Genomic DNA, 65910 nt, shown 5'->3' on the forward strand with positions numbered 1-65910 from the left:
TTGTTTAGCATCGAAATGACTTTGAAGCTGTTATATTTAGGTACAAATATTGCATAGTGTGCCTTTAATATATTGATTCTTTACTTTGAATTCAAAAGTTTTTTTTGTTGTTTTTTTTTTATAAATTATGATTTTACTAAGCCAGCGGAAAGTGCAGCTCAGACCATAGTGAAACATGTGAAGGTCTTGGCTGCATTGTACTGCACTGTGCTAGTTTTCCCTTGTTTTACATCCAGGTGTCCAGTAGGTGTTTAGCATATAGAGACTCATAGAACTTTCCTTTAGATCCACAAGCCTCTCTCCATGAGATGTTTTAATTGACAAGTGAGCTGCTGCTGTGCTATCTGTTGTTGCAATGGTGACTCAGTTATGTTTTGGCATAGTCTTATTTCACCCCGGTAAAGCATTTTATTTGTCAATTTGCCAAATCCAATGAGACATCGGGGAAGCGCCTGCACAGAGGTGTGATAGCAAAACAGGAGCTGTAATTCAAAGCCAATCAGCTGATGCTATTGTATATAGCCTCCATGCTATACTAAACAGTAAGCCACCACCCTGAAATACATGTACTATAGGTGACTGCTACTCAAAGACAAGCCTAAAGAATCGCAAGAAAATCTACTGCAGTGGTCTTTGTTCAAAGACTTAAAAGGAAATGAACCATGATAATGTTTTCCTGAAAAGTGACCTTTTGAGGTAGATGTTGGGAGTGTGACTACAGCACAGGGTATAAAGCATGTCACTGTTGTTTACTGTAAATGACCACAACTTAAACTTAGTCAAGTTCAAACTTGTATTAGTTGTTGTTTTTTGGCTACTTTGGGCAACCAGCTGTAAATGCAACACTAACATATCACCTAGTAAAGTTGATATGGTTCATGTGTTAGCAAGCACTTGTCTATTTCGTCCAGCAGACATTAACATTAGCATTCATTTGGATTCATGTTTCTGGCCACTTGGTCCATTATTCACTTTACATTTAGCAATGTGTTTGCTCTACTCCAGGGAAATACCTGGCTCTTATCCTGCTAAAAGCTCCACTATGTTCATAAGCTATAGTGGCTGACTTTGTCTGCTATTTGGTGTTGATCGTGTCTGCTGCATCTGGAAACGCAGATGAGAGCAGTGGGAGTGAACCAAAACCGCAACCCAACTTGCAGGCCATAAAAAATAAATCAATACCAAAAAGCTCAGGAGAGTTGAGTGAAACTGCAGAGTGGGCAACAGTTTACAATGGGTCCACCACTATCAGCGACATCTTTCATATCACACACAGTCATTTAATCCATTGTTAATATAACAATATTCAGCCCTGTAGTTTAGAAAACATTGATTCTAGGATTGTTGTTCCCTGAATTACATTACATGACAGCTACAGCGGCAAAATCACAATCTTGAAAATAGGCTTAAATATCAATACACTTGCATTAGTATTTGGTTTGAAAAATAATTACTATAAATGAAAAACACGTACAGTATAAATTGTACGACAATAAAACATGCAACCTTTTACACTGTTTCTTTTTCTGTGTCTGTCAAAAAACAGTTTTCTCCACTTATTGCCTTGGTAATTGTGTATTCTATGTGATTTCCCAAATGTGTATGTAGGAGGAGCGCCCTTGTGTTTGCTGTTGGTTGTTGTGACATAAAAGTTAATAACCTCTTCTACAATTTCTACAACCATTTGTATTCTTCACTGAGCCAAACTGTGCATTGTTTATCCCCATACTGGAGTTTTTCTCAGAAAAACTCTAAATAGGTGGGCACATGTCCTTTAGAGATGCAGTAAGGACAAACTGTGTTCATGACAGTCAGTGTGGCATTAATCATTTGAGTATGTGATTGAACTATTGATAAATAGTACAATAGTTTTATTAGATTTACTTTAGATTATCTGTATGCGTTGGTTCTTCAGCCCAAACAGTTGATACAGAATCGAATGCTGTTGGAAACATCACAACCACAGAGCATGCCTGAACAAATCTATAACTGCTATTGCAATAACATTGCAGTTGTTACCTCAATGTTACCCAATTAATTAAGATTTTATATTCTTAGTGTAAAACCTTAGATTGTCAGTGGCAAATATACCTGTAACCAATATACCTTATAACCATTTTAAACCTAAACATATTCTGAATAACTTGTTCCCATCCACTTCAATAGTTTTGAAAAATGCTGGTGTAAAGCCTAATAAGACATAGTAACAAGTACTAAGTAGGTTTGTTACTTGAAGGTAAAGGCTGGCATAAGGGTAAATCGATAATAAAACCATATTAATCATGGGTTTACATGTTCATTATATTAAAGTTCTATTATAAATAAATTATATTAAAGGGCCCTCATAAACATGAACTGTTGGCTTGAGTGCATACCGACGAGTTAGCTCAGTTCCTTATAAATAGTTTTGCAGAGGTGGCCTTCAAGATGGCGACACCCATAAAAAGTAGCAGAACTGTGTGGTTGTGACTAATATGAAAACGTCTTCAAAGGTAAAATGATCAGGAATAAGATGCACTCCACTGTACAGGCTCTTTTGTGGTGAGTTGAGATGATCTGTGTACGATTACATAATCTGATCAATGATCTTAAGTTTATGCTGCTACTCTTTGAAGCTTTTTAGTTACATTACATGTAGATCATCAGGACAAATTAGCCTTCATTTGGTCCTTCTCTCTGATCTGTGTGTCTCGTCCCTTCCTTTCTCTATCAGCCCTCTGAGACCTGCTCTTTTCATCACCATAGCTGTTTGATCTCTGAGCCCTTGAGCTCTGGTCTTTATTACACAGAGAGAGACTGACGAAAGGGAGAGAAGACTCATTGTTTTCAAATTGTATTGTGCTGCCCATTTTCTACTGATATTTGTGTAATTATCGCTCCTTTTAATCTACTTGCCATGTTGCTTTTATCATACCAGCTCTTTCAATTTAGCAGAGAAAGGCCAAAGACCCACTGAAATGTTATGTCTTTTGTCTTCCTGTCCCTACAGACAAGCCCTATAGTCTGCATATTAAACCCAAAGAGGTCCAACCACACTGTCTTGTCTGGTGCTTATCAATATACCAGTGGCAGACCCGGTGCCTGTCAGTGATATCCTTTCATGTTTAATCTGCACCCATTGCAAAAATCAAAGACAGCCAGGGGCACACATGGCCTATAGGCCCACTGGTTCTAAATGAATGCCATGTGGCCAGAGTGAGCCTGGCTGAGAGACTGTTTCTTCTAAATCATGAGCTCATTGTTTTATTGACACTTTTCAAGAACAAAGAAATTGGCTTGGTTTATTGCTTGGTTAGGATTAACTTTTGAATTAGAGAATCACTAGGATTTAAAAAATATGTAAGGGTTTTGTAGGTCTAAAGGTCCCAAAAAAAACTTTCTCAAACTGTTAATGCAAATTAAACCTTAAACAGTTAAACATAAAAGGCACAAAAGCTGAACTTTTGTAATAATAACACACACTTGGTTGCAGCAGAACAAGGTATAAACACCATATTGACACATTATCACCTTGTAAAGTTGATATGGATCTGTTATGAATATGGATTTGATATGAAAGCTCTATTTTGCTCTACAGTAAGCCTACTCCTGAGAGAAATATCTGGCTCTTTATGTTCACCAACAGATGAAATGAAACAGGTAAATATTTTTTTTACAATGCATCAGACACTATAGTATGAAATAATGTCTGCCAGGGAGGGATAAACATGCCTGAGAGCTTGTTGAGCCTTCGTCAACACTTTACCTTTAACTAGTGCAGTGCCTGTTCAGAACGGACCGATTGCTTGGCCTCCGTTATTGCTGCTTTCTTGAGAACCGCTCATCCAAACAACTTCACACTCAACACTGGGCTTCCTTGGGTATTGAGAAATACAGCTGCCATGACCTAGTTGCGTCCCCAATGCTAGAGATCTTGCGTCATTTGACAGCTAGCTATTTTGGACCAGGCTATTTCCGGGAACAAAAGCGTTCATTCCAAAAGTGAAATTGCTGATGCTTGAAATAGTTTGAGTTTGCAATGTAACTTCTCCAGCCTCTCTTTTTTCATCTGTGATGTCTGTTTTTGAAAGCCACAGATAGAGAGCTGTGCCCAGCATGTCGTTCAACATTTAATAGGGGTCCTCTCTCAATACACTACACGGCGTGTACAAAACGCACTAATAATAAATATCTCCCGTTGATCTCAAGAGTTCGCACTCGACACTGCACGTCTGCTGAGTGCAGATGGGGGAAAAAAAATCAAAAGACAGACATACAGACAGACAGAAGAGAGACTCAATCCATTTGAGTTAGATTCTTGTTTACATTGTCTTTTATTGTATGTGAACAGCTGTCAGTAGGTTACAAGCCTGAGTGGATCCAGATGTATTTAAATAACCCAACATGAAGTTAACCAGCTTATCAGTCAGACTGTCAGGAGCCTGTCATCATCTGAAATACATCTAGCTTTAGGCTGCCTACAACAAATACCCTGATCCTGTGTAATGATTTTCCCCTCTAAGACCAATTATAATTTCTCTGTGTAATGTACTGCACGCAGACGAGCCTGTCGACAGGCACGATAGCAGTGAGAATGGTGCTGAATTTGCAGCTGTGGCAAACACAAAACATGAAGCTAAGGTGAAAGGACACAGGGGTAAGATCTGGGTTTGGGAAGGGTCAGAGGGTGTCTCTCCATCAGTGTTGTAATGTAGTAGCCTACAAATACTTTATTAGTGTAGTTAAGTAGTCTTTCACGTATCTGTACTTTACTTCGTTATTTATATTTCTGGAAACTTTTACTTTTACTTCACTACATTTCCTCCTAAGCATCTTTGTTAATCGTTATTTGCAAAACATGTTTTCGTACGTTGGAGTGAAAGATTCTTGCTCGCAATTTGTTTTTTCTTTCCGGTTTCTGTTTCTGTCTTTGTTGATGTCAGGCTCTGAATTTGATGTTTAGAAAAGGTGTGGAAACCGTGAATGCTATGCTTTACTATAAGGAAGCCACAATAACGTTCATAATCAAGGTTTTTCTTAACTTTGACTTTTAATTCTAATAATTAAGTACATTTAATATCAGAAATATACTTTTGATACTTCATCAGATACTTTAAGACTTTTATTCAATTAATAGGCTATTCTAAAATGTGACTTTAACTTCTACCAAAGTCTTTTTCTGGTAAGATACTAGTACTTTTACTCAAGTATTGCTTTCAAGTACTTTATACAAGACTGCTCTCCATCTCGCCATTCTTTTCTCTATCTGTCTTTCTTTCTTGTTTTGTGATTCTCTCAGTGCTTGTTGTTCTGTAGCCTCCTTGTGGTCAGATGAGGCATGACATTTACCATATCGATTTAGCCTATATGAGACCAGATTTAACCTTGTAGTCTTAAGCATTATGAAGTTCACAAAGTAAATTACCAGAGCCATGTCTGAAAACAAATCATTTTCCAGAGAAAGCTAACAGTTTAGGTATCTACTCTAATGAGTAGCTTAGAGTGAAGTGGGTTAGAGAAAGGTAGAGTGTTAATGTCCCTGAGGAAAAAATGGCCCACAGACAGCAGTCAATGAATATTAAATAAAGAAACAAACATGTGCAGCACCCTAGAAGTGCTAGGATCATTTCAATGTCGTCTTAATTTAAGCATGTTTTAGAAGTGGCAAAACGAATGGCAGCAGAGATATATATTCCATTACTCTGGATTTTGTGAATTTCAGGCTATTGATCAAATTTCATATTATGCAATGCAAAAACTTTATTTCTAAGCAGGCCCTCAGTGAAATAATCTTATATTTAGATTTTTAATATACTCTGACTTGTTTTGGGTATGGATTAGATTATATAGTGCTGCCTATGCAAAGCTGTGTGACTTAATGAAATGAAATGTCACTTGCCTTGATTTAATTATCATCTGGATCTAATGAGGGTTATGTTTAAAGGGATACAAGGGGCCTTCATTATGCTTTGACATTTATTTCATGCTCTGGAGTTCAAGAGAAAAACATATTTCAAGTGTTATTCTTTTAGCTTGTATGGCATTCATTTTTAACGTTATGTTTGGGAAAAATATCTCATTTCAAAGTTTTGACTGTGTTTGCATGACTTTCTTTTACAACCTGTCACATTCCATTGATTAAAATAGTACGTCCAATGGTTTACTTGCCATTTAAAAAACTATAATCTCAAAATAATCATTAGACCTAAAACCCTCCTCTGATGATGAACTTCAAAAGAGCTCCAATTGTATTGATCAAATGTGTCATCAAAGGTGATAAACAAAACTAAAATATATAACTATATCATGCACTGTTATCCCGAATTAGTTGACTTTACTAGGAATTTGCGTGGAAACCCGTTGCCTTAAACCGTTTAAGTTCTTACACAAGGTGAAACTTAACAGATCAAGTTGTATTAACACAGAGCGGTAAGTTGATGCAGTAGACAAATCCAGTTTACTTTAGTAGTCATTACTAAACATCATAACTAAACATAAATCATTTTTTTCTGGAGACATATTGCCTAAAATAAGATGTTAAGTTAAACATGTGAAGAAACATTATAAATATAAAACATTAAGCTACCTATTTCTATCAAAGAAATCATATGTTTATATAAATATTGTTTTTCCTTTGTGACAGTGTGATTTTAATAACATTGTGTTTAATACATGTTTCCATTTAACAGAAAGAAAATCAATTATCATACATTATTTAATAATTCCAATGTGTTATTCTGTGTGGGATGTTTTGCCCACTAGACAACACTCTTGGCTATTAAGATGTATTAATAGCCAAGTGTTGTCCCCCGCCCCCCCTCCCATCCAGAAACTTAACATCCTTAGTTATCTCTGCTTAAATATGATCCGTGCACTGCATACTTAAGCTGATTATTACAAACAACTAATGTCATTTAGTAATGAATATGTTTTTTAACAAAACATGAAACAGTGAGTAGTGACCACTAAAAAGTGTAACTACAACTAAACTGGGTTTACAGTGTGCTAGCATGCTTAATATGCTAACATCTGTTAATTAGTACTAAACACAAAGTACAACAAACACTGATGGGAACGTCTTTTTGCAGGTATTCGGTTAACCAAACCAATCAAATTGGATAAATTGAAATGTTGATGATTGCGCTAGATAAAAAGTTAAAAGATCACTAAAGTTATTGGGATTCATTCTCTAGGGGCCATTAATGGCTGTACTAGATTTTGTTTACATCCATACTGTAGATATCTCAATGATTAAGTGAAAACTTTGACCTGCTGGTGTCGCTAGAAAATGAGTCAGAGGGTCACCATAGTTGATTAAACCATTGTACAAAATGTCATGTCAATGTATCCAATAGGCATTAAGATATTTCAGTCTGGACCAAAGAGGTGAACCCACCCATGGCCATTGAGCCACAGCACCAGTAGTTAATCAGCATGGAAAAACCTGATTGGGCAAGACTCAGGATACAGATACAGGTAGATCCAGTTTCAGAAATCCAGAAATTCTTATTTTTTGTTCCATGCAGACCCCACCTACATGACATGCAGATAAAGATGGTTTACCATCCCTAGTTGGGGGGCGTCCATTAGGCACAGCCCTTATTCAGCAAATGAGGGGATAGATGGAAATATAGCTTGTAGACTTACAGGGCAAATTAATAAACTGCGCTGCCTTGATGCCTGTTGCCTCGATGCCTGTTGCCTAGCTACCGTCTACATCCATCCTGTATGACTTAATTCTTTTTACTTATTTTTTTCTCTTTCCCTACCAAGTTCTTTGTTCCACTCTATACTTTATTTAAACGTTTTACATAACAACCTTTCTAACATGATGGCACTGTGCATCAGGGACAACCTAGTTTTTCTAATGATGATGAACTTTACATATTCAGACAGTTATTTCTCACAGTGAAAAACAGTGCAAGTACACAACACAAGTCTGGGAATTCAAATGTAAAGATTCAACTGCCACTTCAGAGCTGAGACACCAACAAGTGCTACCTTCAAATATGTCCTGAATAAATCAGTGTTACAGTACCCCCATACAGCCACCACTTTCAGTGTCATTTCTTTTATGCTTTTCCTTTTTTATTATATCTGGTCGATTGTCCCTTTTTTCTGTCAGCTTATTTTTCTTTCAGACTGTGAGCACTGCAAGAAGCACAGGAGAAAAGTGACAAGAACAGAGTCGCAAAGCGCAGTATGCCAGTAGCAGCACTGTTGACTATGTAAAGACAGAAGCCGTAACTTGTCGGGCGCCACAATTGTATATGGATTGTAAAATAAAAGTCTCTTTAAACATGCAGCTTGCTGTGCAATAAATGTATTAAGCAAGTCCAATAATGTCTGTGTTTTCCAGAAGGAACAAAGGGACAGTGTATGCTGACTGCTGATGCTCAGTGGCTGATATGTGGCTGTTGGGTTCAAGAGAAATGGAGGAAACTGAGTTCCCAGCTGGAATTTCACAGTAGGTTTATGTTATGTTTTTTTTTTTATACTGCAGCCATTCCTAACTCTTTACTATAATACAATTAGAAATATTAGATGTTGCATGTGTTTGATTTTACCCTTGTATGTTGGTGTTTGCTCGGACATTTGAAAAGCTGTGATGGTAAATTGGATGGTTTATTAATTTGTATATCCTTGTATGGAACCTTGTGAGTGGTGAAGAGATACAACTTGATGCACACATTGTGGATTAAAGGTTAGTTGCCAATTTAAAATGCCTGCCATTAGTCTTGTTTGAAAAAAAAACTAAGGGTTAGGGTTAAAGATGACATTGTGTGACTAAAAGCCCTTTACATCTTATTTATTTTTGAAATGAGAACTTGTTGAAAGGAGCTATTGAGAGCATAATACAATTAGTTTGCTCTGCAATATCTTTTCTATGGGGCAGATGGATGTTACTTTACCTTGTATTGGTGTATTTGCTCTTATATGAGAAAAATACAGAAAAGAAATCAAAAACATTTCCTGATAAACAGGATCTCAGAAGATTACAGCAAACACAAAGTGGTCCGTTTATACTAAAGTGAGAGCTGTAAATTAACGTAGGGATAATGTCTTTCAATCAGCAAATATTTGATGTGACATTTACTTAATGAAGAGGGATAGTAATCTGTGAGAGACAAGGAGAGCAGATTCAGAACCCGCTCTTGTTTCCTCCTCTGGATGGTTAACCTTTGCTGTTCGAACGAGGTTTGTTGAATATGTTGATGAAATTAGCCCTCCCGGGTGCATTCGGGCAGTGTTTGTGCTGTGGTTGGTGAATCAGGCGCAGCTCCGGGCAGATGGTGGTCGGAGTGGTGCATATATTCATCAGGAGTGCTGACCTCTGCCACGATTGTAGTCAAGCATCCAATACACCTCATTCAGAGTTCATCCCTGCATAATGGATAGGTGCAGAAATTCAAAAACAACAGACACACCATTTTCAGCTCTCAGTTTCACGCCTACTTCCCCTCTCTTGTGGTTTGTTTGGTAAAAACAGGAATATTCTAGCAAAATTCAGTTTCAGTGTTTGTGAAGGTTTGTAGAACAAACCTGTGTGCTGATCGTTTTGTATTGAAGGTTGCCTATTTGAAGAATTTGCTAAAGTGGTGCACAATTCAGTGCGTATTGTTACACACACACTCAGCTATGGAAATTATTTCTTAAGTAAAAACCTCAGAAAATATTCAGCAGAACGAAGCTGCAGTCTGCAGTTTGTTGGCTGAGAGAGATCTTTGACGTCTAGAAAACACTTTTTGCTTCACACAGCTGCTTAACATTTTAATATTGACTATAGGTGTGTTAATAGCTTTGGTGCAATCCACTCAATAATGCCATGTCCACACTTTTTACTTCTCTGCAAACCCAAGGAATGTGAAGGTTGATTTAAAAAATAAGTGTATAATTTCTTATAATCATTTATGAGCATTGTCAGGTTAAAATGATATATGTATGGTAACACTTTGTAATAGACTAAATTAAATATCAAATAATCAATTGTATTATTGTACACAATTCCGTTGTTCAGCTTTCTCCACAGGGATCAGTCTTAACAGAAATTATGCACACACACACACACACACACACACACACACACACACACACACACACACACACATGTTGGCAAATTGCATTACACATCAGATTAAACCCTTAAGATGTGCCATCTCGTTTTCATACATACACACAAACACACACAGTCCACCTGGTACACTGTATGTACGGATGTGATACCTGTGAGAATGTGTCACCGCAGTCTGTTCCCACTGCATCGGTGGATGGATCACTGGTCTTTGGAGTGTGTGTGTGTGTGTGTGTGTGTGTGTGTGTGTGTGTGTGTGTGTGTGTGTGTGTGTGTGTGTGTGTGTGTGTGTGGTGGGGAAGGGAATATATCTGTGCTTGGCTACTTCTGTTTTTGTGCTTGTTACAGCATGTTTTTTGATCTGTATAAGATATTAATAATAGTCCATTTGTCAACATTGTATGTACGTGTGTGTGTGTGTGTGTGTGTGTGTGTGTGTGTGTGTGTGTGTGTTTGTAATTCATCAAGTGTTGTGTGAAACCGAGGGGGGGTGAGGAGGGGGATCTAGGACAGGTGCTTTAAGAGAACCCCTTTGACTCATGGTCTCTTCACTAATTAAGTTTTGGCTATTTATGTGCATAATGTAGGCTGTGTGTGTGTGTGTGTGTGTGTGTGTGTGTGTGTGTGTGTGTGTGTGTGTGTGTGTGTGTGTGTGTGTGTGTGTGTGTGTGTGTGTACTTATCTATCCATGGGAAAGGTTTGCCTTTTCCACTCCCTCACCCTTTGATTACCTAGTTTTTACTTGTCTGAAAGCACATTCAGTCTAAATGAGTCTGATCCAAGCGCTTTGAAAGAAATTTCATGTGCGGGTTTTTTTAAATGTCACAATTCAATATATCATGATATTTGTTCCCAGATACTGTAGTTCCAATATAAGCAAGGGTTTGTGTGTTTCTTCCTGAATTTTAGCGGACTCACCTCTGAAACAGTTTGGAACATCATGGGACAACAACCATCTCCAACACAACTAGAGACAATATTTCTAGTAATAACAATAAAACATGGTGTGCTTGTCTGCAGCAAAATAAAGTATTAGTGAAACCAATTCAGGATGCGATAATACCCATTATTCAACCTGTGTATCAAAAAACACTAATTAGTCAAATATTAAAACCAAAGGTGATATTTTAAAGTTAGATCTAGTCTACTTTCCTGTATTTATGTTGTCGCTACATTTGCTGTTGTGTAAACAAAGGCTGATCCGCACATTCAACAATTATGAGAAAATATTAGTCTGATCTTTTAATGTAAAGTCTAAATTGCTGAAGAATCATCTTATTGTCTGCTGCTAAATTTTGGGAGAGTTACACCAGCATACAGATTGATATTACAGATTGATAACAGCGGTGGTTCAGGCTCTCTCTGCAAAAATAGGCCTGCATTTGCTAGCTGGGAAGATGGTCCTTACCCTGAGTGGGAGTTGTTGGCTGAAATAAAAGAAGAGAAAGAAGTATTTTAAGGATAGCACTGGTGCTGGTGGTGAGATTTTTTTCTCCATTGTCACACACCATTACATTCAGTTGTGTTCTTAATGTTAGGGCTTCAGTGTCTGTTCATTTCAAACCTCGTCGGGTGAAATGAGATTTGTGAAGTCCATTTTCATTTGCTTTGCAATTTGTCACAAATACTTTCTTCATCAGTGCTCAGGCTCGTTGTGATGTCTAACGATGAAATAACTGATTTTAGGACTCACATATATCAAGGTTGCAGATTGAAGGGAGATGAGAAGAATTGGCATCAGCATTTGGATTTATATTTGGATTTTGATGCCTACAACACATGCCAGCCACAATTAACATACATGTCTTTTATGATTATTTCAATATGGGAATGTGTCCCCCCTTTTTTTAAACATAATTACCATGTTAACAATTGAGTAAATGAATCAACTCAGCAACCAAACTGAAAAATGTTTTGTTTAAAATCTGTTTTGAGGAGAGACATTGTCAAAAGGACTGAGCGCATCCAGTCCAAATTTACACTGCCTGCTTAAGCAAGTTGAATCGTGCCGGCCACCCACAAGCTATTTTCCACCTGCTGCCCACCTACATCAACAATAGTGAAGCAGAGCCCAGGACAAACACAAACAGACAAAACAGAGTGCACATGGTGGCCACACTCTTCAGATTAACCTTTATCCTCCCAGATGAGACCTGTTGTCTTTACCTGGAGCGCTCTATATACAACACAATATGGACACCATATGGAAACAATACTAACCTTTTCTTCCGCTCACTCTGAGATAATGCTCCAGGTTTACACCTAAAGGCCCCTGCGAGGCAATTAAATGTCTGTGGTAAAACAAGTTTAGTTTTTTTCAAGTTGTGTTTAGCGTACTTGAGGGTACACACACGCAAAACAAAGCAATTGATTTGAGACCATCCAGGCAATGCTCCATGCCACACCATAATCGCTCCTGTATTGTCACATACAACTAAACTAAGTCGTTGTTATTTTAATGAGCACTCTAAAGGTTAACTTTACTTTCCCATTGCATCTACAACACAACCCTGCAATCAGGGAGAGGGACAGAGAGATAGCGAGAGGGGGAGAAAGGGAGAGGAGAGGATCTGGTTTCTCAGCCGCTCTGTACCCTAATCCTGGATTTGGAAACGGGATGAGGAGAACGACAAACACAAGTAATAACAGCACTGACATGGGATTGGTAGGTGGGGGGGTGAGTAGCTCGATAGGAAATAGGGGGCCTCGAGAGAGGGGTGGTTAGTTGTAGGTGGGTGGGATATAAATACCTGCAGTAGACAGGGGCGGCAAAATGCTGAGGGCATGACAGACACTGGCTTACCTGCATCTGTAATAGAGAAAAAGCGACAGGGACATGCATTGCAGAGGCCTTAGTGAGAGAAAGCTCGATAGTTGAGAAACACCTTTGAGCAGATACATCAGTGATAGTAACTTGAACCGGAAACTCATCACTATTCATCTTTGAGTTCTGGCTGAAGTGCTGACATCTATGTCTCTTAGAGAGAAAAAGGTAACTGTTGACAGTTTTCTACCTGCAAATTCCCAAGTGACTGAAGGGAGAACTGTGCTTGGCTGAATTAGGGAGAAAAGAACAAGCAAGGAAGACGACAGAAGAAGTGACCGAAGACAAGACACGGCTAGAAAAAGACACGGCAGAACAAGAGGAGGCCAAGAATACGAGACAAAGACAAAAGGCAAGACGAGATAAGACAAGACATAACAAGACACAAGAAAGGAAGGGAAGGGAAGAGATTTCAAGAGGACGACAAAAAGACATAGGACAAGGAAAGCACTGATGGGAGGCAAGACCAATTAAAGCAAGAGAGGGCAAAGCAAAGAACGGAAACCAGTTAAGGGATCACGTCAAACTTAAGTGTACCACTGGGACCATTCGAGAGAGGCCAGAGAAGAATGGCATGCCAGGCATTCAGCACCGACTCCTTCAACCCACTTTTAGGCGATTCACCCTTGCCAATCCTCATGCACCACGCCTCACCCGGTGACTGCCTGCCAGCCAGCTCCCATGCTCACAGCATGGTGTCTGCAGGTAAAGTGGGTCTTCTGTCCTGTAATGTTAAATATATATTTTTTTCTTTGTATAATTCTCCTCTTGTGTGCTTTACCTTTGCTTAATTTGTCAAAAATAAGGCTTTAAAGCAAAGTACCGTAAAAAGAAAATGGGAGTTCATAAGGGTTAAATGATATGGACCATGACCTACATAGTTTTGTCGTGATGTTAAATCCCAGCTGCAGGAAGTCAGACCTCTAACAACTACTTCAATCTTCCACTTCAGCCTCGTGAGGAAGAGAGGGTGTTGGCATTGTGTCGTTTCGTGCTATGACAAAGTGGTAGTGCTCGTGTTCATAGTGACTACACTATTGACTATATAGGAAGTCCCATGGGTGCTGCAGGTGAGTGATGTCTCGTGTAGGGCTATAAGTTTCTCCTATAGACCCCCCACACACACACACACACACACACACACACACACACACACACACACACACACACAGTTGTGTTTTTAGGGAATGGGGAGGATGAATCGGATTGAAAAATACATTTATTCAAAGCCAACTCAAATTATGTAAATGTTCTAATCAGCTGGTTTGGCCCAGCTGTCTCTCCTCAGTGGATAATTGCTTTGAGGATACGTTATCAGTATGGCAAACTCCCCAAGGTCTTTTTTACGATCGAGCATTGCGGAGAAAACTTACTGGGGGTTTAAGTGCCTGCTGATTGTTACAGCATAGAATAGATTTGATTAGATAAAGCAGAACATAAGTCATACAATACATTAATATAGCAACAGGTTAAACATATCCTGCAAATAGATTTCTCTGCTGAAACAGTACTGTGTACTTGTGGAATTTTGCTGGCCTATGTTTGTTTTCTGTCTTCCCAATGAGTCTATGAACGAAATGTGAAGTGGTCACCCAAATAATGGAATAACAGGAACAATTTGTATAAATTAAAGAAGTAGAATTGGCAATTAGTAGTGGTGTCAACAGTGGTAGGGCTGGGCAATATGGCAAAAAATGTGATCACGATATATTTTCCCATTTTGATCGTCATTTATCCTTTAGCCTGAAGAAACCAGAGGTTTCATTACACTTTAGAATAGTTTATTAGCATATAAAATAAATAATAAAAAACATGCCATTACAGTATTCAGCACAATGTTTTTGTTGATGACACATTACACATTCACATTATGAGATGTCCCACTGGTCACCAGAGCAGTAGCGCCCTCTACTGGCAAAAGAAAACTAAGAGTAGCCGTCTTTACAGTCATCTCACAATTAAAGGTGCTCTAAGCGATGTCACGTGTTTTGTAGGCTACAACATTTTTTGTCACATACAGCAAACATCTCCTCACTATCTGCTAGCTGCCTGTCCCCTGAACACACTGTAAACAAAACGCGGTCTCTGTAGACAGCCCAGGCTCCACAAATGGCAACAAAAACAGACTGCGCCAACCCGCACCACCGTACAACAAACCAGTGTTCCAGCCAATAACTGACAAGAAGGATTTGGGGGTGGGGGTTGGGGGGTTAGTGCACAGAATGGAGGGGGAGGGGACGGGATGAGGAGGAGGGAGGGGCAAGCTAGCCTCTGTTTTGTTTGACAATAATTCGAACGTTAATGTAATTTGACAAGGGGGGGGGCCTTATATAAGCTGAAGCTTCTGGCCCTACCCTTTGGTTACGACCAATAAATTCATTCATTCATTCAAAAAAACGTCAACAAGAAGTGACATCACCCAACATCGCTTAGAGCACCTTTAAGTTTGCCTTTTTTGTGTATGCAAAATAAACAAGTGAAAACTGAATTGTCAGTTTTGGCTTCATTTCTTTTGATTTTATAAATAACCTAAAACTACTTAAAAGCAACATATTAAATGTAAATACAACTCCTGCCAAAAAAGCATCTCAAATGTTTGTTGAAGTAGCACAAAACCAAACTAAGTAAACAAGTGCATGTGTAATCAAGTGTCTTTCAATATGCAATAAGAAATAGCGCTGGTTATATTTTTGTTCTTTTTTGAATACCCTCGGTGTGGTCATTGGTACCTGTTTAGGTGTCCTGCTTGGCACCAACCACCGACATATTTTCGCAGACCGGCTTAATCTCATTGTCATTTTTGTGAAATCCGAACCATTTCCACACAACTGACGTTGTGTAACCCTTTTTATTAACAATGTCTTCAGGGAGAAAAAACTATTTAACGGGGGAACACACTTTGACTTTGAACACCAGCAACTCAGACAAATGCCCACATTTGGAAGTGGGCGTGCCCGACATCCAAGCAGAAATGGTAGAACAGACTCTGTCAGTTGTTTTATCAGGTAAATATGTCCAAAGCTTATCATCGTTATCAACGGGAATTTTATCGCAATCCAGTTTCAAGATCATTTTATCGCCCAGCCCTAAACAGTGGCACAGTCTTTTTATTTTAAGACCTCATAAGCCTTTGTTAGATCATCAAACATAACACAGAAAACACAGCAACAGTCTCTACATAAATGTGTTGGTGGTACTGTACCAACTTAAGAGTGCATCCCAGCACATTAGTGCTTAAAGTGAATATTAAGCTGCATAAAAAAGATGAATACATGAATAATTATGAAATTAGCAGAGGGCATGGCCAGAGCAATATTCAACTATATTTAAATACACTTAGCAGAGAAGAGCATCCACAAAAGCAAAGGTTTTAAAGATGAATCTGTGGTTTTAGAAGCATTTTGTTTGGCTTGCTATTACACTTCATATGTTCATTTCAAACCACTTTTTTAAGAAGGTTTTGTAAGATATCTGTCACGTTTGACTGGATTTACAGAGCAGTTTAAAGCTGTACCAGCATCCAAATCGACGGTAGCTGTTATTTCTCTCCAGTGTAAATGTGTTCAACTCAGACTGTACTCACATCTCTCTCTCTGTTCCACCTGCACTAGCAGACAGAACAGAGTAACGTGGTGATATTGGCCTGAAATATTAGCAGTCATTATCATCTTTCTCTCTCTTTCTGCGTGATGTGATGGAACTTTCTTCATGAGCAAACTAAGCTAGCCAAAATGATTTACATTGTATTTTTGAACAGATAAGTAAAAGATTATCTTTAATGGGCTTTCATTGGAAGGTTTTTGTATGTATAACCTACATGTCCATGGTGTTAATGTTCAGAGACACTTCCACCTTTAAGAACCCACTTCCACACTCAAATCCAATGTAAATATATTATTGCATCTTATGCCAACACATAGCAGCTGTTTCAATTTCAAAATGTAATATAATCGCTTTCAAAAACCCCATATTAGTCAAATTAGTCTTAGCTAGTCTGAACTGTATTTAAAGCTGACCTGTACTCAGATCAGATCCGAGTAAACGCACTAATCTTTTGTTCTCCGGTCAGATTGTAACCACATTTGTCTCCATCAGTATCATCTGGACTGTCCCTGGGTCAGCCCACCAAGCGCTCCCATATGCATCTGTCCACATCCTCCTTCGGCAACGCCCCATCCGGCCTACATTACCCAGTCACCCCCTGTCACTACAGCAACCAGCAGGCCACCTACGGCATGATGGCAGGTGAGTGGTGGTGATGGTATTTGTGACAACTATTGCAATAGTCAGTCAAAAGACAATTAATCATTGAAAATTCTGATAGTCAAATAAGTCTTTATTAGTTTATTTATCAAGCAAATGGTGCTATAATGGTGCGGTAATGATGAGGGTGGATGGGTGATGTCTTTATTGATAAGAACTATGCTGACAACGATTATGATTTCGATGAGAATGATGATTATTGTGCAGACAAAAATAAAGGATTCTCTCGCTCTCTCTCTCTCTCTCTCTGTAGCTCAAGAGATGCTATCTGCCAGTATTTCTCAGACTCGTATCCTGCAGACATGTGGTGTCCCTCACCCCAACATGGTAGGCAGTGCAAACCCATTGCAAGGTAACAATCACACGCACGCATGCACACACACACACTCTCATTCCCACTCCTGCCCTGCAGTTAAATACAGTACATTGAGCACTTTGTCAATCCTAGAGATTGGCATGGGGTACTTTCCATAAAATCATCTCTCAATGCAAATCAAACCAGCTATTAGGCTAACTGAAATAAAACTATGCCAATCTCTAGGTATGGTGAATGGTATGTGATGATGTGGGGCTATTTTAATTCCAAAGGCCAAGGGAACTTTATCAGGATGCATAGTATCCTGTATCCATGAAATAACTGGCCTTTAAAAATAAAGATCTGCCTGCCTCTATGGGAATTTAACATAGGGGTGTACTCACTTATGCCCCCTGTATTTTAAGGAATAACATTTATTTATTTACGATACATTATTCATTCACAAACAAAATTGGTGTCCTTAAAGGTTGGATTTTTCCTCATTTTTTTAATTAAGGCATTAAGATCAATTTCCAAAAGAAGATTTTTTTATTCCTCTTTTTAGTCAACTTTAGCATGGGTGTCCTAATTTTTTCACATGACTGTATATTGATATTATAGGCTTTCTAATATTTCATATTAAAGGTAACATGCCAGACCAATTATTGATACTGCCAACCTAACTAGGTTGTACTGAATGGTTAAGTCCCTGAAAACATAGGTTCTCAATTCGCTTCTTACTATGAGCGATGTGGTCCTAAATTTCACTTTTAACATTTTCTGGCAAAGTTAAAACAGTTTGGGATATTTGGAAGTGAGATTTCTGTGTTTCTGTTTTTGTCTTGGCTGTTCTGGGTATGTCACATACCTCTAAGCACCAATCAGGAATGGAAATGTGATGTGATGCTCATGTTGCCAGGCTGCTGTCAATCAAATCTGATCAAATCACAACAAACAGGGACAAAGGATGCATGCACTAACTTTGATTGTTGCTTATTTATTTTAAAGAATTGCAGGGGCTTTAACTCAGACCTTCACATTTTGCACCAAATCATAATTTCTCAGGACAAATATAATATAACAGCAATGCACCAGTTTGGATTTTGCCTTTCAAAAGACATAAATATGCAAGTAAAATTATGATAACAGCATTGTCCCTTCTTCTCTGAAATCACTTTAAAGTAGTAATTATTACTGTACACATACTAGAAAGACATAAATATCCTTCCAACATCTGGAGTAGATAAAATCAGATGAATGTCTTGGTTAAAGAAAATCTATAGTACAATTGTGTTTGATATAACCAAGTGGGTGATAATATTGACCAAAAAGAATATGAGGTAAAATGTAATCCTGCTGGCACAGAACAATTAACATTTCCAGAGGAAATTAGATTGCTGCTTGTCTTTTAACAGACAAGATTTATAGGATTTTAACCACTGGAGTATAGACCCGGTGACATCGATCCACTCCTGTAAAGGGTCCAATAAAATTATATGGTCCACAGTGGTCAACAACAGCACTCAGCAGAAGGATATTTGACAGGAAAGGGCAGAAACAGAGTTAATAGCATTACACAAAACTCTGTAATTATGGGAACTGGATGAGACAAGGTCACAGAAGAAACTGACCCTTTAATTTGTCATTTTTAAAGCTGCACTAATCTATTTCTTCATAACGGCTCAAATGACTAAGTGTAATGTGAAAGGTGTCACTTTATGAACCCACAGGGAGCTATCAACTCTGGAGTTCCCCTCAGCTAGATGGAGCTTTTTAGCGTCCTTTATCTCATCCACCTTGTTTTCAGCAGGCAACTGTTAAACCCACTGTACGCTTCCTGTCCAGCACAAAATAGCACACACATTTCCTAGCTAAAGAGCCAGTCAGATATTTTCATCAGTTGTTGGTGAAGACCAAAACAGAGCTAAAACTAAAGTTTAATATGGACTTACATTCATCACCAAAACACGAACCCAAACAAATGCTCCCTATCTGCTGGACGTGTAACTGGGCAACTGTTTGCTAAGACTTCTTTATAGGCTGATAGAAAAAGGTCAATGCTGTGTTTTCAGCTTGTTCGGTGGGCAAAAACATGTATTAATGACAACACTATGGAGTTAGTGTGCTTGCCAGTTGGTTTGCTTCCTAACTTTGCTCAGCATGAAGCTGCTGGTGCTGCCACACTCTTAGGATGGTGCACATGTATAGCTGCTGGAGGGTTCAGGGCAAAGGCTTATGAGGTGCTGTTACAAGCCCACTGAGCCCACATGTGTTTTTATGGGGCTTGCTGTCCAGTCTGACATCTGACAATTAAGCTCTATGGAAAAGGCTTTAAGAACTATATAGGCAACTGTCTCTAGATATTACCTCCGAGAGATTATAAAAGTGTGAGTCCAACCTCTCCCTGAAAGAGAAAATCACTGATGGATACAGTTTTAGTGAAAAATCTGCCACGTTGCTCTCCAGCTGGTGTATAGAGCCGAACAATTTAGCAGGTCAATGACACTCCACTTTTGGAAACATAAACATTTTGTAAATGGGGTTTGGGGGCTGTTAGTGCATTTAATATTTCCTGCCAGTGTATTCCTCTAGAGAGACTCCAAAATGACTCAAACACTGCTGTTGGTTTAGCAGTCCGAGTTTCAGATGAAGCTTTTATGGCAACGTTGTTATCTCAACAAAATACAAAATATTACAAACTGTATGGCACTATACAAACTCAATAATAGGTCAGCTACAATACAACAACACAAACTACAGCCTTCATAAAGTTCAAAACTGAACATTATAGTTCAGCCAGGTGTACATGATAAACTGACAGCATATGGTCACCATATGAGCGTCCCATGTCATGCCATCCCGTCTCATGCCATCCCGCCTGGTGCCGTCCCCGAGCTTCTACTTTTCAAAATAAAAGCTTGCGTCTTGAATAAAATACTTTAAAATACTTAAAAAAATATCTCTCTTACTTTTCAAAGTAAAAGCTTCCCCGAGCTTCTACTTTTCAAAGTAAAAGCTTGCGTCGACTATCATGCTAATGAATGAAATACTTTAAAATATATTAGGTGTTTTTTAACTAAACAGTAAGATAAATGCAGACTATCATGCTAATGAATACAATACTTGATATATTTGTTTTTTTTTAACTAAACAGTAACGGCAATCATACAAATGAATAAAATACTTAAAAATATAGGTCTGTCTATAAAATAAATGCAGATTATAGGCAAACAAAAAAATTCATTCTATGGCTGCAACCTGGAGCCTCCCGTCTCATGCCCTCTCGCCTTGCTGATAAGCAATTGTATTTGCAGCAATGTCCCAGTGAAGTGTGAAAACAATAAAGACTATACAAATAAAAAGTAGTATTGGAAAGAGTGTAACATGTTTATTTTTGTATTCTTGTGTGTGCAGATCCTTGTTATCCATCCTCAGGAAATCCGGTCAGTGTCTGTTTTGGTCATACGATTTTCATTTCATTAACAGATATTAAAAAAAAAATAAAAAAAAGAATGGCTATTTGATTTTCGTTTTAAAATACAAAATTTAAAATTGAAATACAAGGCATTTTTTCCTTTTCCTTGTCAAAAGGGAATGTGAACATTTTAAACATGCTTCGATTTTCATTTCCTATTTGATATAACAAAAAATTAAATCACTAGAAAACAGAAATTAAAAAATGCATTTTTCTTTCATATTCTGCAAAGAAAAGAAAATATGAATAAAACACGAGCGCGGCAGATTAGCTAGAGTGGGTAACGCCAGCTCTGCAGACGGACCAGAGTCAGTCAGCACCGGGGAGCGAACATAGAGCGAACCGGGGACCCAGGTCATAGGGCTGGTGGCTAGCTGCTAGCTAGCTGCAGCGAACATTATAACATTAGACCCAGCACCGGAGATCTGATCCCCATGATCTGATCCCGAACCGCCGGTGACTTTCTACCAGATCAGCAAGCTTAACGACAACAACAGAAAGTTTGCTGGGATCAGACTTTGGCGCTGTACGGTAACGTTAATGTAACAGTAACGTTACAACCGTGAACTGAAAGTCTATTTCCTCAGCTGGCTTGACTCTCTTCGGGCGAAGCTGTCTGCTGCGGGTAGAGACAGAGAGTCAGAGGAAGGCAGGGAGAGAGGGGAATAAAGAAATGTATCGAATTGAATGACCAAAACATACACTGACCAAAACATACACTGACCAAAACATACACTGACCCTCCTTGATTGCAAACGTGGTCACGAACTTAACCGTGACTCCATCTGGAAAATAATTCGCGATTTCGTATTTTGGCCCGCTGAACTTCCCGTTGGACACGCCTCGGCATGAGACGGGATGGCATGAGACGGGATGGCACGCTCCAGGCTGCAGCCATACGACAGGGTTAGCGCTGCACTACAATCCCCCTGACACAAGAGGGGAGTGTTGCCTCATTGTGGGTACAGTTTCAGCAACTTGGGATAGTTCAGATTGGATTGAAGCCAAACATTTCAAGTTTTTCTTGATTGCTTTGACCTGCTTAAAGAAACTGGGATCCACTCAGTTTTCATCATCACTGTCTCAGCAGAGCAGAAGACACCTCTTGCAAATGTGTTAACCCTTTCTCATTGGATTGACACATTTTCCCCCACCCTTTTGCAGAACAGTTAACACGGATGTCATTCAAGCAGTCCAAACGCCATTACTTTAGCTATGGTAACCAAACAGAAACCATCTGTTCCGAACTATTAGAAACTACCTACATCAGTATGAAATCACTGAAGCACCTGTTTGACACGCCTTCACACAAATCTTCAATTAGCAATCAGTCTGCAGGCCTTAAAGGTGCAGCGTCTGTGTTGCTCTTTGCCAACATGGATGGAAGAGGTCTAAGACAGAAGAGACTGAGTATCAATAGTGGCTATTTCTTATACTCTACAGTAATAGATGTTTATACTTTACTGTAATAGATTTTATTTTTATTTTCTTAATTTCTTATACTAAATAGATTTATTTTGGTTTACATGTATTTTGTGTAATATTTACAGTATTTCAGTTTTCAGCCACAGTTTCAAAATAAGGATCAATGGAATCAATAAAATTTGCATCAAAGCATTTCTGATTCTGGATCCAATTCTTTGCAAGAAAGCAAATATGACAACAAATGTCCCTGGCATGAAAGCTACGTACAGTAATAGGCTACAATGACAAGCAATGGTGCACTGATTCACACTGAGTGCTGTATTTAGTATTTTGGTGTCCACTGTGTAATGGTTGATTGGAAGAGCTCATACACTTGTTTGCAAGTTGTGTTGTTTGAAGGCAACATTTTCTTTTGTTGCATATTTTACATGTTTTGGCACGGTTAGAGCCTTTTGCAAACAATATGTGTCATTTTGACCATGAGTGCCACTGTTTCGGCCTGTGTGTTAACTGTTTTGAAAAATGTGGAGTTTGAGTTGACTGCTGTGTCAAAGCAATCAAGAAAAACTGTAATCACAATTGCCTATGATTGTATTGCCTATTGTCTGTTCCTACAGTAGTAAAATTAATCAATGCAGTTGATGCACTGAGAAGCATCATATTCCAAATTACAATTAGTCATCCACCCATCTGTTACTCTGGCAGTAATCTGCCATTAATACTAACAACAGGAAGAAACCAGAAATTGGCAGCCACAAGCTCCACTGCAGCTAACCAATAAATATTAACAACCACTTGTAGAAATAATGCAGCCTAATCTTGAATGTTAATATTAGGGTTATAGTGCCGTGTTAAATGTATGACAAACCTGTTTGAAAAGGTTGTGCAATGTGTTTTTTTATTCGTTTTTCTACTGAATAGAGACCTTTTAAAACAAAGAAGTGAACTCAGAGTTGTGTGGCACTGAACACTAAAGCCAGAGATAATACCTGCAAAAAAATGTGAATGGGTAAATATTAATGTTAAATTACAGGTAAAAGAGTAGAATACCTGGAATATATTATGTTAAGGGACAGGGAAAATAATTCAAATATTTTGATTACTGAATGAAGTCTTTATCAGTGAATGGAGCTGCCTCAGGTGTGTGCTATGTTGTCTACATTAGGTTTTTGTAAGTGGTTTTCTCATTTAAAAAAATATGGGGAAAAAGATCTCAATAGGCATACCCCTTAGTTTCAGGACAGGGTTGAAATTGTCACATTTATTGAAAAAAATATATTTTGCCTATTATTGTAAAATTCTGACAATACAAAAAATATTAGCTTTTTTGTGCTGTGGAAATAAATGCTGTCAGGATACAGGTGGGAATAGGAGCCATGCTGCTTTCGGCATCCCTCTGACAGTCTGAGGGTCTACCTCTCCCTCTCTCTCTAGGGTCTCTTACTTCTTGCTTGTACAAGTTTCCAGACCATGGTCTAAGTAGTGGTTCGTGTGCACTAAGTCATGGTTTCTCCTCACTGCCCCCGGCCCTACTCTCCACTGATGAGGCCCCTGGGGGCCCGAGTATTGGAGAGATGAAAACTGACGGCCAGAGGAAGAGCATGCGGGACCCAGAAGATGTCCCTGCCATGGACTCCCCGCAGATACGAGAGCTGGAGATGTTTGCCAATGACTTCAAAATACGGAGGATCAAACTTGGTGAGTATTATCACTAACATGATGTTGATGAAAATGACCCCACTATCCACTAACTGCACCAATTAGAGACATTACCACAAATGTTTCTGTTGTGTGTTTGTGCTCGCCTTGCTGCTTCTCTGCTCGTGGTTATTCTATGAAGTATTTCTGTTTCATTGTGACCTCTAGGCTACACACAGACTAATGTAGGCGAGGCTCTTGCTGCAGTGCACGGCTCAGAGTTCAGCCAGACCACAATCTGCCGCTTTGAAAATCTACAGTTGAGCTTTAAGAACGCCTGCAAACTCAAGGCCATCCTGGCTAAATGGCTTGATGAAGCTGAGCTGGCTGGTGGTGAGTCACCGTTCGTATAATCTTTACTGTGATGTCTACTCTATGAGCTAAAATGTGTATCAAAGTTGTAAGTGCGCTTTTGAGTCAGTGTGATAGGATGTGCTGGTAAGAAAATGATATGCATTGTATTATAGACATGACACCTTGCATGATTATGAAGATCTAACACTGGCTTGTACATTGTCTAGGACAGTGGTTCCCAACCTTTAGCCTTTAAAAAAATAACCAATAACCAATATCTACATGATGCATACACCTGTGAGCTGTGAGCAGAGTGATTTTCTCTTCTCTGTAACAACAGTAACAGCATATTTGTTTTCCTTCCTGCAGCATTGTACAATGATAAAACAGGAATGAATGAGCGGAAGAGGAAAAGGAGAACAACTATCAGGTATTAACTATGAGGAGCAAAGATGCAATACATACAATGATGTTTTAGTGTCGTATAATTCATCTTCTCCTCTCCTTTCCCTTATTCCCCACTGCAGCTTGGGAGCTAAGGAGGCTCTGGAGCACAGCTTTGTGGAAAAGAGTAAGCCATCCTCCCAGGAAATAGCCCGGATAGCTAAAGGCCTCCATTTGGAGAAGGAGGTGGTCAGAGTCTGGTTCTGCAACAGACGCCAAAGAGAGAAACGGGTCAAAACCAGCCTCAACCTCAGCTCCTGTTTGAGTAAACTCAGCCCACACTGCATCGTACAGATGAGTAAAACACAAAGACCAATGACATAGTTGAAGATTCATCTAGTGTCGCTCACCTCGAGTCTGATGGAGCCTCCTTCGTGACCACAGCCAGTGAAAATGGGTTATTTCAAAATCAGGGAACACCCAATAATAAAAACTGCCCTCACACTGCATTAAGCAGCTGCTGACGCACTTGAAACTATTTCATTGCTATAACAATGACATGATAATTTATATCCTGTGAAGGTCAGCCTGACAAAAAAACAACTGAGAACACTCCAACTCTAAGAAAACATGCGTCATTGTCAGTTTGTAACTTGACTCCAAAGTGACAAATGTTTTGATCTAAGGGCACATCCCTTATTGCAATGTGCTGCCATTTTCTTAATGCCATTTTCCCAGAAATATGTCTTTACAGTATTTTAATCTCCACGTCCCAGAAAAATCCACTATACAAAAAAGTATGTGAATGCCAAATAGCAGCTCAGTAAGCCAGTTTTTTTGTTGTTGTTGTTGAAGTTGATACTGTGAAGATAAAAGGCTTTCATTAACCACGTATGATCTGCTGGTTTGACGCTGCAGCGACCATGATCTGACATTTAGATCTTCACTGTGCCTTGTTTGCTATATGCATGCTGAAAGTATATTAGTTACACAAACCAAATATAATCTATCAGCACCAGAGTGCAGGTGAGCACTCGTTTAGATCAGCCCTGTGCCTTTCTAAAAACAGATGTTGGCTCCACTTTCATTCCTTTTTTTTAAGAGAGAAGGGAAACTTGTCGATGAAATGTTTTACATTTGTCTGCATTTAACTGCAGGACTTTTTGTGTTGTAGTTGTTTGTGTATTTGTGATTAGAGCTGATGCTCTCTCATTAATTAACTGTCTTATGAAAAATGTTTGTTTTATTTAAATGAATATAGCCATGCTCAAAAAAAGTAATATATTTAAAGTTTCACAACATCCTATTTATTTATATATTATTATTATTATTATTATTATTATGTTGATCTACTTTGCTCAGTGCAACCTTTGATTCATGGTTTGAATTCAGGGATATGTGAAACTTCCTGACATTTTTGTCAGGAAATGGATCTGAGGTCTGCTGTTTCCCTGTTGTAAGAACGATTTAATCTTTCATATTTGTTGATGTTATGCTTTTGCTGTCGCTGCCTTGACAAAGTGTCATACAAAGAAGAACATCAGCCAGTCACGACTCTGACCTGGTTGGGATGATTGATGTGAAACGTCTTATTAAAGTGAAGAAACAAGTAAACACAACTTCCCTGTCAGACCTTTATGTTCAGACATCAGATACCATTAATTGGTGCGTGGAAGCGATGGAAAGTAGACTGCCACGTTTTTAATAGTGCAGAAAATGATATGCTATAAGAATGTATTGTAGATATGAAATGCCTTCATTCCATTTGATTGAAAATATCCAGTAAATATGCCAAATACATAGCTGGTTATTACAAAAAACTATACTTGTACTGAGCTATTGTCTTTCCATTCCCAGGCAATGAAAGGTAAATCAGTTTAATTAATTTCTGACAAAGGAGAACTGTGTTTTCCCACCGTGCCACACGTACCATCTCTCATTCTTACAAATCTTACAAGTCATCTTATGACCCTATGAATACATACATTAGGAGAGAGAGTCAGGTTATATGTACAGCATGAACTGTACAATTCACAGGTGTGTCACTTGGGATTCATAAATAAAGCTGGGAGACATCTTAATTCAGGAACAAGCAGTTTCCACCATGATTCATGTACAGCTGTCTCCCTGGAGTGCTGTCAGGGGAAATAAACGCAGCAGGGTCATTGGCTGCCAACACATTTCTGAGGTGCTACGGTGGAAAGTTACAGGGACGATATGACGAATGGGATGAAACTACAAAGAAACTTCTTAGTGCTGGTCTCACAGATGCTATAAGGCTACTGCTCTTAAAGATACAGCTCTTAAATTTACAATGGACTCTTGGTACTTTACTTTTTATGTATTAAGAGAACCTTGTAGCAATATAACTTTTATTTTTCAATCTGCATCAGTTAATTACTCACTTACATACTTAGTACAAATCACACACACACTTTACATCACAGCTAATGCTTTTGCAGTGGCCATGCTGGTGTTTCCTATTTATTTGATTGCATCTATTTACATACTCTGTATGATATGAAAATGTATTAGGATGCTTTGCAGATTGATGCTCGTTGTGATGGAACTGGATCAAGTTGCAAGAACTTGGCAGAACTGTTACAATAAATTGGAGCCAATAACATGGCTGGCATGGTGATGAAAATACATCTGTATAACAAAAAAGAAAAAAAGAAATGGAATTTGAAAATGGTCTGTAGCGATATAGCCTAAATCATTTGTAGTTAATCCTGTAAAGAGAAAAACATAACAGAGGTTCATCAACATGTACCTGAAGAAATTTTATTCATTACAAAAGCCATAAACCCTTTACAGAGTCACTTTACAATGACCAAACAAATAAAGAGTATATATACGCCTTTTAAAAAGTGTGGAAATGTGTTTGTTTCCACTAACTATAGACTGTTAAAAAGGTAGAGGAAAGAATGATTTACAAAAAGCCAATGAATTGTGTATCGCACGTCAGACGCATGCAAGAATGAAAACATTTTCAATTTCTTTTGGCAATGGGAATCAATGTGGGAACAAAAGGTCAGAGGGAGAAAAACAAAGACTTAATATATCCCTGTCACTCATTTATGACTGTATAGAAGAGCCAGCTTCAGCTCTGAAGAGAAACATCTCTTTGATCACAGTGTAATTTTAGCAAACACTTCCATCATTTTGTTGCTGTAGTGTGTGTGTGTGTGTGTGTGTGTGTGTGTGTGTATTTTTGTGAGCGAGGCAGCTTAAAACAACATATGACAGTAACTGCACAGCAGCTGAAAGAGAGGAGGGACTGCAGGACCAGTGCCATCCTACAATCACTGTAAACCCCATGTCCAATTTAAGATACACAATCAGATCAACCGAGAATCGTAAAAAGAACTGATTACTCAGTAGCATCAAACAATCGATTCAAATCTCTTCAATACGCCAGTCTTACGTTAGTCCTAGTTTGTGTTTGATTACGTTTTCTCACACAAACTGTACAGCATCACATCTTCCGAGGTGCAAATTAAATGATCAATCCATCTCACCATCTCATGCATTATGATGAAGTAAAGGCCTCACCCTAGTCACTTATACATTTCACATGCATATGTTTGTCTGAGTTACATCACCTCCAGTAACTATGGTAGCGTACCTAAGGATTTTAAAAACATGATAATTCATTAGCTAGTTGACCACTGTTGCCATTTGTGTGTAGACTGATCAGTTGTTGAGGCTTTTTCTCCCTTTCACTTGCATGGTAAAGTGTCCCATTTCGGACACAACAGCATATTTGACCCACATCACAATGAAGAACATCCACATGGAGTAGAGGATAGTTTGCCTCAGAGGAAGTGAATCGCGTAAATGGTGTGAGTAGGAAGTATCGATTTCCATCTGGTTACCCACAACCCCTAAACTCTTTTTAATTACCATGTTTTTCCTCATTAAAACTTGCTGGAGAAAGATCTTCAGCCACGTAAAAGCTGATCTACCAAAACATCAGACGGGTAAAAGCCAGTCCCATGGTCTCATATACTGTAGCCCTTATGAAGACAGAGATGGGTGGGGAACAACAGCGTACGTGGTTAAGAGCTCTTAAGGTCAAACATCTATTATTGGTCCACCTTCAGGCTGTGGCCACTCCAGTTTCATAATAAATATTATTTTCGCATAAATAGATCAGACGTTCTGCCCCTAATGATCTGTAAGGCAACCTGCCGAAAAAAAGTGTATGTGCGCGTTAATATACATGTCTGCCTGCATGCCTTTGAATGTCTTAATGTGTGTGTGTGTGTGTGTGTGTGTGTGTGTGTGTGTGTGTGTGCGCGCACCAGTTGTTACACCTGTAGCATTTCAACACTAACAAAAACCAATGTGTCTAAAAGAGTCCGTATCAATTCGTATTAATGTTGCACATGGTTTATAATGTGAACATTAATACAGAGAAGACAATTAGTCCACTCCCAGAGCTCGGAGCTGTCTCTCGATCTCGTCGTCGGAGATGGTGGCCTGTTTGGATGAGGCGGCGCTGGGGAGGCTCTTTCCTGCAGCTGGAGCTCTCACCATCTGGAAAAACACATGGGCAGAAAAATCCCATTAGCAGGCAAACTCAATTCAAATTTAAGACACACAAAAATCACAAAGCCTGGTACTTGTAAGATGATGCTGCTGTGGATAGCAGCCAACTGCTGCTTTCCAAGGAAGTGCACAATATGAGCTCATTCAGGGAATTCTCTGTCTTTTATTGTGATTGAGCAGGAAATAATTACCCCTCCTAAATTCAAAAACAGGTTTTGCAGGTTTTTATGCATCTTGCCTGTTTGTTCTCTCCAGCTGTGGGCTTGTTTATGGAACAATTTGTGGGTTTTTAACATTGTATTATGAGAGGTAATAACTCATGAAGCCCCCAGGGGGAGCCAGACATGCAGCAGGTGGCCAGCCTGGCAGCTCCACAGACTACAGTACATAAGAGATAGAAGAGCTGAAGGCTAGCCCCACCATGTGGCAACTGGAATACAGTTTAACAGTCGAGTAAAAGCCATGTGGAACGCTTAATGTTCAGTTCATGTTGCTGGGGGATGATTCACAGGAGTAAAATGTGCTTTTACATTTTCTCATTTCAATCCTGAATAGTGGTAACACTTAGATTAAAAAATATATATATTTAAAAAGCCAATGCCCATAGGCAAAGTGTTTTACAAACAGAAGGTAGTATAAATAATACTAATAATAATAATAATTTATACTTTATTAATCCTGCAAGGGAAATTACAATGTTTTCAATCTGTTGTTGTTGTTGTTGTTGTTATTATTATTATTATACACATTACACACAGGCCTGAAATACACACACATGCTCAGTACCTATACATACAGAGATGTCAGAGTGAGTAAAGTTAAGGTATGTAGGATATATAAGGTCAGTGGTAGTTTCTCTATCTCTCTCTCTTTTGAATTTCTCACCTTTCCTGAGATCTCAATGCCGATCTCATCCAGAACCTGGTTGACAATGTCCTGCGATTCCTCTTCATCGTCAGATCCATCAAAGATCTCATCCAAAGTGTCATTGACTGGACAGACAGTGAGACAGGGAGGGAGGAGATAAAGACAGACGGGTCAATTCAGTCTAACACATTGATTTCCAGTCACAGTTTGGACTTTAGAGTGAGATAGCTAAAAATCAAAGTAGTAAATGTATGCATGTGTGGATGATGGCGTGTTGAAAACAATCATACATTTCTCTTTCCCTCGTCAAAGCGCGGATTGCAACACCCATCACTCCGTACACCGGTCACATATATCCTAACAATCTGGTGTAGGCAAGCCTATAAATACCAGAGCTCTTTGTGTGTGCATGTGGGTTTTATAAGTTCTTACTCATGTCCTCGGTCATGCCCATCTTCATGTTCTCCTTCTGGAAGTCCTGCATTGTCTTCAGTGTCTTCTGTGGATCCATTTTTTTATTCACTGCTTGCATTGTCTGTACACACGATTAAAATAAAAGATTTGAGAATTCATCCTGAGGTTTTAAGCAGAATTGTGTAAGAGCTGCTCTTGAGAAAAGAAACAAAATGGCAGTGAAGGGATGTAGCAAATAAGCAAAAATGTGGTCGTCATTTAGAGAACCTAAGGTAAATCACCGTTCATATTACAGACAAGGCAGTTTCCCAAGGAGCAAATTCAAGATGATTTATGCACCTATTATAAATCAGCATGTGCCTCAAGGAAATATTAGTTTGGTTGAAATAGGGCTTTAGAAGACTCCCTCTGAATTCGTTATCAAGTCAGGATAATAGAAGTACTAAAAAAACACTGATTCTAAATTATGCATCTCCTTCCTTCCTGTGAAAGATCAGCACAAACGTGGCTTACTTTTCCGGCTGAGCCTGACACAACACATTAGATATATCCCTGTCTCCACTTCACTGGCGTTGACATACCGCTTCAAACCATGCTAACCCATAGCTGTGTGAGAGGAAAGGGCTGCACTATTCATTGAGTAATTTGAATGGACGCTGCAACTTTTTCCCCAAGGAAATTCTGTGTATTAACAAACTTTGTGTACGTCTGACATAAAACAATTAACACATTCTTTCTTTTTGAAACGGCCACACACCCACCTCATCACACTCCATTAATCTGAGGCCTAATTATATTTGACCTGTGTATGTTTGCAAAGTCTGACTCTGTATAGTACGTCGCTCCTGGCCAATTACCACCTTTCACACTTCATTAGCAACGACGCCAGCAGACTTGGCTTTGAACATGAACACATCCCACATTAATGCTTTAATTACAACACTAAAATATTGATATGACTAAACACTGAAACTAGTTAACATGCAAAACAGAAACGCACCTAACTTCTCGAAAACAGTCATTTGAATGTAATGGGTATCAAGTGTCTGAAAGGCCATTTCAATATTTTAAAACCTGCCCTCAGACCAGTTGACCTGACGGACAGGGTCCAGGATCTTACCTTGGCTGTTGCAGACATGGCGCCGGCCATCTTCATTTGGGAGTTCATGACTTTTGTCTGCGTAGACATGGAGGTAACCTTAGAGCTGACGGCGTATGTGCGGTTCTTCTGCTTCCTCAGCTGGACCAACTGCTTGGCCAGAATCTTACATGCCTCCTTGTTGCCACTCTTAGCCATTTTCTTGATTTCAGCCTCCTGAAGGGGGCAGACGAGAATAGTGTGTCAATTTCAGTATGCTAATTTTTTGCAAATTAGTGCAAGTACACTGTACACAAAAAATTAAGGACAATTGTAAGAATGGAGTCCATGTTCCATATTACAGAATGGTACTGTATGACAGAAAAAGTCAATTCTAATTTAAGTATATTGTAAATATCTGGAACAAATCCATTGGCGTTACTGAGAGCCCTAGTGTCTCCTGGTTTAATGGGTAAGTAATGCATCTGCCTAACAGTGACAATACGTATTGAATTTAGAGATAATGTTCCTGTGTAAAAGCATATAAATTAAGAAAAATAGAGAGTTTAAGGCTGCCCATATTGCAGATTAGCCGTAGCGAAGCCGCTACCATACACAACAGATGCGTTTCTCTTCAAAGTAATGTTTTGTAAACTTTATAGTGTCAGTGAGCAGCACCAATATTCCATCTGTTTCAGCAATACGACATGCTGAACCATGTCCAAAGCCACATTACGATCTTAAGAGATTCAGGACGGAATAATCAGCAGCCTTGTCAACTGCAACTCACCCAAAAGTTCTGAACGAGCAATCCACACCGATGCCAGTTTTGAAGGAACATTTTAGGACTATTATTCGCTGCAAAGTGCTAAAATGATTTCCTTTTACTGTATAATACGCACACCCAACCTTGTGCATGCATACGCACACTACGCATTGATAAACAAACTGAAATATATCTGCAATGCTCCCGAGAGACCAATGTGTTTGCAAATATAGACACAGTAAATAAAGTAATCTGGACCAGTTGTTCATACTGGCAGCAAATACATTCTTTTAGCCTTGGTAAACATCAGAATAATACAGTGATGGCCACAGGGATCCTGTGTGAGGGCATGAGTGTTTGTGAGCCTCCCAAGAGACATGAGTGGAGCTGCAGGTTACAGTAGGCTAGCCAGGCCTCTCAGCACTGATACAGTACAACAGCAGCAGCACGTGTTGTTTATTTCTTGACACACACACACACAAACTTTTGTGAGCAGAAAAAAAATACAATTAATGTCATGTAGAAAAAAAAAGGCTCACAGTGACAATAATAATGTCAACTGCACTATCATCTGAAAAACTATGAATGCTTTAACGGGGAAAAGATACAAATGAGAGCAGTGGGACTTCTTCTGATGTGAAGCTTCTAATGTCTTATTTAGTGCCCTGTCAGAAAGCGAGGGAGGGGGTGAAGGGGTGATCTGATGGATGGAAAGTGCTCTCATAGAAGAATGCAGCACACAGATGTGAGGCTGTTAGACTTTGCCTGATAGAAACTGGGAATCTTTAAGTTTAAACAAGAGACAAAGATTGTTCAGCAGTGGTGGAATGTAACTATGTACATTTACTCAAGTACTGTAGTTACGTACAAATTCGAGGTACTTGTACTTTACTTTAGTCTTTTCTTTTCATGCCACTTTCTACTTCGCTACATTTCAGAGGCAAATACTGTACTTTTTACTCCACCACATTAATCTGACAGCTTTAGTTACTAGTTAGTTTACAAAGTAAGGTTTTTGCACACAAAACATGTAGTTTATAAAATGTTTTATTATAAAAATGAAACTACCCAACAAGATATAGGCCTACAAGTCCAGCTGAAATGATTAGCCGATTAAACACTTAGTTGACTGACAGAACGGTTTCGATCGTTTCCAGTTTCTAAAATGTGAGGATTTTTCTGCATTGAGTACTTTTTCTTGTAATACTTTAAGTACATTTTCCTGATGATACTTACATATTTTTACTTAAGTAACATTTTCAATGCAGGACTTTGACTTGTTGTAACAGAGTACAGAGTATTTTTACAGTGTGGTTTTAGTACTTTTACTTAAGTAATAGGTCTGAATACTTCTTCCATCACTGTTCTGAACAACAGAATGTGTTGCTAACAGCAGCTTCAATCCAACTATCATGGAATTTTTACATATGTTTTTTATGTATTTTTGTTTCAGGAAGCCCAATTTAATCCAACTTGATGTGTTTTTTTTTGCATGCAGGGTCTAGAATTTACCTAAAATGTGTTAGTTCTATAAAACTACATGGGAAATGAACAACTTGACTTAAAATATACTTTTAAGTGCTTACACTCACATTTGTAGCATGCACTGTGGGGGGAGGGGGGTCAAAGAACAGTGATGATTGTGCAAACCTGTTAATATAGGTCATTTCCATTTTTTTAGCAAAAGTATCTTTTATTCAAAATGTAAAAAAAAAAAAAAAAAAAAAAAACTAGACTAATTAGCAGAAAGCATTAATGAGAAATAAAAATCTGGTCCCCCCAGGGAGGTAATTATGTCCTGTATGATATTTACTTAATACAACACAGGGGAGAGGACACAGCCGGCTTCTTTCATCTCTCAGAGAGGGGAAATGTTATGTGTGTCTGTTAATATAGCTTTAGAGAGAGAGAGAAACTTGCCTAAAGCAAAGCCACCACACACCAGCTCATTCCAATCTATTCATTTAGACCCATTAGCCAATCAGGCTCAATTCCAGATAGCTATGTGTTGGGAGAGCAGTGGGGTCTTAATAAAGCATTGATGCAATATGTAGAAATCTATGGAAAATGCCTTGCGTAGGGATACTTTTGGTCCCCAGATTTTTGTGTGCGTGTGTGTGCGTGTGCGTGTGTGTGTTCCCACCATTTGTTTCTCTTGCTTCTCCAGCGCTGCTCTGTCCCTGGTGATCTGCCTCTGAGTGCCACGCAGATCCTTAGACTGTTCCTTGATTATGTCTTTGGGGGGGGAGAGAGAGAGAGAGAGAGAGAGAGAGAGAGAGAGAGAGAGAGAAAGTTCTTACTTTGTAAAAGCTACAATTTTTAAACATTTTGAACACCCTTTTTCAGATACCAAAATGCAAATACATTATCCCGGAATTCATGTGATTACACACATTACTTTTATGCTTATCAAATATGTATGATTTCCCATCAGTTGTATTTCAATAGGAAAGTCAAGCTAAAACACTTGGCTACTCAAAAGTCTGCCCTGTGGTGACCATCCCAAAAAAAAAATATATAATAATAATAATAATAATAATAATAATAACAACAATAATAATAGAGCTATGTGTAGTGGTGGTAAGATCACCCCAGTCTCGAAATCTGCCATCACTCACTCATGACCGACATCATCAGAAGCTGAACAGAAAATCGTTGTTCATCTTCTATTTAGTTTAGGACCGCCCTCTATCATTTCATCATTTTTATTCTCAGTGCAGTATGGGTGAAAAAACAAGAACTGAAAAGTCTGTTAAGATGCTTATCTTTTTAATATGGACTTCACTGTGTTTTTGTGCAATGCAGTTAGAAAGGGCAGGGTCTGGGTAAGCTGCACCGAAAGGAAATCTAAAGCATCTATTTAGTGGCTTAATGGTAAGCATGTTTGAGTATGCGCCCAGACGCACGCGAATACCTTCGGGGTAACAAGCAGCACGTTGAGAATGCATACTGACACTGCCAAGTTCGGAATTGCTTGGACAGCTCACACCAATATTGAGTCAGCTCTGAACCACCCGCACAAAGTGGCATCATGTGAGATAATGTATGACACTGAAGTCATACATTCATCCATGCTGAGTGAGGAACAACCCCAGGAAACAGTGTCACATACACACCTTCAGGAGGAAAACAAATTGAGCTGCAGTTGTGACGCTTTCAGTTAACACGTTATTGTAGACTTGGCACTCACTACAGAAAACATATACAGTTTACAAACTACAGCTTTATAACCTAAACCAGATTCAGTCTAAATTCTGTGGTGTTTTTGAATGCTGAAATATACAGCTCAATACACATACAATATATTTTTAGACATTTTAAATCCACGATGAACCTTCCAAGCATTAAATAAAGTAAAGATTCAGGATAAATAAACTCCCAAAATAAAGAGAAACTTTAGAAAGAGCAAAAAAGGGAAGAATCCCTCTTCTAGGACAAATAGATGTCAATAGATGAGCACAGAATTACAAAAACAATAAAAAAGGTTCTCTGGGAAGACATTGGGAGTTTAGACATATTAGTTAAAAAAAATAATAAAGAACTGAACAATACATTTCTAAACAATTGATTTAGCGCCATATTCATAAGTTGCTTTATGACATAAAAAGAAAATGTGAACCACTGGCGAAAAATGCTCATTCTTTCTAAAAAAAAAAAAAAAGTTCAGCAATCATGAACTTGGTCAAGACACGTCAGTGCATTGGACCACTTGTGGAAATGGCGCATGTATACGTATAAGGTGACGTGCCGCCAACGTCTCAAAGTGGGAGGGATATCGTCCTACAAATATGTGTGATCTAAACCCCCCCCCCCCCCACCTCCATTTGCCAAATATCCAGAAACCACTACAGCCACCCTACCCAGGGCAACAACGAAAAAACTCTGGACAGAGAGCAAGAGATGAGAGAAATTCAAGAATATGAGATGAAGACTGCGAAATGTCACAGCTGGGAAGCCCCGACAACAGACTGGCGTGGAGTAGAGGTAACACGGCACAGTAAGTACAGTATAAAGACGGTCGGTATGGGTGAAACTGGAATGACAATGATGGGAGGAGTAGGTAGGCGGTGCTGTGAAAAGATTTGCCTTAACCAACAGAGCCTATTTTTAAACATGCAGGTAATATTCTTTGATATTTTTATGGAATTCTCCACACAAGTATGTTTGGGATACAGAGGAGTTGAACTTTAATCTGCTTTCCATTTGGAAGTCCAGGCCTTGGAGTCAATATAATCAGTATTTGAAATAGAATAATTGATTCATTAAATTTGATAAAAGAGAGGCTGGTTTTTCATTTTGACCTTGTAAGGCTAATTACCTAGCCTGGAGACAAATCCTGAAATATTCAGATTGAAAGGCTTTTGACAATTTTTACATCACTGTATATTACAGTTTAAAATGACCACATCCGACTATAAAGACGGCATCATTATAATATCCTATTTAAACAGCCTTTCCTTGACATTAGATTTACTGTATCTCGCTGTTTGTGATACAATTGTGTAGCTATTTTATCACAGCACAGCAAGGCAGTTACTTAGAGTCTGTGTCACAAATGGACAGTAATGTAGGCTATGTTAGCTTCTCGAGACAAACAATGTGAGAGATGGAACTGAGGTGGAGTAGCCCTAGCATTATTTTGAAAAAATAAATACCAATGATAGAATATAACTATATAAGGTTGAAACAAATGTTATATCTGCTAATATCTATTTGACATTACATATTCAACGTTTTGACACACATTTTATGATAATTGGGGTTTTATGTTTACGGTTTCGACTTGGAAACTAATTACTTAACCCTAACCTTAGCTGTGTAACGTTAGCAATACAGACACCTCCTTCCTATATGGACCAAACGTTAACAGATAGCTAACGATTAGCTAGATCAATAAGTTGAAACTAACCTAAACGAACTAGTAACACCACGTATTGTTTTCCCAGTTACACTGTGACATGAACCTAGTCATGTAGCTATGTTACAAATAGCATGTTAATAAACCTAAACTACATTAAGTTTTGCGGCGCTTCAACGCTGGTTTCAGACTTTAGTCAGCAGTGTGACTGGTGACTCAACTAGCTAGACCTAGAACAGGTTATACAAGTTAGCGTTACCTGGGGATAGCTAATATAAGATGGGAACAACACAGCAGTCTGTACAGCCGGGCTACAAACAAGTTAGCTAGCTTTTCACACAGAGCAAACTTACCATCCACAGTCTTCTTCTTGAAAAGAGAAGCCATGTCGCTGCTTTGTATCACCTTAAATATCAAAGGCAAATCCTGTACTGTTATACTGTGATCCCTATCGTTAATACCGCCGTTTGGCCGTCACACCAAGGCGGTGGGTCAGTTCAGAAGCTTCGGTTTCCTGGTTGACTTTCTGTTGTCGGAGTTCCTCCTCCCTCATCTGACTGACTCAACTGCTCCACACATGACGTCACGGCAGGACTCTTATGCTGCCTTCAATTGTACCTCGTAAAATGCCCCATCATGATCAGAAAAGTGTGTCTCACTCGTCAAAACGATGCCAATTAATACAACAACAAAAAATGTCAACTCGGTGGTGTCACCCGTGTATGTTCATTTGGATTGTAAATCCTATGAATGTCTGGACTACAGAAGAATGTCACCCGAATGCCAACGTATTTGATTGGACCCAGAGATCTATGTATCCACGTACAGGGGTGGAACAGGAAAAGGTAGACAATGGTAGTCCTACTGTCATAGAAGAGTGACCGCTGTCTAAATGACAAAAAAAAAGTTTAATAAAATAAAAGTTAATAAAATTAGTCTATGCGTCCTGTTTATTCATGTCCATTAAACAAAGAGTAAGCAATATTCCATGCGGTAACTGAAGGCAGCATAAAGGCAAGGAACTGACAATAAAACTGACAATTAAAAATACTTTTCAACGAAAGCATATAGTATGGCAGCGCATTGCATTCACAATAATAAATAGACACCGTATCTCATAATTATGAGTTCCTATCTCATAATTACAAGAAAAGATTTCGTAATTATCAGAAAAGATCTCGTAATTAAGAGATCCGTATTATGAGATAAGTTATGAATCGTCAGAAGACAGTGGGCAAAGCAGATCGCTTTGAATCTGCTTTTATTCCCTTCTCGGTATAAGACACTGGTAAATATTAATGTTGCTTAATGTGGCTGACATTAATATTAGTATGTCAACACTGTGCAGGCATCTGAAGTCGATGGAAAGCCCAGTCTGACCTGCTAGACATCCCTCTCTTCTTGCAGGAACACTTCCATAATAAGAAAATATTTGCAGATTAAAAACAATTGATAACTACATCTAACTGGCGGCACATTATGTTACAGTAAAAAGCCCTAATAAGTAGGGTTGGGTATCGTTTCGGATTTTTACGATTCCGATGCCGAACCGGTACTTTTAAAACGATTCTGATTCGTAAACCGATTCTTGAAAAACTGAAAAATTATATCAAAGAAAAGCTCTTTTATAGAGTTTTTTTAAATTGAAAATTATTTAAATTTAACAATATATTAACGTTTTAAAGTACTTTCCCAAGGAAAATATGGCATTTTAAAAGTAGCCTACATTTACGGTAGCTAGCTAACGGTAGACTACAGAGAAAGTTAAAAAAAATTGACGTCCGTTTCGGAGCTCCAGAGGGAAAATATTTCAGTCGAGACATTAAGTGGAACCGAAATGAGGAACCGAAATTTGCGTTCTAATCCGGTCCGATTCCTACCGGTTGCATAGGAACCGGTTCCACAGTGGAACCGGGTTTCGGTACTCAACCCTACTAATAAGCCATACTTTGTATCACACGAGACCAAAACTGAAAAAATGTGGAAACAAACACAGTTATAACCTCTAGAAACCGCATATATTCCCATATTAAACCCAAATAAATATACTCTTATTAGAAACCAACTAATACACAATTAGACACAATTTAACAAGATCATAGTCTAATATGATCTTATTAAATTGTGTCTAATTGTGTATGAAATCAAATACAATGCCATACCAGATCAAAAATATGCTACACGTTATTCTATCCTCACTACAAAATGATGCTGTAATTAGACACCACATTTAAAGCTACCAACATGGCTCTATTATAATTAGCAAACACAGGCTGTAATTACTGTAGACAGATTTAATGCTATATTAATCATTACTAGACAAAAAATGCACATATTTGCATAATTAGTACAAGGGTTATAAAAACACACGTGGTATTTTAATAAATGTGTTTATTGATTGATTGATTGATTGATTGATTGATTGATTGATTGTGTATTGCCGTTCGCATGAGTCTGGTGTTTTACAGCGGGGGCTCTGGGCTGTCTCGTTGTTTGCCTGTGAAAAGAGCACAGAGTCATCAGATTGATTTAAGCCTTTTACTTTTCTCTGTGGAGGAAACGTTCACAGCAACAATAAAAACACAGAGCAAGCTAGTAAGGTTAGCTTAGTAGCCAGCAAGCAGGCTAATTACTAAAACAAGTCTTTACCATCACTACCGCAGCACAGATGAATACACTTAACACAGACTAAACATTGTGCTAAGATGTTACAGCATTCTGATGCAGAAACAGGGATGAGCGGAGTCCAGTGAGAAGGAAGCAGAAGTAAACACACAATTTCAAAATAAAAGCCTGAGCTCAGAATTAATCCTGATTTCATAATTAGGACATATTTTCTATATATTATAGTAACTCATAATTACGAGATAAGGTCTAATAATAATGTCTAATTTATTTTTATTTTTTGAATGCAATGTACTTCCGTACATTTCTCATTATTGCTTAATGATAAGGCTAAGCAAGCAAATGAAGTTATATTGAGTTGACATGGATTTTACATTTCCTATTTACAGGATATTTAATCTAACTGGTGTCTTAATTGGCTCTCCATTCCTTTCAGTTTTTCAAGTGTTTCTTTGCATGTAGTGTATTCAAGCAGTCTATGCATAGCATAGCACATTGTATCAGTACACTGGTCATAGCACACAAATATGTATACTTCTGTATGGAAACAATACACAGAGGAAGTTCTTGTCTACAAAATAACCCCCACGGCTTCCACAGCAACATATATTCTGTTCTTCTCAATTTCCTTCCTCATCTCTTTATCCCGAGAGGCGAGGGTTTCCCTGCACTCCAGCGTGTATTCATTTATTCGTATTGTCTTATTTCATGTTAATGCTGAGAGCAACTTTATGTGCGATGGTGGGACTCTTGAACCATAACCAACTCATTTTGGTGCATGTGTGTGTGTCTGTATTGGAGGTAGCGGTGGGAGGTAGCACAAAAGATGCAATGTGGTGGTGGTGGTGGGGGGGGGGTCTCAGCCCAGAAATAGTGAGAGATGCCAAGTTATGGCTGGAGCAGAGGAGAGAGGGGTGACTTTGAGCAGGAGAGGAGGATGGGGTGCCCTTAGCTCTTTTCTCTATCTCAAAGTCTCAAAGGAGGTATGTGTGTGTGTGTGTGTGTGTGTGTGTGTGTGTGTGTGTGTGTGTGTGTGTGTGTGTGTGTGTGTGTGTGTGTGCGCGCACACTTGCCTGTGTGCATCAGCATGTCGTCCTGAGGCGTTGTTCTTGTTAAGGTTATTAGGGAAGATGGTTGTCGCTAATCAGTGGAGGACTACAGGGACCCCCACTAAACGATCTGATCATCAGAGGGCCCCTGTGGTGATAACTCCAGCCCCAAGCACCCAGAGGGCCTGCAGGTACTAAGCTTGTATCTGTCTGCTTTGCTGCTACAAAGTAGGAGCATGTAAATCAATACACGTGGTTCAAATCTCGGACTCTACCTGTGATGGATATATTGGGCCTTTAATATTTAATATTTTGCAAAACTTGTCCACTGTACAGATAGTGACTTGTGCAACATGTTTTGTGTTAGGTGCAACCAATGAAAGTTATGAATGAAACGACTAAGAAATAAAATGCAAATAAATGCCTCTCATATCTTTTTCACTTACACTGTCTTTCAGCATCACTTTCTCCCCTTTTTTCTCCACTTGCTTCAACTATCTCATAATCTCCTCCTCTCTGTGATGTAGCCCGGGGCAAGCAGAAATGTAATGTTAAGGCACTAACTACAGAGTGTATGGACACACACACACACACACACACACACACACACACACACACACACACACACACACACACACACACACAAGAGAGAGACGTTCATGTGTGAAATGAGATCTCTGCACAATCAGTGGGAGTCGCAGCCATAAAGCACATCAAGCTTTTCAGCTTTAAGGTATCATCAAAAAATTGCTTTTGGTTGTGGAGTTATTCTTGTAACACTTGTGTTTTTTCTCCTCTTCACAGATAAACCCATTCATGGACATCCAATGATAAAGCCAAGTGTTGGGTCCAGCAATGTATGAGTGAAAGCGGTTGTTGTCAGTAATACATGCACGAAACAAACTTTTAATCAGAAGTGCTCCCAATGGAACGCTAGCAAAGGCCCTTTTTTTGGTAGAAACAGAACTGACTGATATTTTACAAATAATAACAATTTGGCCATTTTCATTCTTAATAACCACACAAAAATGGCAAGGTTTTTCTGTTTCCAACCATATTATATTCTTGCACCTTTATGTGACTCTTTTTTAGCTTGAATGTCTATTAGAAATCAACTTCAGACACAATCATATCCACCACAACAAAGACAGACAATCCTGACTCGATGTTTCATTTTTACAGCAATAGACGGCCCCATATGTCAGCAAAACCATGTATTTGTTTATGTGTTTCTATTTTGTCATTTGCAATAGAATTTCAACTAAGCTCCCTCAGGCCTCCTCAGACTGTATCTCTCATTCCCCATATTTATCATGCGTAAATCCTGAATCATAATAGGATATAAGATATGACCATATGCTGCATTCTTCTCTGTGCCCCTGACATGTAGGCAGGCTGAAATATGTATGTATGCAAACAGAGAAACAAGGGGCTGTGATGGGAGGCACGGGATTTCAACAGTACTTCTCTCTGATGGATGGATACTTCACTGCTATCCAGATGGAGAGGGATGGATAGAAGGAGGCAGGGAGGACACAAAGAGTACCAGGGTGATTAAAGGAAGAGGAGAATAGAGGGCAGATTCACAGAGAGGAAAAGAGGGAATCAACAATCAAAGATAAGTACAGGGACAGGGGGAGAAGTTACAGTTCACAGGATAGACAGAAAGACTAATCAGGGAACCTTGATCTAAACAAATACCTTGGACTCTGCTTCCGTAGGCTTACAGGTATATGCTGTTGATTGTCACTTTATTTAGGAATAGTTTGACTTTTCATGAAATGTTCTTTGCTTTGTTGTCGTAAATTAGATGACAAGATTAATACAACTCAAATCTGTCTGCTAGATATGAAGCTACAGCCAGGTATCTTAGCTTAGTATAAGTTAATATTTTTTGTTTGTTTAATCTGCACAAAAACGGTAAAAACAACAAGTTTTTAGTTATACGGGGTTGGTTATGTGCCAGACTATTTCTCGGCAACAGTAGACAGTAAGATAGTAAATTTGGTTGCCTAGCAACCTCAAAGTGATGACAAGACATCCGGAGGTCACTGCGCAACTTCATAATAAATAAGTAATTAATGTAAATTACATATTTATTTTTGTACGGATTAAACGAAAGAGAGCATGATAACTAGTAAGATTCAAAGGTTTTGTATGCATTCGGATGGAGCCAGGTTTGCTGTTCCCCCCTGTTTCCAGTCTTGATGACAAGCTAAGCTAACAGGCTTCTGGCTATAGCCTCAAATTTAACAGACATGTCAAGAGTGGCATTGACCTTCTCATCAAACTCTCTGGATTTAAATGAATAAGCTTATTCAGGTCCTCCGTCCTCCGTGACCCCGTCCAAGGTGCACGAGGCCCCATGGAAAGGTCTATGGTGCTGGAGTGGGTTGGATGATGGGCCCAATTTGGAAAATGTTGTCCCCTTGTCTGTAAATCCTGACAGAGGTCCTGAGCTAATTTCCAAAACATTTCAACAATTCCCTTCAAAATAAGATACGTGCGAATCATGTTCATCCACTTTTAAAATGATGCAGTTTGTTAGAATTGATTAGTACAACACTGTATGTATGGGGAACTTTTAAGAAGAATTACCTCTAACATCAGATTTTAATCAGTTTTCAAATAAAGTGTGTTAGTACTGTAGTGAAGAGGATTTAGGACATATGCAAGACAGCAGGTGGCTGAGAGAGTGGAATAGAGACTGAGGGATGCTAGGAGGCAGGAAGACAGGGTGATAGCAGCGGGGGAGGCAGGGGGCAGGGGGCTAGGGATGGTCTAATAAATCGAGTGAGTGACTCCACTCATTTCTGCCCGTGGGACGAATCTAGTCGCGCTCACCGGCGCAGTGCAACATCAGGGAATTATGGGTAATGAGAGATTATTCTCCCCTGTAGTGTTTGCTCATCATCGTTGCCACGCACAACCTCCCCAGCCTCCCATGAAGCACATGCACACACCCCTAACACAAGTCAGATTTAGCATGTAGATGCAGGTGTGTGGCCTATACATATGAACATGTGCAGACACACATACACACACTGTGGCACACACATCATGTAGACATGTTGTTGGTTTTGTGAGTAAGGTCAAACAGAGAGGTATTATTGTTTAAATCTGCTGCTGGCACCCAATTTTGGATGTCACACTCAGTGAGGCACACACACACACACACACACACACACACACACACGGTTCAATGACACCCTCTTTTACCCACAGGTCCTTTTTGCCTGAGGAGGCCAATCTGTCTGAGGGTAGACCCTACATGCATCAAAGCAGAACCCTCTTTCTCCCTTTTCCCTCTTTTCTCTCTTTCTCTATCTCTCTCTCTCCCTCTTGTGTCTCTCCAGTCCGTAGTCCTCCTCGCCCTGGGGCCAAGCTGTGACCACAAGAAGTAGGCTGGTGGTCCCAGCAGGGGCCGAGGCACAGACACACCATTAGCATGAGGGAATCAGAGTTATTAGAACTAGAAGGGCAACAGAGGACGAGCTCAGACAAGGTTTGGGGAGTTGTGTGAGGAAGGAAACAGACAAAGTAGGCTTTATTAATCAGATAACTGAGAAACAACATGTATCTGGCATGTGGTACATGGATGTATTTGTAATATAATACAAATACATCTGAATGCCATATTCTGAAAAGCAAGATTAATATGTGTATTACATGAAAATGTTTTGCATTGAGATTAATGTGAATCAAGTGTAATTTGTAATGACATCTGGACAGGCAAGTAAGGTTAGTATGTATGTCATTTAATAATCATCAAGCTGGAAGAGCAGAGAATCACCTTCAGCTAGCAGTTTTACACCTTTTACACCAGTTTCTATTTTAGTCTTGTGTAATAAATAATTAAATGTTAAATTAAGAAGGGTCTTCTTATTCTGTAATACAACTATGCTCACCGAAAACACACTGGACACGTTCCCAGGGACACATATTACTTTGAGATTTATTAATGCTAAATATTGGGTGCCATACAATTCAAACACCATCATTTTTATTTTTATTTATTGCCCTTTATAAATGGCTTAACATGTGAAAATATGAGCACAAACAGAGCAAACACAAAATTGTATTGCAAGAGAGAGCACAAAAGACATAAGTGAATATAGGCAGTAGGTCTGAGCTCCTTTTTTTTCATTTGCACATACACATGAAAAACAAATTGAACAAGAGGTTATAAGCCAAAAATGGCTTTTGAAGATATCTCCCCATATAGTCATACTTAACAAAGTAAACAATACATGTTCTCAATTTAGTACTTATATATTATTTTTTTAAAAGTAAGCTTTTCCAGCAGTAACCATTGCAATGGAGGGATATTAGTAGTTTTGTAAAGGTGGAAAAAAGCTTGGACCACCAAAATATGGACGGGCAGCCCCCAAAGCAAAATCTTACCCAGGGCCCCAAAAAGGCCGTGTCCCATATTTTGGCTCAAGGTGCCAACGCAGCAAAAGAAGGTTCCTGTGTCTCCGCTCATTCCTTTGTGTTATTTATTCATGCTGTGTCTTACCTGGAGAGCATTTTATTACCGTCACAGATAATATGAATCAAATCTGCATTCTTCATGTCATTGTTTAAACCAGACGTCAGAATGTAGGGAAAAAAAGTAATGAAGCAAAATAGTATGGAAAGGAACGTGTATGCTTAATTTCACACATATCCAAAGTATGAAGCCAAATCCCCTGCATTTCCAGTATATTTTTTTTCCAATTAGCTGTGGATTTTCAGATTTAACATTCAAATCCACGTCCAGCTTTTGTTTAAAAGAAGAAATCCTCCCAGGTTGACCCTCCAAGGAGGACACACATCTGTCAAGTATATTCCCCCTCCATCAACATGACCCTGTCTTTGAGTCTGCATCATCTCATTAAATTCTGCCTGGGCAGCCTGGGCAGTTTCCTTTATCTTTAGACATGCAGAATATGAGTTAAAACTGGAGGATGGACTAAGTAATTATCTGCTTTTTAAGCAAGGTCAGCATGGTGACTCTAAGGGAACCTAATTTGCACTGGTCACTTTGTTATCAGACAGATAGTATGGGCGGAGGCCGTCAGTCACACAAGCACGCACGCTGTGAAAGAAGTATTTCTCTTTGTCTAGTCTTTGCAATTAAACCTCCCATTTTCATTTATAAAATGCACAATAATAGCTAGAGCAATTAAAACTGAATATGTGGAATCACTGAGATAATGAAAAGGCAAAAGCGTGGCGCTTTTGTTTGACGAAAAAAAGCCCTTGTTAACAGTGTTTTCCTTTGGCTAAACATGAAAATTCCATTTCCATTAACTTACAAATGTCTTTTGCTCATTAGAAAACACACTGGTGCTACAGTGCTAATCATCCCACCATGTTGTTTTGTGTCTAATTTTAACTGAATTATATATCAAGACTCATCTTCTAGTTTTGAATTAGAGGCTAATCTTGTTGTATATATAGTAAGCAGAGATTTTGTTCTGAATATGACAGTGAATAAAAGTCCTCCAATATTGCATCACTCCATGCACTTGAAGATGCACTAATGGTTCTTTAATTAGACTCTAATGTTTGCACCCCTCCCCCATCTCTCACACACACACTACATTATAGTAGCAACTGCATGGAATTAACCACTGAATTTATAGGCACACAAATAGCAAGTGTGTATGTGTGAAATAATAGAAGAGTTTGACCAGTTGTCAGCTATTTAATTGTGCAGATACTGTCTTTTTTTTAGATGTATTTTATTTTTGACTTAAAGTCTCAGAGGTTTATGACAATGAAATATGAACTGTATAGTGGATAGTGGTACCCACTGTAAAATGTTTTCATCCACAATTTTAAACTTATCATCTTTATCATCAAAACTCTAAAATACTGTAAATGTTTTGTAGGATTTTCCAGGAATGAAACTGCCTAAATTCTACAAAATGTACATCGTTAATGGTCTTAGAGTAACCAAACATACGTGAGGGAGCCTGCGTGTACAGTGTTCATTTATTTGCCTGCACAGGAACCTTATCGTCCTCATCATCATCGTCATTATCATCCTCATCATCATTATCATCATCTTCAGGTGGTCCAGAGAGTCAGCTCAGGCAGGTGTGCGTTTCTATAAACTCTCCCCAGGGCAAAAGAACGATAGCAACCGCACTGCAAAACTCATGATGTTGCAGTCTGCTTAATGTGAGATATCATCAACAGCACTCAGCGTTATCTCACACCTGCCTCATCAGGAGTGAAGTGTAAGGTTGAAAAAAAGGTAGATCTTTTAATTTGGCAAGATGCTGCATTTTTTGCGGAGAAAGAGACAAAAAGCGTTGTACTTTATGTTTGATAAAATAGTTTTAAGCGTCGGCGTCAATGTCTCCAAACTTAGAGGGTTGAACTTTCTTTTACCTCTGAGACTCAGATCTGGGCCACAACACTTGTGACCTGTTTTTTTTTTGTTTTCTTGGGATGTATCCCCAAAACCCCCTTCCTCCCAGAGAAAACTGTGCCTCTGAAATGTGTCTGTGATCTAAAGTAGTGGAAGTTTACTAGGCATGAGAACTTTCTTTAGATCTTTCTTTTAGCACTGGAGGTGCACCTCGTTCTTTGAAGGGTTTATAACAGCAGGAAAAGCAAACAATTCTCCAACTCCACTTTAATTTCTGTCCCTTCCATTCTCCTCCCTCCGTTTTCCCCTCGAAAACATCCACTAATAATCATCTCTGTGCCTCATTAAGAAGCAGAGGAGTAGCGGCACAGGCTGCTCCAGATGTTTAGTGGAAAACCCCTGAGGTCCAGCGTCTGTGTCAGAGAGCTCATGTATATCTGCATGTTGTAATATGCACTATCAAGTGTGCATGATTGGATGAGTGTGTGCATGTGTGTGTATGCGACACCACTATAAATCTGTCTGTTGATACTTCCTGCACTGTCTGCAGGCATCACTCTGAGTGTTCCACTGCCCCACTTCCACAGCAGGCGAAGGCAGCGAGGGACACGATTTCCTCTATGAAAACACTAGATGGAGATGCGGACTAACTCTGCCATCTCTGCACAATTTGATAATCAGTCTCTTTGTCTGCCGGTGCTGTCAGAATGAGCAAGTGTCAGTTAAGACATGCAGGCAGCAGTAGGATTTGAACGATGTATGGGGCGGATATTGACGGTTAAATTAAATATCTGGCCAGGTCACTGTTTTCCAACTTTATTGTGATAGATTTTGAATTGCTTATTCATTGTGGAAGGGCTCAGTGAATTGACCATGCATTGGTTGTTACTATTAGTATTCTTTAAATACAATTTCAATTCTGGAGGACACAGTGAGCTATTGCATTTTTGAAAGTTAGGAAAGATTTGGGAAATATTAATTGAAGCATTTTCTTATCATGGACCTTGATGGGCACAGTTGAGCTCTTCTGAAATAAGCAAAACTCTAAATGTTTTTTTTTTGTTGTAATTCCTGTATTAGTACTTTTCTTTCAGAATGCTGCCCCACTTCCAAGATGTCTAATCTCACCATCAGCTTGCGACTGAATAATACACGCTCCCTTTGTTCAAAGTGAATGAAACATGAGGGAAAATGATGAGACTGTTACTCACTTGCCATTGTCTCCAAGGTCTCATCAGATGTGGCACCTGGCAACCAGCATTTACATTTCACTAGATCTAACAGTGGGGCAAATACACACTGATGAAAGGTGAGAGTGAGAACGAGAAGAGGAAAATGAATCGTAAAGTGAGAGAAAAAAGATATCTTTCATTTAGACATTGAAGCAATTCTGTATCCTAAATAACAAATGTTTTTAGCCTCTTTGCTTTTCATGTGTAAATGCAGAGATTCATTTTCTTTTCAGATGGATCTATGGACTAAAAATGATATGGCCTAAGCTTTTGACCTTAAATTCTTTTTTTTAAATGCCTGTATTTTGTGTGAATAGCTTAGATGTGGGGTCCCATAGCTTCATGTTGGAAAAACAGACGTACTGAGTTTTATTGACCAAAAGGCCTTTTTCACAGAAGACATTTTCACATGTCACAGTAGGGAAAAGCACAGGTGTAAATAATACAATTAGTGATGACTGAATTCCTTTTAGCTGCTTCAGTTTTAGGGCCCTGCTATTGTGCATGCTGGCTCACTGTCAAGGCTTACTGGGACACTTGAATAGAGCAGAGTCATCGTTAATGTTATTAGTAACACCTGTGCTTTTCCTACTGAGACAAGCCGAAAGGCCTTTGAGCGTGACTATACAGTACATGATGGATTGATGTTGATGTTGGTGTGTGGGAATGGAAATGAGAGGGCTGTGTAAATGTTTTCAGTATACAGTGTGTGTGTGTGTGTGTGTGTGTGTGTGTGTGTGTGTGTGTGTGTGTGTGTGTGTGTGTGTTGAGGCTTCAAAGAGTACTAATGGCAGATAAAAAAGAGAAAGTTCTCTGCGCTTCTGCAGACCACAACAATCCGGTGCAACCAAGGCAGGACAAAAACGGTATAAAGTAACAAAAAATAGCCGGTGCAACACAGATGTCTTCTTACTTCATGGTTTCATTACTTAAGGTGCAAAACAGTGACTAACATTTCAATGTAGAGTTACATCTTCATCAGCGTCCTTGGAGAGAATGGGCAATGAAGCCCTTAATAAGAATCATCAACAGGTGCGTAAGGGGGGCATGTTAGCTGCTTGAAGATACACCCATCTCAACCAAGGTGTTACACTCAGTCAGTCATTAAAGGGCGAATGCCCACACACAGTTCAAAAGTGATTAAAGTACTAATGGAAGCTCAACAGCGCTGGGTTCGTATACAGTATGATCAAATTATCGTATATAAAAACACATTTTACACCTCTGCAAAAAATCCATTTGACAGCAGTAACTAAAGTCTTCACTTGTAGTGTTATGTATTAACATTTACTGAATGTGAGACGGAAGGTCAGTTTCTACATATCAGACAACCAAATCTTAGTGACAGCAAGCAGCCAGGAAGCCAGGTAACCAGCCAGCCAGGAAACCAGGCAAAAATGTCACATTAAATCACTTTTTTTTCCTCATTTACAATCGATCTAATTACTGTCTGCCTTTGCAGCAGCCTGCTGGGGGTCATCCCTATGTTCCCAGGGCCCTGTGTATATACAGTAAACTGTAGGTTTGTGATTTCGACTTATCGGGACATTGAACATTTGACTGAAGGGAAAAACATTTGGATAACATTAAACCTTTTGGAACTCTCCTTAATGTGTCATATTAAAAGGATATTGAAACCGTGGGAACATATGCTTCCCTTTGCTGTGTCAATTTCAACTGCAAAATAATGGTGCCAGGGATGGGAATCATTTGTCATTTGTGAAATTGTGTGTTATAAAATGAAGTTGGCACTCAAGCTTAAATATTTAAAACCCCTTTGTAAGCATGCCCTGAAGTTCTGCATGTTTTCATGTCAGCTATTTTAATGACATGTTCTTCTTTGGCTTGAGATGTTAGTCAGTGTAATGTGTAAAGTGTAATTACCCGGCATATTTTTGGATCACTTTTTCTCATACTGTGCAATCTGGATTCAAGTTTACCTCTTGACTCAATCCGACTGGAGATCTCTGGCCAGGTAAGATGTACCCAAGCCAAAATGGGCAGTGGAATCGCTTTCTCAGAGCTCAGGAAGGGCAATGTTGAACGTGTGGCGCTGGTGCTTAAGTGCACCTTGAGGCTGTTTGGGAGAAACCTGTGCACTGAAGTCATGGAGCTTGCAGGAAATGCCAGCCACGATAACAAGAAGCTGTGCATTGCTTCTCATCACATCTTGTTGGCAAGCAAAAATGATGTAGAGCTTAACAAACTGCTGGCAGGGGTGATGATCATGGGGGTGGAGTGATGCCAACATCCAGGCAACCCTTAGCCACAAATTATTTAATTTCAAAGACTAGTCCTTATTACTTAGTAAACACTGAGGTTAGCTAAATGTTAAATCAATCCACAGTACTTTGATATAATATGCTCACTGAACACGGAAGAAAGGTGAACATGAAAAGCAATATGTAATCCTAGAAAGATGCTGGATTTTGACATTGCCTTGTTGTAGAGCTGGGCGATATGGAGAAGATCAAATATCACAATATGTTTGACCGAATGCATCGATGTTGATACTGTGGCGATATTTTAGGGTTGACTAAATATTAACACAATGAGAATTTTGATAAATAATCACCAATAATGTGGATACAATGACTAAGTGGGTAAAGGCAAATAATAAAACAGCTAGTAAGTCTGCTAAGTTCAGAAAGTGACATCCATTTTCTGTAATGTAGCCTTTATATTGGGAGAGGTAAGGATTTTGATTGCATAGCTTTGTTGCGAAGGGGTGGGGGGGCGGGCTGGTTTTAGGAAGGAGGAACGATTGAGAACATGATAGTTTTTATTGTGAATTAGGTGTGACTGTGGTTATAAAATTGTATATTTTGATGGTTTGTATTTCACTTCACATGGAATTTTTATTGTTTTACTGACCTGCCAAGGGACTACTGGCAGAAAATAGCACTTGTGCTACAACCCGGTACAATGCCTCTTTCCTTGTTCTTATACAAGGTTAATGTTAACTTGTGCATTGTCCCTGTTTAAATAAAATACATTCTAAATTAAAACCAGGAAAGGACAACACTTGTGTCATATCACGATATTAAGGTATCCAAAATTTAAGACGATATCTAGCCTCATACAGCATATCGATGTCTATATAATATTGATATACTGCCCAGCCCTACCTTGTTGGTGTTGTATGTACCTGTACATAACCCAGATATGTCTTGGTGGCAACCATGGAACAAGTTCCATTAACAAGCTGGTAAACAAAACAGCCACACAGTGAATAGGTACAATACCATATGTATACTGTATGTGTACTTAGAAGCACAACTATGGTAATAGTTTTCAAAGTAGCCTGGGAATCACTTCTCATATAGACAATTGAAATAGACTATGAATAATCAGCCTAATTTGAATGCCTTTATGATAACAGATTCACAACAACTCAACTTAACTGGAAGAAAGTTAAAATCAGTAGTGAATGGACTAAGGGGAAACCGGGAAAACATGATGTGAAAAAAAAAGAATAAAAAAATCTCAATGTCTACATCCAAAGCCACTATAATAGCAACACATATGGAATGTGTGACATCAAATTGTTATTTTGTTTTTCTTTGAATGGGTAAAAAAGAGTTAAATCTTCATTTTAAAATAATTTGAACAATTTACAATAAATGAAATGTGCCTGCCCATGATTCTTATTCATTCTGTGAAATTGAAACATCATCAGCCAACAGTCCTTAATTATTTTTCATTCATTTCAAAGAGTATCTATCTATTCACTAAAGATCAACATCTCCTACTTGGGGTCAATTGCTTATATTACCGATGGTTTGAATGTGTGGCTCAAGGATCAAACTGACAGCCATGTCATGTCACAGGCATCACCAACAGGTGGCAGAAAACAGCTCAACTCAATCAGTCAGCCAGTCAGTCAGTCAGTCAGGGAGCTTCAATCAAAGAGGGAAATCTGATAAGGAACAGTTACAGCACTACATTGCAGTAATCAGGGTGTCCTGGCAGCCGAATGGTTAAAGGACATACCACGTCTATGATTACATTTCAACTGGGGATCTTTGTTTCATGTTTTATCCCTTTCTCTCTCCTCCTCTCTGGTTTGTCTCCATACTGTCTGCTATCCAATGAAGGGGAAAACACACATATTTAAGATCTAATATGGCAAGAATGACTGAGGAATGGGTGATTTGAGCAACTTTCATTCATTCAGTCCACACACGCGCGCGCACACACACACACACACACACACACACACACACACACACACACACACACACAACACACATAGTGTGTTTCACTATCTTTGTGGGGACCCGTCATTGACATAATGCATTCCCTAGCCCCTTACCCTAACCTTAACCATCACAACTAAATGCCTAACCTTAACCCTTACCCTCACCCTAACCATAACCTAATTCTAACCCTAATCATAAAACCAAGTCTTAACCCTCAAACAGCCCTTTAAAGTTGTGGGGTCCAGCATTTTGGCCCCACAAAGCTGTCCTGACAAGTATACTGTATTCCCGGGTTTTGGACCCCACAAATATAGTTAAACAAGAACACACACACACACACACACACACACACACACACAATACTTTTCAATCCAAAACAGTTTTCTGTTTCTTTTTACTGTAGCCCTCTTTTATCTCTATCTCAAGGTATTTAAATTCTTCTTTTAAAGGTGACATACTAAAATGCACCTGGCTTTGAGTAGCACCTGTTGCTCAAAGTTGACCTGCAGGTGACATTGTTCACCTAGGGTTTACGTAATACAATCTGCTTCTGAATCTATTCAAAGTAGCCAATTGTATTACTTTAAGGGGACGTAGCCTCCCAGGTTGGAGTTTGCATTCTACAATTAAAAACTTGGTGTATATTTTAAAGTGTGATTGCAGCATTTTTTTTAGACTAGATATTGTTTGTAGGCCAACAAATAAATACATTTTACAAATCATAAATTTTGCTCCTGGAAGTTTAGAGACAGTTTTGAAACAGCATTTAGACATTCACGATGGGATATAAAATAAACAGCCAATATAATTGAGTAGTTTACTTAATGAATGCGATGTTTAAAAAAACGTTCAGGTATCTGGTCCAAATTTTCTGTGCAGAGGGACTCCTGCAAAGTCCTGGCCCCCTCCCTAAACTCCGACACATGGGGGTCTCTGAACTATGAGATCTTTATGTGACCCACAGTAGTAGGCTATATGAATGCATGGAACTTTTATGAATAAGTGCCACCAGAGGGAATAGAACCATTAGACTCATGGCTGTGTCAGTGCCTTGCTAAACTCCACTGCTCCATGCAGGCCCTTCCCTGGTGGGCGTGAGTAAATGGCCCCAGCCCTCTCTAAATATCTAAATATAACTCCCCTCCAAAACAGAAAGAGAGAGAAGGAGGGAAAGGATTACTTACCCAATCAGAGGCGATCTAAAAACTTGTCAGAGAATAGTTTTTTTTTTCTTTTCTTTTTTAGGATACAGTGTGTGTGTATGTGTGTGTGTGTGTGTGTGTGTGTGTGTGTGTGTGTGTGTGTGTGTGTGTGTGTGTGTGTGTGTGTGTGTGTGTGTCTCATACCATTTTGATCCATTTTGTGGCCCCGGGTGGTGCTGGTGGAGCGCGCAACGGGAGGCACATTGTCTGTATGTAAACTGGACGACATGGCTATTGTATGCGTTTGGGCATATATGGAAGCACCGATGGCTCGGAGGATACAGCCCGTCTGAAGTTTAGGAGTGGAGAGTCGCCCTCGGCAGTGTTGTGCGCGTTTCTCTCCTCCGACTTTCTCTTTTCATTAACCGCTCTGGTCCGTCGCTATGAGTTGCCTGGATGTGATGTACCACCAAAGCTATGGAGCGCACTACCTCCCTGCAGCGGCGTACAAGGCGACCTACTATAATCACCACCACCAGCAACAACAGGTGAGATATTCTACATACAACTTTTGAAGTAACGTTACGTGGACATTGTTTTTCAAGAGGTGGGTGGAAGTGTGAATTATTTGTGTCCAAAACTTAAACAGCATAACTAACAACTGTAATAGCCTAGAAGTTATTTATGATACTAAAGAAAATAAGTATTAGGCTACAAAACAATGTAAGTTAATTTTGGGGATACCATAAAGTTCGATAATGTCACCTGCCCTAAAATCAAAAGAACATTTTGTAGACTTAAAAAACAGAAAATAATCCATCTTACGTTTTTTTACTTAATAGGGTGTATCTATATTTGCTAACTTCTCTTCAGGACATCACCTCAAACTTTCTTTAAGCCTCATACATACACCTCTTAACTTCAATTTCAGTTTTGAATGATTAAATTCCAGCCTGAGGATCGGTATTCACCTCAGGTCAGGCGTAATGACACGGAACTATTAATCCTGTGGTCAAATGGTGATGTAATGACAGCGGGTCAGTCACTCAGGAATGTGGATGAGGCACACTGAGCTTTACAAATAGTTGGAATGCAGTATGGGAAAAAAGAAACTCATTTTCACACACAGTTCCCAAGCTGCTCCCAGATAATAAAAAAAAATTAAAAAAAATGGTATGATACTTTGAAATTATTTATTTATGATTTGATTGTGTCTACACAAATAAACAGATAGGAATTGATTGCTCTAAAACCATATTTAGCCTTTACTAAAATGACATTCATTCGATATATTATCAAACTCAAGTTTATTCCTGGTTGGATCTGTAAATGTATCTCTCTCTCTCTCTCTCTCTCTCTCTCTCTCTCTCTCTCTCTCTCTCTCTTCCTCCAGAGGAGGCTGAGTGTTTACAGTAAGATGCAGGAGTGTATGGAGCAGCAGCAAGGAGGAGGAAGAGCGATGCTTTCCAGGGATCAGGGCCTCCGGCAGGGTCCTGGAGCACCAGGAACCGAATCAGGTCTTAGATCCACACCCGATTCGGAGCTGAAGGATGGTACTCAACCAGCAGAGGCAGAGTACTTGAGCTCCCGGTGCGTTTTGTTCACCTACTTTCAAGGCGACATCGGTGACGTGGTCGATGAGCACTTCTCCCGGGCTCTCAGTCAGTCCAGCACCTTCAACAGCGAGACAAAACAGATCAGAGTGACTCAGCCGTCTGCCTCTTGGAAAGGTGAGGGGGGCAACTAATCTGAAATAGTTCTCAAGAGTAAAATACATGAATTTGATCGTAATTATTATTGTTTAAAACACTGGAATAGTTTTTAGTGGCAGTGTATTGAAGTATAATGTCTTTGTGACGGGTTTGTTTCAGATGGTGGGTCTCTCTCCGAGGGTCATAGCAGCTCAGTGTGGAACAGCACCTATCCATCCCAGGCCAGTCCTTGCCTTCCCTCTGTGTCTGTCTCAGTCCACCCAGACTTCTCCTCCAGCCCCGTTTCCTTCAACCATCCGGATGGAGCTCTGTGGGCTGACCACATGCTCTCCCAGGCCAGCCTCCCGCCTCCAGCTGCCCTCCCCGATAGCTGGACCTACAGCCTGAACCCCCAGAGCACAAGTGGCTACCCAAATGTCCACAACATCTACCATCCTCACCCCCATCCTCACATCCACACCCGGCACCACCACCACATGCTCCATTCATACCCAACCCACAGCCCAGCATTGGATCCCAGGTTTAATCCTCTGCTGCTGCCTGGTGTTAGAAACCAGAACCAGCCAAGCGCCAGCGCAGGGAGTTCCCCACACAGCGAGGGGGTGAAGACGGAAATGGACCCCAGCCGCAACAGCCCTGTCACGGCTGCCTCTGTCACCTGGACTCCCTCGTCCCTCCAGGGATCCTTGGAGGTGTATGACTCAGGTAGTTACAAAACACATTCTACACAGTGTATACATTGACTTGCAAGCGTTTGTCAAACTTTATTATAACTTGTGCAGTAAGTGACACTAAGCACAACAGTAATTGTATCTCTTTCTCTACTGCAGCTCTTGATCAGACCAAAGCAAAGACGTCAGTTTGGTTCTAACTGATGCACTGACAATAAGAAGGAATGTCAATTCACACCAAAAAGGACCGACTATGTGGCTCTATCAATGTTTGGCTGCAACACCAGCACTGTAATGTACAATGTAGATGCTTACTGTAGCTTAAAGACTATGACTCCTGCACTGTCCACACAACTTATTTTGGAGATAAACTCAGGCTTTGGACTTAAATGACAGTGATCTGCTTTGGCTGCAGGTCAAGGCCCTCGAAGAACGATAAAAACAAACTACTAGCTTTAAGAAAGGGAGGAATCTCCTCTGTTGGCACAAAACAACATTTCTCTTTCATGCAATGTGAGACCAAGTGGTTCTGTTTCAAGAGCTTGATTTTGATCCACATTTTGTTTTGTACAGTAAATGTCTGCAAATGTTTGTGTGTACAATTTTGCCATGCTAAGATGTTGTTTGCTGGATGACTTTTGCTAAAATTCTTGTCTAAATGCTACTTTACTATTTTACCTTAAGGGATTGTGTAGTGTAAATATTGGTACTGTATGTTTAAGTAATAAATTGTTGAACTGTATTTGCAAGTGAAGGTTCTTTTCAGACACTAATTTACCCCCAACATATGTAGAACTCAAGCAAAATATTCATTTCCAAAGAAATCTTATTTTCTAGAGGATATTGAGCACATCACTTAAAATTTAAGTAAGAATGTGTTCAATTCATTTAAATCCCTGCTCCAAGAATCATACCTGTGTTGTGCAACTCATGCAAAACTTTCCCCATCTCATTAAATGATGGGTGATTCTTCTCTTGTGAAACCAGGAAAAGTCAGTTTCCTTTAGTAAGACACCAAACACTGATGGGTAGTGTTTTGCCATTCACTATTAAAAAAAATAAAGTAACCTTAGTTCTAAGGACCTTCCAATAACTAACTCTTATCAGTCGCTTATCTACACATTGTCCGAGCAGACTGACAGAAACAGCAAAACAAGTCATGTGATGTGGCATCAAACCAGAATATGAATAACTGAAGAAACAGCAGTTTGTTAAATGGCTAAAAGGTTATTGTTATCACTAGCAAAAGTGGAGATTTGTCACCAATTCATTACAGCACAGATATCCTCCAATAACTGGTGACTTTTTATTTTCATCACCATATCTTCAACTTTACTGACCTGTGCGTCTCCTAAAAATAAGTTATTGTAATAACTTTGATGTTTCAGGTACAAACACAGCTAAACTAGACAGGAGCAGAGTTATGGTACCAAGGGAAGTGGGTTACATTCCACAGACAGTTACTGTAAGATACCAAGACATGTCTGTCTCCACACAAACACACATGTGAAAACACGCATACTCCCAGACTGAGAAACACACACCAAAGAATGCATTTCCTGTCTGAAGAGGAAAGTTGTCAGAGAGTGGCAGACTCAGACATTCAAAGACACACGCAGAAAGACAGATGTCAGGTACCACGGTTAATGTTGGTTTGGTTTTATTCTGTTATAAAATATAATAAACTTAATTTACAAAATCGCATCCTGGAGATCAGTGTTTGAATTTGAATCTGCAATTTCAAGAATTCAAACACTGATCACAATGTTCATTGGTATGAGTCCTGAAGACTGCTTCTTTACATACATATTTCATTTCGGCCTCGGTCCAGTGTCAGGACCAGCATAATTTGTAACCATCCTGAACAGCTGTTTGTGTGTTTGTGTGTGTGTGTGTGTGTGTGTGTGTGTGTGTGTGTGTGTGTGTGTGTGTGTGTGTGTGTGTGTGTGTTTGTGTGTTTGTGTGCTGTCTGACCAGGTGGTATGATCAGCAGTAGGAGCCCACTAACATTCCAGCCTCCTTCTCTCCCACGTCGCCCATTCTCCGCTAAACAGCAGGACTTCAGATCTGGACCTCAGCAGCTGCATTTCCATCCAAAGTATCAACAAATCATAATGCAAGTGGAGAAACCAGAGTGGAAAAGGCTAATTTTACAATCAGAATTGATTGCATTTGTCAGAAATGATACTTGTTCGTTATCAACAAAAAAAAAAAAAAATCTCTTCCACTCATTGGATCAGGTTGCATTGTACATTATTATAAGATTTACTGAAATCTAACAATAAAGTGCAATTCAATCATTGATAATGACTATTCATTGTTATTCATTTTTTTTATATAGCTAACAATATAGGCTTGGTTCAGTCTTATTTCGCAAAAGTTTTGACAAGTAAGCAGCAAATTTGGTAAGCCTTTGTTTAATACAACTTTCAACTTTCTACAAATGTTACGTTTTGTAGTTGGACTCAAGGCGCATACAGATTACAACAGACAGATGATTAACAATTTACAATAGTTTAGTCCAGACCTGAAGAACAGGAGGGAGCGAGGGGCAGGGAGGTGAGCTGTGGTTAGCTGGTGTTGAGATGGTTACAGACGGCATGGTTAGAGTTCTGTGACACGGAAAGACAAACTGGCTGTTACTCAAACCAAAAACCATAACCTAGATTCTGCAGAATTAGATTCTCTACCACTTGATAGGAATAATCTGAATAGGAATAATATGGCAGCGAACATCAGGAAACCAGGAGTCTTTAAGCAGCATGGTTGATTGAAACTGTCAGGTGTGTTGATTGGCAATGATCGTCAGAGGCCTGTACTATGAAGCGAGCTTTGGCTTTAACGTTTAACGTTAACGAGCTAACTTCAGGTTCAACCCAGGGTTTTCTGTATCACGAAGGTGGATCACTTGTGATCGGGTTCAATCGCCGTGGTAACTTATGCTGAACGCCTAACCTGGAGCAGGTTAAGTTGGAGATCAGAGATCAACCGGTGTAAAAGCACCGCCTACTGACCAAAGAAATACTCGGTTGATAACGGCATCACCGTTCTTAGAAGATCAGGCGGAGCTCGGTGCGCGGAGAGAGAGAGAGAGAGAGAGAGAGAGAGAGAGAGAGAGAGAGAGAGAGAGAGAGAGAGAGAGAGAGAGAGAGAGAGAGAGAGAGAGAGAGAGAGAGAGAGAGAGAGAGAGAGAGGGAGAGAGGGAGAAAGGGGTGTGCACATAAAAGTTAAAACATTTAGAGACCGACAACCCCGTTAGCATTCCCTGATGTGTATATTTATGAAATATATAGATTGTAATGGGAGGGAATTACATATCGGCTCGGCTTCTTGAGCCACGTGTTGCCAATCAGTTTGAATTATGTTTTTATATTTTTTATTTGCTCTTACGATCGCTTCCCACTGCCAGGGTTGCAACTGAAATACTAGGCTACAGCAACAACAGTTTATGGAAAGTGCACAAGTGTAATTATGGTCAGATCTTGGTCCTGACTGATGGGGAAGTGATATTAATAAGCTTTGTGATTTACGCATCTACAGCGTCGGCTATTTTTTGCCAGCTTTCCTTCCTGTTTTAGGAAGCAGCGACTGTATTGCGTTTTGCTTGCAAAACCGTGTCTGTGTTATTCATATTTATGTAGAATTATAATTTCCTCTTCTTATGTAAAATATGTGGCTCTGGTAGATGTTTGCGATTGGTCGTGCTGTGCAAACACCGCCTCTTTTATGTGAACGCGCGCGCCGCTGGATTGGGAAACCCTGGGTTGATTGAACTAGTTGTTAACCAGCGTCGTGATACAGCTTATGCGGGTCCACGGTTGTTAGGTTAGGTGAAGCCGGGTAACTGAAAGAAATCCATGATGTTGATCTCGCTTCGTAGTACAGGCCTCAGGTGTGTCACTCAGCCAGAAGCCCAGAACAAAGGTACCGCCCACAAACAGACAAACAAGTACAGACATACAAGAGGAAGGGGAAACACAGGAGAAAACAGTCATGTAAGAAGTCAGGGACTTTTATGAGGACCATGTTTACACACATTTGATCATAACTTGATTCAAACATTAGCCACTGAAATCATGCGAACAACCCTTATCTAAGAAAAATCTGAGTAAGCATAAATTAATTGACATGAGTTTTGCTTATTGTTGTCATTTACTGTTTCATGGTCATGTATTACTGTCTGCCACACAGAATGCAACTAAAAATAATTTAGTTGTGGGTGTATCTCTCATGTTGTTAATGTGTGAAGATACTGCCGTTTGCTTTGTTTGGGTTCATTTGAGCATCAAAATAATAAATAGATTGAGAGTGTAAATAGATTTTATTCATTCAGAAAATGTGTCAGCAAACACATGTCGTTATAATTGTGTATTAACTCATTATTTGCTGTATGAAATTCTCAGTTAAATCATCTGAGTATTTAGTACATTAGAGATTCTCAGAGCTCACAAAAGAAGAGCAAGAACATTTAAAAGGCCAGGCGAGGGGAGAAAATCGACTTTCCAGCTAGGTAGGTCCTCTCCTCTCCTCCAGAGCGCCTAAGCATTAGCATGTAGCTTCTGCATCAGCATGTAGTGTACTTATATGCTAACAGGCCTCCCACTGGCAGCCTTGGAGCATCACCACAGGCACTTCCACTGCAGGAAGAACACTAAGATACAGCAGTACAGAGCTGCAAGCTATATAAAAGTGAATAATAAGTCAATTATAAAAAATGTGATATAAATGGGGCAGTCAGAGATGCAGGAAATAATGCATGTGTAGCATTTGCTTTCAATTAAAGTTTAAATAGCCAATGCTTTGTGTGGATATTTAAGATATTCAAAGCGACATTGTCATACAGTATGCATGCATATTTAGCTACTCTACATCACTAATTAATACTATACAGCAGCATAATCTCAGACTTACTCTTGCAAACGTCAGACAAACCCAGTTACAAGCCCATATACACACACACACACACACACACACACACACACACACACACACACACACACACACACACACACACACACACACACACACACACACACACACACACAACCATGTCTCCATGCACAAAAGACAGAAAATGAGAACAGGATGAACCCAGATCCAATCTGTGGCTTTGGATCTTCATCTCCTCATTGCCATGATTGCATCTTTTGTAACCATCTATTCTGTTCTGTATCAGAAAATTGCATTCATTTTCAGAAATGAGAGGAAATAGTTGTATTTTCTCTTTTATTTTTTTGGAATTCACATTTTCTTCTGATCTGGTGAGCCCCATTTAAACCTTACATGAGCCTGGCTTGGACTAAACCTCCTCTCATTGCTGCCCTCTAACCCCTACATGTGTATAATTTCTTTATTCTATTATTTAAGTAGCGCAGAGGAAAGCTGGATGGGAAGAAAGAAGAGTGTTTTTTTACTGAACACTAAGGCAAAAGTTAAATATCTGAGTAAGGCCATCAGATTCAGCCTTCGTCCCTCCATGTTACTGGCTCCAATAAACAGATACATGTACAGTATATATATGTGTGTGTGTGTGTGTGTGTGTGTGTGTGTGTGTGTGTGTGTGTGTGTGTGTGTGTGTGTGTGTGTGTGTGTGGGCTTGTTTAACTATATTCGTGGGGTCCAAAAACCGGGAGTCCAGTATACTTGTGGGGTCCCGACAGCATTGTGGGGCCCAAAATGCTGGTCCCCACAAGTTTAAAGGGCTGTTTGAGGGTTAAGACTTGGTACTTGACTTGGTTGTAGGATTAGGGTTAGAATTAGGTTATGGTTAGGGTGAGGGTAAGGGGCTAGGGAATGGATTATGTCAATGATGGGTCCCCACAAAGATAGTGCCATGTTTAACTCTTTTTTCATTTAAAGTCATTGTGCCAAGAAAGTGCAGAGCCACAATGCTGTAGGTGGTTTTCAAATGACCCTTCACAGAAACAATCAAAAATCTCAGCCATAATGTCACCTACAAAAAGACGCAAAGTAATCTTGCCCTTACACGGTCCTTTTGCTTTGGTAAGGTCCCATTGGAATATCCAGTGTATCTGTGGCTGAATTGAATTGAATTGAATTGAATTTAGTGTTGAAGAAACAGCAAGAGAACGGGAGACAGAAAACAGATGCTGAAGGAGAGGCAAATTGGAGAGAGTCAAAGTCCATGAAAGGAGATGAAAAGAAAGAGTGGGAGGCAGAGAGGGAAAGCTGATCAGTCATAACACGGCCCAGCTACACATTCCAGAGTAATTGAGCGGCTGATTAGTCTTACAATCAGCAACACAACACCAGCTGTCTGAACACAAAACTATATAAATACAGAGATCAGGACGGAGAGGAGAGGAGAGGAGAGGAGACACTAAAGGCGAGTATAAGAGGCACATGGCAATCATAATCCCTCCTCTCCCTCCCTTTTTTCCCTTTTCCCTTCAAACATCTTTTTCTCACTTCCACAAGCCAGCTCCACACCTACAAATCACTGGGGTAATTAGAGCTAATTTGCCCTCGCTCGTGAGAGTACTAGGGGTATTAGGGGTATTAGTGAAAGGCTCAGCTTTCACCACTCTGTGTCAACAGGGCAGCCTAATGAAGCATGCTGGGAGTGTCAGAGAACAGAGTCCTGCTGATAATGCTTGATTCGCAAAGTCTTCTTTGTTAAATGATACCTGATTGTTTGTTACAAAATGACTGGAACACCCATGAGAAGAGAAGTGAGAACTAGAAGTATTATTAGAATTAGCATTAGAACAATAATAGTTACAACACTTTTTTTCTCTTCTCTATCTTATGGACCAGTTCTTCTTTGCAGCTGCAGTTACATTGAAGTGCGTTAGTACAATCCAGGGGCGTAGCACATAATTCTGGGCACTGTAGAAAGGCATTTTCTATGGGCCAGTCCCCGCATCCACAGCTATTCATTCTAGCATCTTTTTGGGCCCTCCTAACATGAGGTGCCCTGGGTACTCAGTCCCCTTTTCCCCCCAGTCCGACGCCTCTGGTACAATCCAAAGAAGAAAGTGGACAACGTGAGCCCCAAAGTAAACAAATAATTACAAAATGCAAAATGTGATATTTATTTAAACATAGGACATTCACCATTGTTGGACCCTTTCGCAAAGGTAACATACATAATAATAAATAAATGTGGACAGTATCGGTTTGGATGAGACAGCTAACCAACATTCAGCCCTGCTCACTGTGTTGTTCTCTCACAGAAAAAGGAATGCACTGAACAATTCCTTGAGAATGGCTTCACTTTTATAACTTCAGGATGTTTAACTAGGCCTAGAGGCAAATAAATAGGCATTTGTAACAGTTTTAACAGGGCTGGTGTTTATATGTGTAGTCTCACATGGCACAAGGTAGGGAATATTTGCACAAATCCATGATCCTGAGCGTGGCAAGCATGAGGGTTGTTGGACTTCCAACAAGTGAGGGCAGGCAGTTAAATCAAAATTTAATACACACTCACACTACAGGAAAAGATTAACATTTACGCCTGTTTACAATGTACACCAAGAACATCCACCCATAACACAGGCCAGCAGCCACATTCCTCAGCCTGCCCACACACAGAGCGGCCATGATACATGATGATACCTCCTATTGCCAGATTTCAGAATTTTTGAATTTTACCTTAATCAAGGTCTGACTCCAAATATCACTGCAGCGTGAGATTGTACTGGGCATTTGAGTTGTACAATTTTGAACCGAGACAGCTAGAAAAGAGCATGGAGCTCTGTTTGGTTGGGGAAATAAAAATGAATATACACAGCATACTGTGTACACATAACTTAACTTCATACTTTTTCCTTGCTTTTGTTTTCTTCCATCATAGGGAAAGGCACTCCATTCATAAAAGGCCAGAGTAGTAGCAGCAGCAGCAGCAGTAGGTTGTTTCTGTCAGCTCCACTCTGGGTAATGTGCCAGCAACCACAGAGGCCAGTACATAGCTGTCATTCCTCTGCTCACTGAAAGCACATTTAGCAACCAACACCTGTTTCCCCTGCTCTGTCTCAAATGTAGGCTGCTCTGCCACAGCTCTGCCTGCATCTAGAGGAGCTGGGATTCAACTCATATTACTTTTTTATATGCCAGTACCGGTATTTCTGGAATGAAGCTATTAGACTATTTTTATTTAGGTTGTTAAAAATTTCCACTGGAAGCTTTATGACAGTGGATTAGTGGCTCCTTAAAGGGACAATTAAGTTGTTATTTCTTTGTATGGGGCTTATAGTGAAGCTAGCTAAGCAGTAGTAGTAGCTAAGTAGTTGTGGATCAATAGCAACTCCATTCAAACGCAGGGAAATGCTCCGTAAAACTTCTCATAGGTCGACTGGTCTAACTAACTGTGGTCTATGACACATTTAGATTTACATTGCAGTTTACATATTTATAAAATATTACATTGTATTATGAACAAATAAATAAGATTGCCATTGTTTAGCCACAGAAACAGGAAAGTTAAGTATTGTAAGTAAGTTTAATTTTCCAAAACCCAAACAATTTTAAAATTCCTCAATAAAAAACATTGAGTTATGATGTTATCTGCTGGCATAAACTAATAGTAAACTAATAAAAACATAGTCACTCCACACTTGTACACTTGTTCAGGGAGGAATGTGCACCATACTACTGACTGTTCGACCTCCACTCTTTAAGGTTTGTATCAGCCTAGAATACTAATTATTTGGAAAACGTGTTCGACAGATTTTGACAGAAGCTTTTAATTTCCACTTTCTTTTATCATTTTGACCTGGTCATTTTTAATAAGTGCATAGCACTTAGCACAATGTTTTGCTGACCCTCAAAAGCAAGTCAAGCTATTAATAATGTTCTGAATAAATGGCAAACTTACATAAGTTGCGTGGTGCTTTTATGAGCCACTTTCTCTTCAACCAACAGCTCAGCGGTCATGTTGGAGTAGAACACCTTCCTTAAGAGCTTAAATCTAAGTCACTGTGGTTGAATGGCATCTTTTCTACTGATAAATCCTAGTGGAACTCATTCTAACATCAAAACGTGTAGGGTTACTACTAATTCCTGGGTCTCTGTATGCCTGTCTCTATATACCATATAGTTTGTCTCTATCTGTTGCTCCATTTGCTTTCCCCAACCACTGACAACCACCTATAGACTTAAATCTCCCTAAACCCCCCCCCCCCCCCCCCTCTCTCTCTCTCTCTCTCAATTAAATTAAATTCAATTCAAACTGCTTTATTAGCATTGATCTATCACTGTCCTGTCTTGTCTTGTTGCTTGTTTTCAGGGATTTTATCAAGAGGGATGGAATTACTAGTAATACTGTACTATTGTGATGCTATTGGAGCGACATGAATCAAAAACATGTTAACTGTATTTCAGAAACAAATCACAATCCATGCATATATTGATGGCTATGAAATAAGATGGAAACGAATCTGAAGGGAAATATACTTTTATTCTTAATTAAGATGACAATAATACAATTACTGTAATACAATGCAATTTCAATTAGAATTTATAAAATGTCAAGAATTCATATCATGTCATATCAGTGGAAAATGAGCTGAAAACACAGTTACTCAGCAGTGAGGACACCCTTGCTCTGCCACCTGCTTGTCAATCATCACGGCTTGTGTTACGTGACCCTACCTGCTGCTACTGTCCCATGCTGCCCATAATGACCATACCACACATACCAGAG

General features: G+C 39.4%; 3 protein-coding genes across 3 annotated transcripts; 2 read left to right on the forward strand and 1 right to left on the reverse strand.

Moving 5' to 3' along the window:
• The first annotated feature begins 13444 nt into the window (after nt 1-13444).
• On the forward strand, nt 13445-25093 carry pou1f1 (POU class 1 homeobox 1). The gene is made up of 7 exons (XM_078262804.1): nt 13445-13580; nt 16971-17120; nt 17392-17490; nt 23768-24031; nt 24200-24364; nt 24695-24755; nt 24853-25093. Exons 1-7 carry the CDS (start codon nt 13445-13447, stop codon nt 25091-25093), a joined length of 1116 nt encoding a protein of 371 aa, XP_078118930.1.
• Nucleotides 25094-27479: 2386 nt separating this feature from the next.
• Nucleotides 27480-37800, reverse strand: chmp2ba (charged multivesicular body protein 2Ba). Its single transcript, XM_078261621.1, has 6 exons — nt 37600-37800; nt 34532-34623; nt 31665-31859; nt 30563-30665; nt 30149-30255; nt 27480-29251 (listed from the first exon to the last, which is right to left on the reverse strand). Exons 1-6 carry the CDS (start codon nt 37631-37633, stop codon nt 29138-29140), a joined length of 645 nt encoding a protein of 214 aa, XP_078117747.1. The 5' UTR covers nt 37634-37800; the 3' UTR covers nt 27480-29137.
• Nucleotides 37801-53879: 16079 nt separating this feature from the next.
• vgll3 (vestigial-like family member 3) lies at nt 53880-56985 on the forward strand. Its single transcript, XM_078261622.1, has 4 exons — nt 53880-54408; nt 55254-55590; nt 55732-56277; nt 56403-56985. Exons 1-4 carry the CDS (start codon nt 54304-54306, stop codon nt 56441-56443), a joined length of 1029 nt encoding a protein of 342 aa, XP_078117748.1. The 5' UTR covers nt 53880-54303; the 3' UTR covers nt 56444-56985.
• The last annotated feature ends 8925 nt before the right edge of the window (nt 56986-65910 follow it).

The sequence above is a fragment of the Sander vitreus genome, chromosome 11 (genome assembly GCF_031162955.1).
Source record: "Sander vitreus isolate 19-12246 chromosome 11, sanVit1, whole genome shotgun sequence".
NCBI classification, from domain to species: Eukaryota; Metazoa; Chordata; class Actinopteri; order Perciformes; family Percidae; genus Sander; species Sander vitreus.

Excerpts from the sequence above, each read along its gene's own strand:
- pou1f1 (XM_078262804.1), top strand. The coding sequence starts at position 13,445 with ATGGCATGCCAGGCATTCAGCACCGACTCCTTCAACCCACTTTTAGGC. Across the intron at positions 17,121-17,391 it reads CACCTACGGCATGATGGCAG|CTCAAGAGATGCTATCTGCC; the intron begins GTGAGTGGTGGT and ends CTCTCTCTGTAG. Across the intron at positions 24,365-24,694 it reads TGAAGCTGAGCTGGCTGGTG|CATTGTACAATGATAAAACA; the intron begins GTGAGTCACCGT and ends TCCTTCCTGCAG.
- chmp2ba (XM_078261621.1), bottom strand. The coding sequence starts at position 37,633 with ATGGCTTCTCTTTTCAAGAAGAAGACTGTGGATG. Across the intron at positions 31,860-34,531 it reads AGAAGCAAGAGAAACAAATG|GAGGCTGAAATCAAGAAAAT; the intron begins GTGGGAACACAC and ends TGCCCCCTTCAG. Across the intron at positions 29,252-30,148 it reads GCATTGAGATCTCAGGAAAG|ATGGTGAGAGCTCCAGCTGC; the intron begins GTGAGAAATTCA and ends GTGTTTTTCCAG.
- vgll3 (XM_078261622.1), top strand. The coding sequence starts at position 54,304 with ATGAGTTGCCTGGATGTGATGTACCACCAAAGCTATGGAGCGCACTAC. Across the intron at positions 54,409-55,253 it reads ACCACCACCAGCAACAACAG|AGGAGGCTGAGTGTTTACAG; the intron begins GTGAGATATTCT and ends CTCTTCCTCCAG. Across the intron at positions 55,591-55,731 it reads GCCGTCTGCCTCTTGGAAAG|ATGGTGGGTCTCTCTCCGAG; the intron begins GTGAGGGGGGCA and ends GGTTTGTTTCAG.